A 72089-nucleotide genomic window follows, 5' to 3' on the forward strand; every position below is an offset into this window, starting at 1 on the left:
CTTTTCCACCTTCTTCATTCTTGAATAGAGCTCTCTAAAACTTCAGCGTCAGTTTCACCCCTTAATCGTATTTCACCCATAATACGAACTAATGCCATAAATTCTTTACGTTATCCCGAATAGTTCCATATCGAACATACAACATAATTCCATCGCGGTGATTAGGGTTACCTGTTTCGGAACAAAAATTTTCAAAAAGAGTTCTCAAATAACTTATACTCACAAAACCACATCGACGTCGTTCTTCCCCTCTTTTTGGATAGCATAGAACAAAGTTGCGACAAATACATAAATCTTCTTCCAAAGTGAATTCAGGGTTTAGAGCCATAATCTAGTTTAAGGTAAGAGATGATTCATGTGGAAGTGTAACTTCTAGCAAGGAGGATAAGTATATATTTATAACAAAAAAAATATGAAGTTGTTAGTGCAAGGACATTTCAATAACGGATCTATTTTTTGAAAATGAAGTTGTTGAAGGTCTCAGCGGCTATATTTTTAAATTGCACAAGGACATGTCAGTGCAATAGTAAGCACCAAACAATTATTTTTTTCTGCCAAAAGTTTAGTTACGGTTGGTAACTGTAAGCACCTCACGAACCGTAACTCTATAAAATTTTGAATTCGAAAGTTACGGTTCGTAATTATTTAGAGATGATAAACCGTAGCTCTGGAGAAAAGTTAATCCCAGAGTTACGATTCCTTAGCCAGAAAGATTACCAACCGTAAACCTGTCAAAATCAAAATATACAGAGTTACGGTTGGTAACTATGACTCAAAATGAACTGTAATCAAAGTTATAGGTTATATGATGTTTTACGGTTGGTTATTGTAACATCCCGAATTTCGGGCCTGGATTTCAACCCAAATCCAAAACCCAAAATCCAAAATGCTACCTTAAATATCAGGCCCTGACTTCCATACTTGGCCCAAGTCCAAACGACTAATTCTTTGTTTAATCTTTACTTATGTTTAATTCAGAAATTCTGTTGCAGCGGATACATAAAAATTCTTTTTGGAACATCTAACCGTTAATTTGACGTGATTTTTAATTTACATGAACCCTAAAGAAATATACTTTAACATAAAAATTAATTTCACCGTTAAAAGTTCCAGATTAAATCCAAAATAATTACGTTTTTAAGAAAGATTCATAAAACAGAAACTGACGCCAGGTCACTCAAATAATTTTACCGAGTCCAATACGAATCCATAAATTATTATAATTATATATTCTGAATCCTAACTTATCTCCTTTCCAGTAATAAAATTTCTAGGATTTTTAGTTTAACTTAAATACATTTTGACCATAGTCAAACGAGTAGTTGACCAGTACTGCAGAAACGCACAACAGTGACGATTCGTTTTAGAAAAATCATATCAATTCACTCACAACTTCAAATTTTCTTTGGTCGATCATTATAAAAAGATAAAAGAACCATCTTTGAGTTTTCAGTAGACTATAAAGGCTAAAACATGACATAGAATATTTTAAAAAAATAGACAACTTCAGTAAAATTGAATCTGACAGAAAACATCTGATCCTTGTACAGTGAGAACAATTGATTTAAAAATACTTCTGGAACTCAAAAAATTATGAAATTTTTATATGTACATATTGAGAGATTTTTACACGTAACATAAAAAAATGAGACAAAAAAGTATTATATAATAATTATGATAGACAGTCAAACTGACATGATCCAGAAATTTCCATTATTCAATCAAATAGAGTAGTCTAAACAAAGCATTGTTTTCTTTGGTTATACATTAATCCAATAATATTTAAAGCTTTAATAACCAATAAATAACTAATTAAATCATCTAAAAGAGTTGATGATATTTTATTACAATTCTCAATCATAAATCCTATGCAAACTACTAATAATAGCACCAAAACCAATCTCTACGCTTTTCCGCCATTAACTCCTTGTGGTGCCATAAAATCTGGAATTTTTGTCATTAAACGACGTGAGTTGTGACACCCAGTAGGAAAAGAAGCAACAAAACATTTTATCAAACATTTTCAATTCTTTTTAAAACAACTAGCATGGTTAATAGCATCACAAATACATGGAAACACCACATCCATAAGAACAATCAAATCAATCACATCAAATCCGCTCGCCCCAGGGAGCCCCACGTGGGTTTAGGGAACAAAACCGTTCCCAAGGATATCTCGTATCCCATCATAGTTGTTTTTAAGAATCACAATCTATGGACCGCAGCCCAACATACATAATCATACTCACAACATCGATTATCATTCATATATGAATCAAAACTTACAAAATAAAATTAATTAAAAGAAACTTAAATAAAAAGAAGGTTTTTGATTGTGTTGCGCCTACCTCAAACGCTAGCAATAATCCTTAGGAAGAACAGTAATGAGATCAATAATCAACTAATATCAAGGCCGCTCCAATTCTACGAACTAATCACCGCCGTATTATTTTTTTTTTTTTGTTTCGTCTGGCTAGGAATAACAATGAGATGGAGAAACAAAGGTGCGGCTTGGTTTTTATCTCTTTTTTTTTTTTTTTTATTCATGCCCTAAACCTAACAGGAAACTAATTTAACCTAATTAAACTCTTCTCCTGATCGGCACCAAGTTGAGTATACATGGCCCAAATTCAAATTGGGCCCAATTAGCCAAACAACCTACTCACTATTGTTGGGCCCTCTTATATGAACTAAACACCTACTATTAATATTGTTGGGCCCTCTTATATGAACTAAACACCTACTAATTAATGTCAAGTTTCTTTCTTTTTTTTTTTACAAAATACCCTTTTTATATTAAATGACAAAAATGCCCTTGAAATTTGGGACGGGCTTTACAGTTATGGTGAAAGAGTTACCAATCGTAACTTTCTCTACGGTTCGTCTCGATAAATTTTTACGAACCGTAACTTAAGTTAGTAAAAAATGATTGTTCCAGTCTGTGCAACGGTTCATAACAAAAAATAGTTACCAACCGTAATTGACTCTGTAACTCAAAATTTCAGACAAAAACTGTCACAAACAAACATACATAAGTTTAAATCCATAACTAACACAAATAACTTCAAATTAATAGATAATATCCATAAGTTTAAATCCATAACTAACACAAATAACTTCAAATTCATAGTTATTATCCATATGCTAAATTTCATAAGCTAAAATCCATAATTAACACAACTATTAGTTTGTCATAATATCCATAAGTCGAAATTCATAACTAACCACACACAACTAACATAAATCCATAACTAAGCATGGCGGCCACCACGACCCCTTTTGTTGGTGCTACCACCACCACGAGTTTTAGGACCACCACCACGAGTTTTAGGACCATCACGACGACCACCACGACTACCGCGACCACGACCACCTCTTTGGCTAGTGCCCACACCTTGCACCACCTCTTCATCATTTGTCTCTTCGCTGCTAGATGAAGGTTGATGACGGCTACTACCCTCACCTCCAGAGAGTTTCTACTCCTCTTTAAGCCTCTTTCGTCCGTGACCAACCCCTCATACATTTCTGCCATGTTTGGATTATGCATGTTCCTTATTTGGTCTTGCAAGATCTTTTGTTCACGAGCTTTAAGCACACCATTACGACGGATGCATGAAGTCATGCTATTTGCCAAAGCTTGTCCTCGCTCTTTCTATTCACATATCAAAAAGAGTGTTAAGAGATTATTTCATAATAATCATTAATCTTAAAATCCAAAGTCATGAGGATAACAAAATTACGTACCGACATGAAATATAGCTTCTTCCAAGTCAAACCAAATAGACCTTTTTTCTCTTTAGTCTCGTCGACCGCCTTCCTTTGAGCCATAGCCTCTTGAATATATGGTTGGGCCTCCGGATCATTATTGATCACATATGGATGACCAAAATGAGAATACCAACCCATGTAATCAGCAGTGGCTTCTTTCGTGTTGTTACAAGGAATTGCCTCTCCCGCTGCGAGTTGGTATCTTTCTTCATGGCGGTTGTTCCAAGCATCAACCGTTGGAGTTGGCCTGTAGTTGAGCACAATGGTGGGCCTTTTGTCTCGGATCCTTCCTTGGATAATTTGAAGTTTTCCTTACAACCCTTTGTTGAATATGAGCAATTTGGCGTAGAGTTCGACGAGGATTGGTCATAACGTAACCTGTGGGATGATACAATGGTCCATTGTAACCTGCGGTCTCTGTGAACCTACGAACATCAACTCCATTTTCAATCCTCAAATAAGGGTCAAAGATAACATCTTCAACAGTGAAAGCATCTATTTTCTCCCTCATTTGAATGAGCTTCTCCTCTTTGTTCCTTAGTTGTCTGCCAGTGAACTTGAACTTCTTTCCCGTAGGGCCATAATCATGTTCTTCCCACTCAGTAGGAGGTCTCAGGCTCGGAAAGTGGTCATAAACCCATGCCTAAAAAATAAATTAAGTATAAACAATTGACACATGACTAAAAATATAACAAACAAAGAAAAATGTAACCAAACTTACCATTAGAAGCGCAACATTCCCGGCAATTTCAGTAGCTCCAACCCTAGAGGCCTTTCTTAGGCTGTCAAGTAAATATGCAAGGGTTGCAGTGGCCCACGAATAGTTTTTGATGTTGTCCAAATTCTTCAACAGTTGTAGGTAATGAACATTGACCCTATTTCCCGAGTTATCGGGAAAGAATACGGTCCCAAGAGAATACAACAAATACCCTGTGGCTGTACGCCTAACTGTTGTTTCATCCATCACCTGACCTTCCCTTTCCTTTGTTGTTGTTTCTTCAAACTTGGTCCTCAGATTCTTCAACAATATCTTTTTGATGATTTTTGGTTTATGTGGTTCAGCAGGGTCATAACCACCAGCCAACTGAAACTCCATCTCAGTTTCATCTTTCTCCCACCCAAGTGTTTCTTGAACAAGGATATAAAGGTCAGTCCAAGACATGTTGTTGTAGAAACCTTCAAACACAGATTGTCCTTCAACTTCAAGGTCAGTAATTTGCTTCACATCGTCCGATGTTATTGTCATCTCTCCAAATGGAAGATGAAACGTATCGGTTTCAAGCCAATATCGTTCCCTGAAGGCAGAGACCACAACACTATCATACTCCGATTGAAGGTGAAGAATTCCAGGCCCTAGTCCTGTACTAGCCACTAGATTGCGAACCGAAGCACATTCTTGACTTAATGGCCAATGTTTACCCCTTTGACGCTTGAGCAATTTAATGCATCTTGCGTGGTCCTAAGAAAACAAATATACAAAAATATAAGCATATTATGGTGAACTGAAATAAACAAACAAAATGTATCAAAATAATGAATGTTTTAAGAAAAGTAACAAAATACATACCCTTGTCTGACAGACTTTTGCGGACCAGGAACCGGTATAACCAAATAAGATTGAAGACTTATCTGGGGCCTCGCCCCAAGGTCTTTTATTCTTCTTCGGTGGCAACAACAAATCTTTGCCTTTAGGAATATGCATCCCTTTCGGTGCGGGTCCTTTCTCGGCTTCTTTTCTTTCTTTTGCCTTGGAGGTGCAGCTACAACTACCTCTTTTCCTTGGTATTTTCTACCTCTTCATCATTTTCTACCTTTCATCTTTTTCTCTTCCTTTTCTTCATCATTTCTTCATCTTCATCTTTTCTTCTCATCGGCCTCCTCTTCATCATTTTCTTCATCTTCCTCCTCTTCATCATTTGCTTCCTCTTCCTCCCCTCCATCATCATCGGTTCCTTTAAATTCTTCTTCATCTTCATCATTATTAGTTTCTTCCTCCACAATTTCATTTTCGTTGCCTTCACGGTTAGTTTCGACTCCGACCTCTTCTTGATCATTATGTTTCACTCCTTCTAGCTCAACTCCAGATTCAGCCACAGGTTGTTCCCTCAACTTAATTTCAAACTTATTCTTCATCTTCTTCTCATTCTTGTGGATACCTCTATTATTAACCCCTAAATGTTTGTCACCGCGAGGGGTGGGCGTATGATCAATCGGGGTTAATTCATTTCCTCTCTTTTTTTCCCTACACAAGCATTACAATTGATTGATTTACTAAGGTAAAACAAATAATATAGACAACAAAAAACAAAACAAAATGGTGAGCCTGCATAGTTACGGTTTGTAACCAATGAACAGAGACCAGCCGTACCACTCACACGGTTGGTAAATAGTGAATCGAGACCAACCGTATCAACGATACGGTTGGTAACTGATGCATCGAGATCAACCGTAACTAAACTGCGGTTGGTATTTTATCTTAGTTTTCAACCGTAAGTTTTCTTTGGCCAAATACTAACATACAGGATGTTCTACGGTTGGTAATGGATGTTGAGTTACAAGTCATAACTCAAATACGATTGATAACATTGATGGAATTACAAACCGTAGAAACCAAATGAAAGTTACAGAACAATGTACGATTCATAACTCAACACACGAGACCAACCGTAAGCTACTTACGGTTGCAAAAAAAAAAACGTAACTGAACAATTTCTCATAAATTCAAGAACTTACGGTTGGTATTTCAGTTATTACGAACCGTATCATCAATAAAAACCATAGTTACGGTTGAAATTGGAGTAATTATCAACCGTAACTCACATGCAACACACAAATTTCAGTTTCAATTTCGATCCAAAATCCTAATTTTTTATACCAAAATAACTAAATCAACACAATAAACTAAACCCTAACTGGGTTTTTCGAAACATACCTCATAAAGGTCATTGTGTTTGATTTTGACGGTTGAGGAGTTTCAAATTGATGTTCTTGACCTAATGGAGGATTTGGTTCATTAGAACGGCTACAATCTTCGTCAACCTTCTTCTTCGACATCTCTAATATAGTTTCCAATCAACGATTATCAATTTTTCAAATCGCCGATTAATCGAAGAGGACGATGAAAAATCAGTTTTAATGGTGGAGAGGAGGAGAAGAGAAGATGAAGTAAAGTTGAAAAAAAAACTGTTTTGATTTTCAGATTCAATTGGGTTAATAATGGGGAAGGACAATTCAATCTTTTCAACCAAAAAAGCAACGGTAAATTAGTCCATTTGAGGTAAAAAGGGTAATCTAGTCAATTAACAACCCCTATAGGACACCCCCTAACCAATAATAGGGACATTGATATCACCCTTGTCGCCCCTCCAATGGAGCCACCCGCCCTTTAACATGATTGAAAAATTAAATCATTTGTTCATAGCATGATACATGAATCGTATATTAATATTTGGACCTCTAAAAAGCTTAAACTTAAATTACTTAGCCAAAATGAATTTATGATTTATGTGTATTCATTCAAACGGGTATTCACATTTCTTTATTCCACAGTTACTCGATGGTGATGGAATTTATAAACTAAACTGTGTAACGTAAAACGGTAAGTACCAACCTTTCTCGCATTTTAGTACCTCAAATAGGCCTATGTTAGTGAGCATCCTGGTGGCGCTGGTGGAGGAGAGAGGGTAAATTTGCATGCGTCAGCGACAAAAGAAGTTATCCACAAAACCCTGTAGCCTGAACTGATAGATTATTCTTCATGCAGATTGCAGATTGACATAGTTTAACAGGGATAGAGCCGTTCCTTATATTTCTTCACAAAAGTGGAGCAAACAGGATGACTTAAGGAGTTGGGTTGCAGTAGACTAATTGGATTCTTTCACAGAGTGCAATCTTCAGAATGCTATGTAACATCTACGCTCACTCTACGTCCCTGTCACAACTAATATAGCCAGTTGGAGACTTCACATGATGATACTTAGAAGCCAAAGTCCATTCTCTAGAGAAGGTTTCTCGCATTGACCATAGAGCCATTCATCAAGAGTAGCGAAGTCGAATCGAAGTACCAATCCTGCAAAGCTATTTAAAGGTTGGGCCAAATCCATACTAAGAAGCATGATTTTGGCAATGAATTTGAACCAAAGCTTGGAAAGCTTCGCAGTGTACTGGAAAATTATATATAAATGAGACACTCACTCTTCCCAGGGAAAATCAAACACATCTCTGCCAAGGAAAACTTATAACTATATATCAGCAAGATCAGGGAACAAAATTTATGAGTGGATAAGAAAATAATACAAAATTAAAGAATTCCATGCTTTGTGCACCATCATTAGAAAAGAGCTCATAGTGAACCAACCGCATCTTGCAAAAACCAAAGGCACAAAGACATCCAAAGGGAGTATTAGGTTTTCAATACCAAGACGTGCCGAAACAGAGAGGAGACAAATGCAAGCATACCTTAACAGATCATGGATAGCACCGAAAAGATAAATTCAGTTGAATCAAAATCGAATGTATTTGAGTTCTGTTAGGATGAACATTTCATTGAAAAACAAAACAATTAGTTCTCAATTTCTAGGCATACTAACCTTGCATGCATTGTTTTCTGATTTTCCTCTCCCATTGATAGTGTGAGTTTATTAATTTGGGTATCAATAGTGTGAGTTTATTAATTTGGGTATCAACAATGCGACTGTAGGTGGATGTGAGTATTAAGCATCATGTACTGTTCATATATATATTGTTCATATATATTGTTGCGTCTGTAACAATAAAACACTCAAGAAAGATGTTAGAATAAAATTGATTAATTTCTGGAAGGTAAATGAACACTCAAATGGACAGCACACAGAGGACAGAGTCACGTGTTCAACACGCTGTCCTTAACACGATAGTTGACCGGTACGCCTCAAAAATGAGTGATGCTTATACTCTATGGTCAAGTCGTATCCAGGATAAAACTGCCCGTTGCAAGCACTGTTAGCACTACAGTACTTGCCCACTCTTACGACCTCAACAACAATTGCACACAGAATGAAAACAAAGGACCACACAGGGGGAGAAGACGAAAAGAAGAGGATAGTACCTCTTCTGGACACGAATTGAAATGAAAAAAATGATCGACTTATATAGGGTAGAAGTGAGAGAGGTCTCATTAACGCGCATTAAAACAATTAGAATTAATTTCCAAACGGTTTAAAACGTTCATGCATCATAATATCGATCTAAAACGTTCATGCCTCATAATGTTGATATAAAACGTTCATGCATCATAAATATAAAACGTTCATGCATCATAATGTCGCCCAAAGATTTATTTTATTTGAAATCTTTTAAGTATTAATTCAAAAATTCAAATTTGCCAAAAAAGATAAGTCTTGACCCACACCCACACCTTAACCCGAGCCCGGCCCGCCCGCCGCGCGTGTGTGAAAATGTGTGATTGCACCAACTAGCCCATTGCCTAAGTCCTCTCCCTCGCACAAAAGTGCTAATGACCCAAGGGCCACTCTAATATCAAAATTTTCAATACTTATGGAGAGGTATCATCTTTAGTTTTCCCTATGTGGGACTAAAGGTTCATTCACAAATAGTGAAAATGAGCTAGTGTCCTTAGTGACCAATAGATCCTAAGTTCCAATCCCACCAAGACCAAAAACCAAACTATTTTATAAACTCATTTTCTCTAACAATCCCCCACATGAATGAAATACCGATAAAAAATCAGAAAATGGAAAGCGAGAAATACCACTTAGGCAAGAGGTGTCCATGAGGTCTTGAACCTTTGCTTAGTGAGAAATTGACGGAACTACTTGATGGACAGTGAACGCGATGTCTTGAACTACCATCGTTTGGTGTAATCCGCGATAATAACCACGCGTGATATCTCTCTAGGTGCTGTCGAGTTCGTGTCGTTGTGTCCTTTTTGGCCCTGGACAAATCCCGTTTCTCCGAATGCTCTAGAGAATCAGCTCTCTTCTCATAGGAAGCGACCCACTTCCACATTCAGATAGGTGAGTTCTATCAAGAGTGTTTACTGCTACACCCCACTTCAATCTAAAATTGAAACTATAGAACTCATTAAGACTTAATAGAAAGTCATCCTCACATGCAGTCACACTATCACGTCTACACCATAGGGAAGGGGCAGATAATGAATTCTCTGATAGTGTTTACCTTGACCTGCCACAAATTAGTTTCTCATTCGAAACCTTGATCTTGGGATCTCCAGTCAGCAAGGTTGAGTATCCTTCATGGCAAGTTTATTTAATGAGCCTAAGCCCCATCCCCTTAGATGCATTACTAACTATCTCCTTGGACAAACCTTTCGTCAAAGAGTCCGCGATATTCTCCTTGGACTTAACCCAATCAATGGAAATAACGCCTTTTGAGATTAGTTGTTTTAGGGTATCGTGTCTTCTCTTTATATGTATAGACTTCCCATTATAGTAGCTGTTTTTAGCTTTAGCTATGGAAGCTTGATTATCACAATGTATAGATATAGCCGGCACAGGCCTATGCCAGAGAAGAATGTCTTCTAAAAAGCATCTTAGCCAAGCGTCTTCCTCTCCTGCTTTATCTAGCGCAATAAACTCAGATTCCATAGTGGATCGAGCTATGCAGGTCTGTTTGGAACTCTTCCAAGAAACAGCCCCACATGCTAGAGTGAAAACATATCCACTCGTAGACTTAGACTCCTCTGAGTCTGATATCCAGTTTGCATCACAAAATCCCTCAAGGACGGCAGGATACCTTTCATAATTCAAACAAAAGGTCAACGTGTATTTCAAATACCTCAACACTCTAAAAAGTGCATCCCAGTGTTCCTGCCCTGGATTACAAGTATACCTACTTAACCTACTCACAGCATAAGCAATGTCTGTCCTAGTACATTTCATCAAATACATCAGACTTCCTATAACTTGTGAGTATTCAAGTTGTGATACTCCATTACCTATGTTCTTTTTGAGTTTACAACAAGGATCATACGGAGTATAAGCAGGTTTACAATCAAAATGATTGAATTTTCTAAGCACAGATTCAACATAATGAGATTGACTAAGACTATAACCGTTAGAATTTATCCTAATTTTCATCCCTAAGATTACATCTGCAGGGCCTAAGTCTTTCATGTCAGAGTTCTCATTCAGCATGTTCTTAGTGGAATTAATTACATCCATGTTTGTATCAAGTATAAGCATATCATCAACATACAAGCATACAATCACACATGCATCATTTACAAGCTTAGTATATACACACTTGTCAGATTCATTGATTCTAAAACCACTAGAAAACATTACATGATCAAATTTTTTTCATGCCATTGTTTAGGTGTTTGTTTCAATCCATACAAAGATTTTTTCAGTTTACAAACTTTGTTTTCACAACCTTTCACTACAAAGTCTGAGGATCAGACTCTGCTAGTGTTATGAAGTCAGGTCTAAAGGAGGTTTTGGTTCTAGCCCTTTTACTTCTCCTAGGATCAAATTCTACTTCATCTTCCTCTAAAAGTAAAGTATGACTGGTTGAAGGGACATCTAGGGGATCAACACCTCTCTTACGAGAGTCAGATTTTAAAGAAAAACACAGCATCCCTAGACTCCATAATAGTATTCACACCAATTTCAGAAATATCAGAATTCACAACCATAAATCTATATGCAGGTGTATGCTCAGGATACCCTATGAAGACACAGTCAACAGTTTTGGGTCCTATCTTGGTTGCTTTAGGTTTAGGGATCTGAACCTTAGCCAAACACCCCCACACTTTAAAGTATGCTTAAGAAGGTTGTCTACCTTTCCACAATTCGTATGGAGTTTTATCTGATCCTTTAAAAGGTACTCTGTTCAGGATATAACAGGCTTAGAGGACAGCTAAATCCCCCCACAAGTTCGTAATCCTGAACTAATTAACATGACATTAATCATCCCCTTAAGGGTGCGGTTCTTACGTTCAGCTACACCATTCGACTGAGGTGAATAAGGAGGGGTAACCTCGTGTATTTTGCCATGTTCTACACAGAAATATTCTATAGGAGTTATGTACTCACCACCACGGTCAGACCTAATGGTTTTAAAGGTAGTATTTAATTGGTTTTCAACTTCTAGATTTTACCTCTTAAATGCTTCTAAGGCATCATCCTTACCTCTAAGCAAATATATATGACAGTACCTAGTACAGTCGTCTATAAAAGTAATAAACCATTTCTTATCACCTCTAGTTTGAACTGGTTTCATGTCAACTAGGTCTGAGTGAATTAATTCTAAGGGTTTAGAATTTCTATGAACATTTTTGCTAAAAGGTTTTCTAGCATACTTTGATTCTACGCATATTTCACATTTGTGTTCCTTTTCCAAACTAAATTTGGGCATGCAGCCTACATTAGCTAGTTTAAGCATAGACTTATAATTTACATGTCCAAGTCTACCATGCCAAACATTCAAAGACTCACAAACATAAGCAGAAGAACCATAATTATTCATTATAGCAGAGTTCATATTAAGCTTATATAGACCCTAAGTCTTATAACCGTTGCCTGAAAAATCACCGCCCTTAGTTACGACAAGTTTTACTGATTAATTTAATATCTTAAATATTTTACCATCTTCAGTAGAATAAGATACAAGATTCTAGCTTGCATATGACCGGAACATGAAAATTCATTTAATGTGAGAAAGTTTTATATATGAGCTTCTGCTCGACCTTTCCCTTTTATGCAACCTCTGTCGCAAATGAGTTACTCATATAGAGTTTCTCAACATCCCTTATTCTCAGATAAGAGGTGAACAGGTCTTTGTTTTAACAAACATGCTTAGTGGCTTCAGAGTCCACTCCAGTCTCTCACATAGGTTATCATGCCACAAAGGTCGTTCTAGTTTGTTTTAACTAAATTAGCATTATCTTTCTGCTTATTAAGGTTTTATGTTGTCTACACATTTTTTACAAACATAACAATCTCCCTTAATTAAAGTAATGCTAGATTTAGATATGCGAAACGCACCTTTCTTACGAGAGCTATGCGTAGTGTTCCATTTAACATTCTCACCTTTGTCATCTTTGGAAGATTTATTTTCAGCCACATGCGCCTATTAGCCATGTCCCTTGTAGATGACACCTTTATTCACAAAACACAATTCCGAATCAGAAACTAAAATATGAATTTTGAAGATAACATCTAGATTTACAAACTTCGTTTGAACCACCATTTCAAAAAACTCATGGTTGCCCCATAAATAATAATTTATTTAACAACAAATTTCTGCTCGTCAGAATTTTTCATGAACATTTCTCTGTTTTGTAAAATATCGGAAAAATACTTTTACGACTCCAAAAATTCTGAAATTTTACGTGGCTAACTATCATGATGTCTATTACATTATTTCTAAAAGGGTTTATGAAAATTCTCTCTAGGTTAGGAGATAAACTCGAAACTTTACGGCTGACCCAAATTTTTTTTTCCCCTCCACAAATTACATCCATGATTGTTGAGCGCAATAGTTAAATGCAAGGAACAATCAAATAAACAAATGTTATTATTACTTATCTTCTTTATGAGTTCCCCAGAAAATTTTGTTGATCCATCAAAATTATTCTTACCCATTGTTACAGATAGAAAAAAAACCTATCGTGTTAAGATTGTTGCGTCTGTAACAATAAAACACTCAAGAAAGATGTTAGAATAAAATTGATTAATTTCTGGAAGGTAAATGAACACTCAAATGGACAGCACACAGAGGACAGAGTCACGTGTTCAACACGCTATCCTTAACACGATAGTTGACCGATACGCCTCAAAAATGAGTGATGCTTATACCCTGTGGTCAAGTCGTATCCAGGATAAAACTGCCCGTTGCAAGCACTGTTAGCACTACAGTACTTGCCCACTCTTACGACCTCAACAGCAATTGCGCACAGAATGAAAACAAAGGACCACACAGGGGGAGAAGACGAAAAGAAGAGGATAGTAGCTCTTCTGGACACGAATTGAAATGAAAAAATGATCGACTTATATAGGGTAGAAGTGAGAGAGGTCTCATTAACGCGCATTAAAACAATTAGAATTAATTTTCAAACGGTTTAAAACGTTCATGCATCATAATGTCGATCTAAAACGTTCATGCCTCATAATGTTGATATAAAACGTTCATGCATCATAATGTCGCCCAAAGATGTATTTTGTTTGAAATCTTTTAAGTATTAATTCAAAAATTCAAATTTGCCAAAAAAGATAAGTCTTGACCCGAACCCGAGCCCGGCCCGCACGGCGACGTGCTTCGGTGCGAAGCACTGCACGTGTGTGAAAATGTGTGATTGCACCGACTAGCCCATTGCCTAAGTCCTCTCCCTCGCACAAAAGTGCTAATGACCCAAGGGTCACTCTAATATCAAAATTTTCAATACTTATGGAGAGGTATCATCTTTAGTTTTCCCTATGTGGGACTAAAGGTTCATTCACAAATAGTGAAAATGAGCTAGTGTCCATAGTGACCAATAGATCCTAAGTTCCAATCCCACCAAGACCAGAAACCAAACTATTTTATAAACTCATTTTCTCTAACATATATAGCTCGTTAACTTCGGTACTAAGAAATTCCTTTCAACATTTTCTCTAAATTTAGCATAGATCGCTGGTGATAAATAGCATAACTTGCTATGTTTGTTAATAAATTCCGTTAATGTTTTCTCCAAATCTAGCAGGCGATGCAATAGCTATATTTGGTGTGATCTTCCAAATAGCATGATTCAATAGCTATATTTGGTGTACGACTAATGATTTATTTTCGACAGTTCCCAATGATTTCCAGATTTGCATACAAAATAAAGATTCGATAACAAAAATATGAATATATTTTCCCTATTCACAATCCCAGAAAAATCTAAAAAATATTGGCATATAAAAATATGCGAAAATTAAATCAGATTCTCCATATATATTTTTTTTTCTTCTATTTTTTCCTTTTATAAAAATATTCCACAGTTTTATCTATAGAACCTAAATTGATTCTCCATACATAAAATATGGGCCGGGATCTATTAACAAACGATTTTGACAAAGACATTTAACAAAACATAATTACCATTGGATTTAATTTATCTAGCGGCTAACGTTTTCGATGACATGGCACATAGTTTGGTTTTAGGACGTGTTTGGTTTAATCGCACAGAGAGAAGATCTAGCCGAGAATATGTGAAAGACTAGGATAACAGAGAATTTCCAGGAAAATGTGTGTATATTCTTTGATGATCAAACTTGGAGAATATGACTTGTCCATTATTTAGAACTTTGTTATTGATCAACTCCTGAGATATTAAAACTGGGATCGATTGTATTTTATAATAAATGGGGGTGAATTTTTTTTTAAGCTTCAATCAAACCTAGGGTTAGAAAAAATAGTTTCCAAGTAGCCGAAGAGTTTGATAATGAAACGGGATGAATGACGGAGCAAAATCAGTCATGTTGATTGATATATTGAAGGGGGTTAATAGTGTTGGTGAAAGCTATGGCAATGGCAGTGAAAGGGTTGGTGGTTTTTCTTGTTTGGATTTGGTAGCAGTGATGCTGGTGGTTTCCGAGAGTAGGAATTATAATTTGTATCCATTGTTGTTTTAAGAATAAGGACAGAGGCTTATGACTAGTACTTCAACTGTCTCTTCATTTCCAAGGAGGAGTCGACAATAGCAGAAGGAGAAGCAGTTTGTTGATATTCAGTACAGTATATTCGTTTTTAATTTACATAGGTAAGTCGCGACCAAACACAAACCAAAATGAATTAATGTGTCATATCATTAAATATTTGAGCCGTCAGATATTAAAGATCATCCGGTCATTAAGTTTTGTCAAAAGGTCTTGTTAAAACCTTTTGTTACTCGAACCCGATCCATAAAATATATGCGTCCTTTTTTTTCTATTAATGCGATCCTACGTCCCGGATTTTATTAAAACTACGTAATGGTGGTGTAGGAATTTTAACCAAAATTCAACCAATTAGGATCAAGAGTTTCGTCTACTCACAACATAAAAACTACGTAATGGTGGTGTAGGAATTTTAACCAAAATTCAACCGATTAGAATCAAGAGTTTCGTCTACTCACAACATAAAAAGAGGGTGGACGCTACCGCTCCATCTGGAGCATAAGATCAGATCAATTCGATTTAAAATTAACGGCCACGAAATATAAGGGGGCTAACTTTGATTTCGGCCAATCAGGAGCGAGGGTTTTGCTCACCGGCCAATGGGAGGGAAGATGAGCGCAACTCTCGATGTGGTGTAAGAGATGTGGTTGGGTGTTTAGGTTATTGATTAACAAAACGTATCAAAATTTTTAGCACAACTTTATGTACTCATTTGAAGTTAGGGTGAACGTTCTTCCTTTTATTAGGTTCTTTAGTTAACTCTAATTATGTATTTTTTATTATATTTTCAATTTTATACATGTAAATATGCATTGGAATCGCAGAAAATCTGGGTGAGAATCTAAATACATTGTTATAAACGTGTAATAATTATGTTAAGAAAGAATATCTAGGGTGAATCTCGTTTATTATTGGGATGTCCTTATATCTAGCCCTATAAATAGAGGCCTTAATGTTTGTCTAATACACACGAATAAGAAATCTCTCTATTTTCTGTCTCCTTCTCCTTTTACAAGACGTTATCATCACGTTGCTCTATCAATAGAAGCAGAGAACTAATTACACCTTTATCTGACCTTTATTTCTATTGGTTTGATTGAGTTTTTGATTTTTCTTTCTTCTTTAATTTATTGAAAGGATTCTGATATAGTTTTACTTTTATCACCTTTAAATAACATGCTTCAAAAAAAAATCACCTTTAAACAGGTACGCTGCTATACGGAGTCCACCAATGAGTTTACATATCCACAACTTGTAACACAATGATCTAACTGGTTTTGTGCGGAAGGTGGAGCTAATCACATGTAATCACTTTGTGGTTGTGTACGTAAGTGTTACCTACGAGCACAAAGTCAAAATTTATCTGATTTCTTTATTAATAATTTATATAATTTCTTCTTCATCTATGTATTACATGTGATTAGCCTAAAGATGGCTTCTTTGTAAATGAATAGACGGACCACTGATTGGGTTGTCCGAGGAGGAGAGAGAGTCTCTGCAAATCGGTTTTAACTGAGTTATCTCAGTTCAAAAATGGACTTCGCCATTAATGTTTTCCATCTAGCTCTGCATGTCTAGATTCCACTCTCCTAATAACCGTTATGAATCATTAATTCATCATAAACTAATCTCCAGTGTTAATTAAATGTTTGTTGTTGTTTTTTAGTGTTATCTTTTTTAGATTCCTCTCGTTCCCCTCAAATATTTTCTCACCTGTCTGTCTGAATGTCTTGCAGGCTTTAATTTCACCTGAGTTTTCTTGTCTTGTTTAAGATTTTGATGGTTTCAATGACGTTTGTCCTGGTCCAAGAGAGTTTTCTCAAGTCTACTGCAACTTCGACTACTCCGTCTCCTAAATTAAACGAGATTCAGAACCACCTCACCATGAAAGCTCTCTGCTTGAAGAAAAATGGCAGCACCGTTATGACAAGGTATACACGTTTCACTTCAATTCAAACACGTAGAGAAAGAAGATTCAAATTTCGCGCTATAAATTGGAAGCTGTTCTGGTTAGTTCTCATCGTCATCTTTACAATACTTCAGTTAAAGATTACTTTCTTTCAATCAACAACTCCAATGGCTTCAGAAGACATCAACAACCTTGCTAATCAGTTTGATTCAGCCTCAATTGATTCAACTGATGATATCAGGGAGGTCATCAATGTCTCTCAAATCGACCCATCTCTGTGTTTACAAGGGCAAGACTATAGCATCATTGGTAAAGTCATCTCCAGTGAAAATATGAGTCGAGGCTCCGCAGAAAAATTTGCAAGACTCTTATGGGGTAATCAAGTTGGTGACTTTGAATTAAGGAAGAAAAGCAAAAATTTATTCACTGTTAAGTTTGAAACTATAGAGGAATGGAAATGGGTCTTATCGGAAGCCCCATGGAGTCTTGATGGATTTATGTGGATTATCAAACCATGGAATCCAACCCAAAATTACAAAGATATGACGTTCGACAAACAATAATTTTGGGTTGTCTTCAAAGATCTCCCTTAAGAATTCATGAATGTTTTTGTTGCAAATAAAATGGGAAAGATTGTCGGAAATGTTTTGGAATTAGACCCAGAAGATGCAAAACCAGTGGAGAATAATGATGTTGCTGCTTTAATTGAAATTGAAATCTCGAAGCCGCTCTATAGAGGAGTTCTAGGCCAGAATGCTGCTGATTGCACTCAATAGATTACATTCTTCTACCAGAAACAACCTCATCAACTATGCCCTTCATGCTTCATTCTTGATCATGATAAGGATGACTGTAAAAATAAAGCTAAAGATGTCAGAGATTTCTCTCAGAAAATCATTAGATTTTTGGACAAGATTCCTTATAACATGACAACTAATGCGTTCTGGAAGATTGATGAGGCTCATACAAGAATCTCCCCAAAGAAGAATAACAGAAGCAGGAGAGCAAATATGATTCCATTTGTTAGGCCAGAGGATGGACATTATTGCAACTCCTTTTATCCTGAACAAACTCAGGAAGGAGAAAGCTCTTCAGAAACTCCTGCAAGCCAGAGAGGACAAAGTAGCAGAAGGGGTGGGGGGTGGGAAGAAGGTTTAAGAGGACCAGAGAAGCATAGAGATCTAGGAACAACTCTAATAAAATCACTGAACCTATTGAGGAAGAAGAAGAGAATGAGCAGCAGATGGACAATCAAGGAGTTGGTAACTGGGACAAACACATTGAAAGCCATCAAGGTGTTGTGGCAGGGCAAAGAAACTCTATGGTAATCACAACAAACTCTCATTATTCTATTTATCTTCAGTTTTCCAATAGAATTAAAGCCTCTAATCTTTTCTTGAATAAAATAAATATGAGAATTCTTAGTTGGAATCTTCAAGGGCTAGGAAATAAACTTACTAGGGATCACCTCAAGAATTGCATATTTTAACTATAGCCCAGATATTATATTATAAGCTGAAACAAAATCAACCATAAAAAAAGCTAGTTATCTCCTAAAACAAATGAATTACCCAAATATATGGTGCAATGAACATAGAATTAGAGTTGGTGGTCTAGCTTTATTATGGAAGGATGGCATAGAGTTTGAATTCATTCATTCCTCCACATATATGGTCAACCTCATAATCAAGAATAATGACTTTAATGCTGAATGGTTTCTTACTTGCTTGTATAGTTCTTCTTATGACAATGAAAGACAGGTGACAATTCATTCATGAAATGGGTGAAAATATGAATCTCCCTTGGGTCATTATAGGAGATTTCAACTCAACCCTATACAGCCATGAGAGACAAAGCTACTCAATACACCCTACTCAATCCCATCCAATCATAACCAACACTATCTCAGAGATTGGTCTTATAGATATCCCATTTACTGGTAGCCCTTTTACATGGTCAAACCATAGAGATCAACTCAATCAAGTCAGAACCAGATTAGACAGAGCTCTTTGTTTACCCAGCTGGATGACTATATTTCCAAATGCCATGCTTAATAACCTCATCCCATGTGGCTCAGATCATGCTCCTATCTTACTAAACACCAATTCTCAAAATGAAAGTCTCAGCAAATCATTCAGATTCTATGAACACTGGCTCACAAATAGCACTTGCAAAAAGGAAATCAAGAAACATTTGGTCGGCTCAAAGAAGGGTACTGAAGCTTTTAAATTCACTAATAAGCTAAGAGGAGTTAAGAATGGCTTGAAGATATGGATAATTAAGGAATATGGAGACACTTATATTAAAATAAAAGAGGTGCAGGAACAACTTCAAGCAATAATCAATCAGCCTCAGATAAATATGGAGGATCATCAAAGATGTCAACAACAACTTAAATCTCTATATGAAGTGAAGAACAAAACTGCATACCAACAATCAAGAGAAAGTTCAATAAAATATCAAGACAAAAACTCAAAGATCGTTCATGCTCAAGCCAACTATAGAAGGAGGACAAATCAAATCCACTCTCTAAAGAGTACTGATGGTGAGTGGAAAAATACAAGAGCAGAAATCACACAAATTTTGTTGGAACACTTTCAAAAAATAACTACTGTTAATCCTGATCAGAATGAGGAGATAATGAATCTCATAAGTCCTTGCATCACTGCAGAGGAAAACAATAAACTTAATGTAGTTCCAACCTCACAGGAAATTAGGAAAAATGTGTTCCAAATAAAGTCTTGGTCTGCTCCAGGCCAAGATGGCTTTCAAGCAGGGTTTTACCAGCAAAATTGGGAGATTGTCAGCACAGATGTTATTCAGATGGTACAGGAGTTCTTTAAAACTGGTAAACTCCTCAAGGAATTAAACCATACTTTTCAAACCCTCATCCCAAAGCATAACTGTGTTCAAAACCCTTCAGATTTCAGACCCATAAGCTCATGCAACATCTCGTACAAAATCATCTCAAAAATCATGACAAACATATTAAAACAAATCCTCCACAAAGTCATATCCCCATGGCAAGCTGCATATGTTCTACGTAGAAATATATTGGACAATACCATCATAGCTCATGAAATTGTTCAATACATGAAGAACACAAAATCTTATCATGGTGTTGTAGCTGTTAAATTGGACATGTCAAAAGCCTTTGACAGAATGGAGTGGAGCTCCATCAATGAAATTTTGCTGAAACTTGGATTCTGTGATAGATGGTGTCAGCCGGTCAACCAATGTATATCAACTACTACTATCTTTATTCTGTTAAATGGTTCTCTAATTCAAACAATGGTTCCAACAAGAGGATTAAGACAGGGAGATAGTCTATCTCCATATCTCTTCATCATCTGTATGGAAGGATTTAGTAGGATGATCCAAGATGAAGTGGATAACAAGGAAATAATTCCAATTCACCCTGCAAGATATGGTCCTCCAGTTTCACATTTATTCTTTGCAGATGACTGTATATTGTTCTCCTCGGCTAAAAGATCTTCTATAGAGAATTTTCAAAAGGTAATATATAAATTTTGTGAAGCTTCAGGACAAATGATAAACCTCAACAAATCCAGTATACACTTCAGCAAGAGATTAAATGAAGGCATCAAGATTGATATCTGCAACATGATGGGAATGAAAGCTATGTCTTTGGATGAAAAGTATCCGGGAATTAACTTATTCATGAGCAAAGGGAGAAACAAGTGCTTCAAAAACATCCATGAAAAGATGAAGACAAGAATCCAACATTGGCAGGCTGGTATGGTGAATCAAGCTGTCAGAAGTACTCAAATTCAGGTTGTCACTAATTCCATGGCTCAATTTCAGATGGGATGTTTTATTCTTCCTCAACAAACCATAAACCAGCTTGAAGCTACCCAAAGAAAATACTGGTGGAACAAGAACAATGGAAGAGGCTATTATTTCATCTCTTGGGGTGTTGTTTCAATTCCCAAAAGATGGGGAGGTCTTGGGTTCAAAAATATGAAAATCTTCAATGAAGCAATGATCACTAAACTGGCATGGAGACTAATTAATGAAAAGGATAAGAAATGGGCCAACATTCTAGAAGCAAACTATTTCAGAAATGAGAATATTCTTCATGAAGATATATTTGAGAGAGGAACTGCTATTTGGAAAAGCATCAGTAAAGGCATATAATTGGATCAAAAAGTTTCATGTTTGGTTAATTGGAGATGGTAAGTCAGTTTATGCCTTCAGAGATAATTGGATCAAAGGCTACACTGCCCAACATATCCAAGAAAATTTCAGAAACAGTGAAGACATTCCTGACAACATGAAAGTTGCAGAATTCATTGATCTCAACACAAGAAGTTGGAATATTGGACTTCTTCAAGATTACTTTACTCAAGACCAAGTGGAAGAAATTCTAAATATTATTCCTCTCACTCAACTAGAAGATAAGATGATCTGGTCCTTAACAACAAATGGTATGTTCTCTGTGAATTCTACCTACAAAGCCATTCTCTGCTACAACAATTAAACTCTCAAAAATAAAGAAGAAGAAGCTAAATTCTGGCTAGGCTTATGGCATCTCAAAATTCCTCATATGGAAAGCTGCTCAAAATATTCTCTCAGTCAATCAAAAGCTTAACAGATACAACCCAGCCTATGATGACATATGCTCTAGATGTCAAGAAGAAGAGGAGAGCACTACTCACATGCTTATTCACTGCAATTATGCCAGAAGCATTTGGAATGCTATCTTCCCAGATATTACTCAAGATCTCAGTAACACTGATAATATTCAGCATTGGATAAAAACTTGGGACAAAAAAGATTCTACAATCAATTTTGGGAGACAAAGCAATGTGAATCTCATTGTGATCACAATGTGGTTCATATGGAAGACCAGATGTGAGCTAGTTTTTGAAGGAAAACATTGTTCCATCAACAATCTGAAAGCCAGGGTCTATAATTATTGCAATGAGAATAAAATACATACTGACAATCAATTGATTCAGTTGCAGGTTTTAAGATCCAGGAGCAATAATATGGAAAACAGAAGACATAACATGAATAAATGGTCTCCTCCTTTAAGGGGAAGACTGAAAATTAATATAGATGCTTTTGTTTTGCCTGGTAACCATTATGCTGGAATTTCTCTAATAATAAGAGATTTTACAGGTCAATTGGTGGAGGCATGGACACTGGTAGAGAGAGTTAGGGATATAACTCAGGCTGAAGCTGTTGCGGCACTTAAAGCTCTGCAATGGATCATTCAACTTCAAATTCAGAATGTTATTGTGGAAGGTGATAACAAGAAAGTTATGGACAGTATCAATGGCATGTGCAATATCTCTCCCTGAGAAGATGGTTTAAAGAGTGTCAGCATCTTGTTAGTTGTTTAAGAAATGTTGTTGTTTGCTTTAGAAATAGGAAATATAATCAAGTGGCAGATCTTCTGGCCAGGTTTGTTAGGACAAACAATTGTAGTAGGAAATGGAGTATGAATCTCCCTGACTCTGTTAGAGTCAAGCTTGAAGCCGAAAAAGTTGTGATGTAACTCTTTGCCGTTTCTGGCTTTTAATGATTATCTCTATGTTTTTCTTTCAAAAAAAGAATAGACGGACCACTATCCCAAATAATGTGGTAAATCTCATAGTGGATGGATCTTATTTACCTCCACAACACTATTAACCCGTTATTTTTTATTTTGGGGTATTATTATTACGTGGGAATGTTATAAACACCCCTGCTATCCATGAGTTCATCACAAATATCGCTAACAGACTTCACAAATACCTGTAGTGGCATAATTGAAATTTCATCTGAAATTATAAATATTATATTTCCTTAATTAACCTTATATCTCATTTATTCTTTTCATTTATTCGTTTTTATCTCCATCTTCATCGCTCCCACCACCACCACCATTGCAGCACCACCTTTACTTCTGCCACCATTCGAGCGCCACCTCTACTGCAACATCGTCATCAGCGGTTCATCTTGTTTTTCTTCTTATCCTCTTCTTTTCCTCCTATTATCAGTGATTTTAACATCATCTAAAGATTCAGGCGATCGAGATATTTGTTTCTTAGGTTTCGATCTATGGTAATTTCTAATTGAAATAGGGAATCAAAATCAGACGAATTTCAGAGAGATTGATGAATCAGGTTTGTATCAAAAAACCCTAGACATCTCCAATTATTTGAGACTATCCCTAAAAAGTAATTCAAGGTTCCTCAAATCTAACTTCAATTCTTCAGGCTTTGTTAAAACTCAAGGAGTAATGATGATGATGTGGTGGTGGCGGCTTTGAGGGAGGTATGTAATTCAATCTATAATATGTTTTTGTTTTGAGATTGGGGTTTTTGATTACTTTGACAAAAAATGCATTGATGAAGTACGATTAGATTAGGTAGTTTTTAGGTTTTGGTTTGATTGAATTTAATGTTTTATGGTAAATTTATCAAAATTATCTCAAAAGTTTGTATGTCAGTATAAAATGAACTGTTTGATTTTTGGATGTGGTGGTGGTGGTTGTTTGATGTTGTGGTGGGGGTGATGGTGGTGGTGGTTGTGAAGGTGCTGGTGGTGTTTTTTTTTGTAGTTTGAGCCGAACTGATGCGGCTAGAGTACTTAGATTTCGTGGCTGATCATGTATGTCCTGGGTACCTGTACTTTTCAGGCACTTGTCTTTTGTTGATTTCGTGTAAAACCTTGTCACTGTGTTATTTAACATTATTCCTACAACCCTTGTTTGATCATTACTTGTCACTTCAAATCTACATTTTTATAGCAATGGTCATTGGCATGAATGCTCTTACCTCTAGTCAATTTATGCATTTTTCTAGGTTTGATGTATGACCGCTTTATGAAAACTTCTAATTAAATTAATTGAAAACTTGTATTCCTAGCTCTGTTAGCTATTTAATGCTCTGATAGCTAGTTACTTTAGGCGACACCTTTTATGAAGAAAAGTGTAAAAGTACAGTAAAGTTCTGTTAGCTTGTTAATACCCTTATAGGATCTTGGATTTTGATATTTATGTACTTTCATTATACTTTCTTTCATGCATAATGTCATACTGAGTCGACCGATTCAGTCTTAGTGAGTCTGCTGGTTTCGACCAGCGGGTATTGTGAGAAATGTTATTGCTGGATTCAGTTTGTGTTGACATTGTTCACTGAAACTTCTAGGGTGCAAGCTGAATTGTGTTTTGAAAATTTTAGGTGATTCTATTGGTATTGATTTTTACTGAAATTTCTTGGATTCTGGCTCAACTATGGGTGCATGCTATGGGTTGTGAAAATTTCGCATGATTATGTTGGTTTTGATTATGTGTTTGTCATGGGGGTTATGCAGATTTGGTGAACAATAGCAAGGTCTTGGACCAACGAGTTTAGGGACACTTTACAAGCTGGTGCAGATGTTAGTATGATTGGTGTTGGGTTTTTACTCTGCTTATCTTGCATCCATTGGGGTGAGTGGGGTAATGTCTGTTTATTACACAGGTGGACGTCACTGTTCTTTTTATTCATTTTTTTCTTGATTTTTATATATTCTGGTAGGATGTTTGTTAGTGGCTACATGATGTGTCACTCATTTTTGTTGTTGAGGGCAGTCATTTCATGTACGAGTTGATCGATTTGAAAATGCATATCCTATTCTTACGAACATCTAGTATGGTATAACACTTTTTAATGAAAAAGTAACAGCTCATTCTTGAGTCTATCTAGTTTGCCAAGAATATATGTACATGGTTTCATTCTGGCTTGGGATTAACTATAGGTTAACTTTATCTAGTTTGCTCCATCTCTTTCTCGGACTTTAGATTTTAGGGACAACTTAGAAAGTTGCTTTCACTTTTGGAGGCAACTTGAGCTAGTTGCTTCCAGATTCGGAAGCAACTTGAGCTAGTTGATTCCAGATTAGGAGGCAACCTGAGATAGTTGGCTCCGTGTTTTTGAGAAACTTGTTCCATTTTAATCGCTTTTACTGGTTACAAAAAATAATTAGCGGATGTTTTAGTTGTTCTCTTACAGTATCAATTTTGCCTCATTTTATCAAATTAAATATCAACTTTGTTCTCTTACAATATATCTAGAGATCTGTACTATCTACAGTTTTAACAAGAAGGTTATTATTGGGGCGTCACACTCCAATAGAGGGGCTTCACTTGGATTCTTAATGTCCAAAAAAGTGGTTATGGGATATGCTAACACATATACAAAATGTCAAAATGTCTAGATTATCCTTTAACTAAAATAAAAACTTAAAAACCGTAGAAGTGATTTTACGTCCAGGTTTGGATTAGTTCCAACCGTAGAATTTTATTTGCATGTAGTTTTACGTCCAGGTTTGGATTAGTTCCAACCGTAGAAGCTCATTTTACGTCCAGGTTTCTTTTAATTCCAATTGTAGAATCCGATTTTACGTCCAGTTTTCTTTTAATTCCAACCGTAGAAGTGATTTTACGCCCAGGTTGGAATTATTTCCAACTGTAGAAGTAATTTTACGTCCAGGTTTGGATTAATTCCAACCGTAGAATTTTATTTGCATGTAGTTTTACGTCCAGGTTTGAATTAGTTCCAACCGTAGAAGCTCATTTTACGTCCAGGTATCTTTTAATTCCAATCGTAGAATTCGATTTTACGTACAGTTTTCTTTTAATTCCAACCTTAGAAGTGATTTCACGTCCAGGTTTGGATTATTTCCAACCGTAGAAGTTTATTTTACGGTCAGTTTTTTTTCCCACAAAAATTTTGTCCCAGAATTCACCAAGTATACAACAAAATTCACTAATTTAATTTTTATCTAATTAAATTAAATTAAAATTAACTAAATAAGGGTTGTTTATTCATTACAAAATTATTTTAGATAAGGGGTTTTTGATATTACTTATGGATGACCCGTTTTTGTCATATTAGGTGACGCCCCTCTAATGGAATGTGACGCCCCAATAATAACCTTCTTTAATAAACTCTTATGTACTGATTTTGTTAAATTATTGTAAAATGTGCAGGTACCTAGCCACCTACTTCTGCTGGAACTAAATAAGTCGCATTTCAGTGGGTGTCGAGGTACGGGACTATTTAATATGATTATTAGTTGAGATTGGATGGTGTTTTTATGTCTTGCATCACCTTATCTATCAGGTATGCATGGGACTATTTCGGAAGGCATGACCATGACTGCTGCTTTTCATTTTGTGGAGTTGTGAGAGAAGCGTCTGGCTGCAGTTGCTATGAAGATATAGATACTGGAGTTTGATTGTCGCCGCAGTTGGTTCTCCGCGGGTTCAAATGGCCAGGTTGGAGCTATGCATGGAGTCTCAGTCCCGGTGATGTTCTTCTACAACAACAATGGGTATTATTCAATGTCGAAGCTGGGTTTCGCTGGTGGAGCTAACTGGTGACTGCATTTAAAGTATACCTGTAGTGGAAAATTATCTTTATGTATACGTCTTAGAGTAATCGCGACGAATTTGTGGTGCAATGGTAGTGCAACTGACTATATGTCAGAAGATGTGTGTTCGACTCACACTAGGTTCACTCATTTGTGTATAATTTTATTTTCGGAGACAACTTGTGATAGTTGCCTCCATATCTGAATACAACTTGTGCTAGTTGTTTTCATTTTTGAAGACAACTTCGTACAAGTTGCCTCCGAACACAACTTCAACAAGTTGACTCCACATGGTGGTGGTGGAAGTGGTGGTTGCTGGTGGTGATCAGTGGTGGTGTTTGGTGGCGGTGATGGTGGTTGTGGTGATGGTAGACAGAGGTGGTGGTTGGCGATGGCGGTGGGCGGCGGTGGCGGCGGACAGTGGTGGTGTTGGTTAGCGGCGGCGGTGGTTGGCGGTGTTGGTTGACAGTATTGGTGGTCGGCGGTGGTGGTGGTGGTTGTCGGTGGTGGTGGTCGTAGTCGGTGGTGGTTGGGGAGGCGGCGGTGGATAGTGGTGGTGGTGGAAAGTGGTGGTGGTTGTTGGCGGAGGTGGACAATGGTGGTGGTGGTCGGTGGTGGTGGTGGTTGTCGGCGGTGGTGGACAGTGGTGGTGGTGGTCAGTGGTGGCGGGCAGTAGAGGTAGTTTTTTTTGTTTTTGTTTTTGTTTTTTTTTGAATAGTGCTTAATGATAGTGGTTTTGTATAAATATTATACTAAAGAGGGTATTTTAGTAATGTATTAAGCTTAGGGGTATAATTTAAGTTACAACGGGTATATTTCATGGGGCCTTATACTAGGGGTATATAGATAATGTTCCTTATTATTATCCACCGGTCAATCCTAAATGGGTATGGTTTGGGATTTTTTTTTTTATCAAACTAAGTACAATTTTTTTTTTCTAATCTTTTTTCATGAAGAAAGAGAAAAAAGAAGAAGAAATCCATCGAAAGATGGTTTACAATTTCTATTCTTTTAATGAAATTGGAATCACCAAAAATTGGTGTTTTCGCAATTACCTTTCGGTAATTATTCACATGCATGGTTGAAAAACCTACGTCCAATTAAATTTGGTATCTTTGTCTTTTAGACAAGAATCATGTGATTTACATATGGTTTCTATTTTTTTTATATATACAAGAAACCATCTGTCAACCTCAAAGTAGATTTTTAAGCGATAAATAAAACGACAATATGCTTATTTTGTCGATACGAGTTTGATAAATCATAAGAACCAATTTCTGTGAATTTTCTCACTGGTTTCTATAAGATAAGAGAAAACATATTGGCATATTTTCTAAAATTTTGACAATAATGATTTAATAATAAACCATTGTTTTCCATTTTCCTTTACATGAAACCATTCATCAACTAGAAAGAGTGGATTTTATCTCTTTAAAGAAAAATAACGATAATGATTTCTTTATATTCTTAAAAAGAAACATATAATTCAGTCAGAATTTATTTCATCTATATCGATCCCTAAATGATGAAATATCGTTAATATGGTATAATCAATCGTTAAATACCGATGAACGAGAATTTGATGCATTCTTTAAGGATATTGAGCAATTTTATTTTATTTTTTTGTTTTTCTCGGTAATAATCCAAAATTCGGATTTTTTCCACTTATAGTTGGATTACGTTCGGACAATAAAGATCAATGGGTGCGCACCCGACATGTTAGCCAATATTATTAGTCCTTGTAGTGACTATATTGATCTTAATTTAATTTTCTTTTGATAAAGGAAGTCCGTAGTTTTATTCTGAAAAACTTAATTTCTCTTGAAGATTTATTTGCGTATTCTATATGTTTTTGGCTACTACCAACAAAATCCATGATAGATGGTAAATGTATAATGACTTTTGAATAGTCGATATATGTGGTACATAAAAATCAGAAATTATTATGAGTATATGTCTTCGAATTAATCGGATAATACTTTACGAAACTTGTTTTCGTTTTATGAGATGAAAATATTTTCCCATAATCAGGAGGAAACTATACACTAACAACAAAAGTTGGTGTTAATTAACTAAAATGTTATATCAGTTTCTCTCCCATCATGACCAAATCGAAAAAGGCTGCTATTAACTAGGCATAAAATGTTTCATTTGCTTTTATATAAGTGTTTGCCTCTTTAAGAGGAAAATCCAGTCACATCTCGTAAAATAAGTAGCGTTCCATGAGAGGCTACTGGTAGTGCTCCAATTGAGTATACCAAAACACCATTCACATTCTCAAAATTAATATCTCATCCCTTGATGATGATGAGATCATAACGCCCGTAGGCGTTGGTACTAGTAAATTTTGAATATTTCAAAATATGCATATACTTGAGAATTGTGTGGGATCGTGGTAAACAAAAATGATTGTCGAATAATTAATTTTGAATAATGATTGTCGCGATTTTGGATCTAAAACTTAACACCTTCAAATTGCCAAGTCTATTAATTACAGGTTGATGTAGTCATATTACATCATTATACGAGAAATGTATTCGTTGTAAAAACGATTTGAGGGTTTTATTTTTATTAGACCCTAGGATTGGTTCAATAATTGCTCTCCTTGTATAATTGGCATGGTAGTCCTTGAAGGACTCATTTATGGTCGGAGAACATTTTCGAATTTGTAATCCTTAGAGGATTCAAATTACATTAAAGCAGCCATTTGACTCGACAATGTCAGGTTTAACAATCCTTTATGTGTTTTTAGAAATTTGGTACAAAACCAAAAATCCGGATTAATTAGTTGATGAATTCAACGTTATAGGTCTCTTGAGGAGTCCTTAAAATACACAAAAATCCATGATTTAGCAGCATAAAATTATTTTTCTTAAATCTGCAGTTTAAATATTATGCTTGCATAAAACTTGTCTATCTGATATAGACTAGAGTTATGATGTTTATTTTTTATAATACTCATATAGTTGAGTTAGCATTCATAAATCGTCAAAAGTTGTACTCTTTTCCCTTCGTTTCAGGTTTTTCCAATGTGGTTATCCTGACAAGGTTTTTAACAAGGCAACATCTCTGACGTTTAAACTTCTTTTAATGTTGATATTATGCTTTTTTTACTTTGTCCATATTTTTTCCCATTGGGTTTTACTGGGAAGGTTTGTGTAAGACAATTTAATTCAACATGATGGTCATCCAAGGGGGAGTTGTATAAATTTTGGTTGTTTAGTGGATGCCTACATTTGATTAAACCAAATCAACTTAATCATCTTCTAAGAATTTGGATTTCCTTCTAACAAATACAATTTTTGTTCACGTATGATAAGGTATTCATATCTTGACTCTTTGTTGAAGAAACTACATCAACTACTTTTGCAAATCATCTCCGAGAAGCTACAAATCCAAGAACCAAGTCCTCAGTGTATTTGAATAATCGTGAAGACTCGAGAACTCTACTTTTAGAAGACTAACACAAAAGAGGACTTCATCAACTAGCAATTTTCTTCATGAAAGAATTGTTATCTCCGACATTCAAGAAATTCTTTCATCGAAATTGGGAAGTCTCGACTTAAAGATTTGCAAGCCAAGATTTAACTGAAGTACTTATCACGGGGAGCATCATAGTAAAAGGTATTTTACTGGACTATCACGTTGTACTCTTTTTCCTTCGTCAAGGTTTTATCCCACTGGGTTTTCCTTGTGAAGTTTTTAATGAGGCAACATATGCATGTCCAGCTCCGTTCTAAGTTTACTCACAATTGTACTCTTTTCCCTTCGATCGGGTTTTGTCCCTTTGTGGTTTCCTGATAAGGTTTTAACGAGGCAAATAGCTTAGACACAATGTCATCAGGAGGAGTGTTATAAACGTGTAATTATGTTAAGAATATCTAGGATGAATCTCGTTTATTATTGGGATGCCCTTATGTCTAACCCTATAAATAGAGGCTCTAATGTTTGTCTAATACACATGAATAAGAAATCTCTCTATTTTCTTCTCCCTATTTTCTGTCTCCTTCTCCTTTTATAAGATATATTTCATTTCTATGTGTTTTATTTTTATTTTTGTGTTTTCTCTTCCCTATCTAGTCTCTTCACTCAACGGCCTCGTTCAAGATTACTAAATAACTTTACCTTATTGAGTGCGTCTAAGTGCACCTCCCTAACTCGGGATGCACATTCCTCCATTTGTTACAGGCTGATCACTAACTCTGGTTATTTATTTTGTTTATTATTTTTAATACTCCCTCCGTTACTTTTTAATAAGCCAGTTTTTATAAATAAATATTTCAAAAAAATAGGTCAGTTTCCTAATTGGGAAAGTCAAATGTTACTTTAATTTTCTAGGACCACTTTTTTTTAACTTCTTTTGATGACAAGTGTTATGTGGACCATTTCACTTATTTCTTTGGCTGACAAGTTTCATGGGGACCATTTCACTTCACTTCTTTTATTAACAAGTGTCTAGAGGGCCACTTTCAATAATTAGTTTTTTTAATTTCCTTAATTTTCTCAAAAAGAAAACCGGCCTATTAAAAAGTAACGGAGGGAGAGTATGATACTTAGATAAAATTACATTGGAAATTGGTGAACTAAAAGAATTAGAAACATATTTACACCTCTCTCTTCTTCCTATTTATCTATGGCTCAACTTCATATTTTCATCATGGCTCTCTAAAACTACCAAGTCAATCTCTAATTTTTGCCTCCTATTTTCCCCAAGATCTCTTCTAACCCCTCTATAATTTTTCTTCATCTTCTCAATTATAATACTGGTCTTATTAATTACTTTATTTCTTACCTTTGATTTTACTTCCTTAATCTTAATCAGATAAATTCCAACCTAAACAACCAATAATTTCACACTGTTCAAATAAATTCTAACCTAAACAACCACTAATTTCACATGTATCATAAAGGTATAGTGAAATCTTGAATGTGTATTTAGATTAAACATAAACACTGCATTCAACAACGTCTTTCATAATTGCATGATAATTTCTCTTTCTAAAAGAAAGACTTATTAGATTCTCGATCTTAGTGTAAAAACACTAGTAGTACTGAAACATGAGGACTAGCAGTAGTATGTTATAATGAAATTACAGAGAAATTAAAACCACATTGCCACAGTTGTTGATGTTGACTCATTAAAAACCACATACCAAATGAGGAACAACATATCAAATGGAATATTTGCATCTGAATGTTCAATGAGATTTGATGCATGATTCCTCCGAAGAAAACTAGATGTATTGTGATTCAGGTTTGGATTTATGATTCGATGATGATCTGAAGAATGAGGGAGACTGCAATTATGGTTAGATTAATTTTCTAATTAGTTTGATTGTTGATAATGGCAAATCTATGGATCTGCTAGCAAAAATTATTTATTTACTATTAGTGATCCCTTTAAAATAGTTGACTGTTCTGTGATCTATGAATTTCAATTGGATTTTTCCATTTAATACTTGACATACTAGCCGCTGACGGACTACAATGATTAAGATCATCCATTACAAGTCGATGAAGAACACAAGACGAGATGTAACATGTTTAAAAGAAGAGATAAACATGAAGAATAGAGATGTGTAATTTTTTGGTTTACCAATTCCCGATGTAATTTTATATAACTAATATAATATTAAAAATAATAAACAAAATAAATAACTAGAGTTAGCGATCAACCTCTAATAATGGGAGGAATGTGCACCTTGGGTTAAAAGGGGTGCACCTAGATACACTCTCATTTCAACATTCAACATAAATTAGGTTTCAAAAAGACAAGTCTTAAATATTTTCTTAACCAAGGAAAAGATCAAGAAATTAGAAATTAGAAGTAACTGTAATTTTGATGATCAACACAAACAAAATTTAGTAATAGTAAAAAATTAGTGAAAGAATAACCTGTTTTGGAAAATTAATCAGTCTTTCTTTTTTATTATTTTCATACTTAACAAAACTTAAAACCAATCATCAGAAAAACGAAAATTATCCCAAAACCTCCTTGTAAATTAAAATTTTCATATCATAAGAGTTGCGCTCTATATGCAAAATTGATACGTCTATGTTTTACCTTTAATGAACCATATTCTTTTAATGACAATACTTATTCCTCTTGTATCAAACAAATTCCCATTTCAGCACACATTACCAAATCATTTTAAGAAGATTCACAAAATTGTTCATGTTTAACTCACTTTACACCTCTAAGGATCTATACGATGGAAGAGTGATTGACCATGAAAATTTGTAACGAGGAATTTGGTAACCCATGCAACTTGTACTTTTGAGGTTGGAAGCTAGGACCATTATAATTTAGGAATATTTAGATTTTGAGTCTAACTTTGCGATACACGTTGCATTTGAGTCCCAGAAAGTTCAGTATTAGAATTTGGGTCTCAGTCAAGCAGAGAATTATAGTTGATTACTTTGACCAACATTTAATTTATTAATTTTAGTTAATTAAAAAAAAAGTCTCTAAGACCTTTTTTCCTCACACTAGACTTGACAAATTTCACTCTCCAACTACTATTAATCTCATAAAAATCCAATTGTTTTGCCACCACAATACGAAATATGACAACAATCCTTATTATAGAATGTTTGTTGAATCAGGTTATATTATTCACCTAATCGTCCATTTATTCATGAATTTTCGATGCTTATGAAGATGATAATCAGCTCTCATCAACAGATACGATAAATACATGAAGGGTCATTTGAAATGAAAATATGGAAGTTATGGTACTTTGAGTTTGATTTAGTGAGCGGGGGGTTTCAATTTCTATCTAATGAGGATTCATATTTTTCATTAGATGATTAGGGGGCTTGGGTTGTTTTTCATAATTTGAATAAGGGTTTTTATTAATTAGGTATGAATTAACAATAAGACAAATGGATTATTATTGTATTTTTTAGCTGAAATTATTCCTAAAGTGGTGATTATATTTTTGTATTGCTTAGGTGGTGATCGTCTTTGTAATGTATCTAGCTAGATTCCTTAATACTTTATGTATATCTATTGAGGTTAAAGTAACCAGATCTAAAAGTTACATAGTGATCGGTTGTCAGTTAGTCAAAATTGATGCAAAGTCTTTTCACTTCGCAAAAATAAATAAGAGTATAGCAGTGTTAGAGCATTGTTCGGTCGAACTCGCAAGCGTTGCTATCTCAAGCTTGTTTGTCAAATTTAGTTGTCAAAACTATATGTCTTGATTTCTAGTCTACTTATAGCTAAGTCTCGGACTAGGATAGTTAAGTGTAGTTGAGCTCCAGACTCCACGACAATCATCTTACGAAGACGAAGAACTACTCAAGGAACCAGTAGAACTTCATCCGACTAAAAGGTATGTGGAGACTTAAACTTATCTATCACTCAAAAGTCTACCTACTCTATCTCCTACTCTTGAGACAAACGTCGTATAAGTATGATAGTTTTCATACATACACATTTGCTATTTCGAGCTTAGTTTACTCGCCTATCTATTTATCGAAATATGTGTTGGTAAGCTTTCACTTTAACCATTTTTCATATTTATCCGTCACGAAAGTCATGATGACGTTTCAATCTTGAAAATAGCTTTGATGACGATAGTTGTGAATAACGACTGTTATAACATTATAGAAGAATGTTTCAATGATTGAAATGTGGAGTTGAGATTACCATCTATGGATATAAGCATATATAGTGTGTTCGCACATTAGTGTATAAATCCATGTACCGGAAACCAAGTGTGTGCATACGGTATTGGTAAAGGAGACAGGTTGGGTACGCGTACCTGTACGCGTACTGGCGGAACTTTTCCTCCCGAAAAATCTGTTGAGTTTGGAGTTTACGAACTTATAAACCAGTCACCTTAGGTACGAGTATTTGCAGAACTTTTCTACCCGAAAAATTCTGCTGAGTTTGGAAACTCAAATCCGGTAGCTAAGGTACGCATACCCATACACGTACCCAAGCTGGTTATTTCTCAAATCGGTAGTTCATGAACTTAAACAACAAATTATAAGGAATGCAATCTTTGCAAACCGTGGCTATATTGTTCATGAATTGATTCAAATGAATCAAACGGATTTTGTTTCAATTGTGTCTATGCATAAAGACCTAATCAATTGAACAACTCTTCAACTAGTTCTTTTGAAGTCATTTGAACTAGTTATGAGAAAGATGAATACGGTAATATGAAAGTGCTCATACGGATAACCATTGGTTAACTATTTGTGAACCAACTAAGTGTACACGTTTAGGTACGGTTACTCAAACCTAAATGAAATACATTTCATTTGTGTGTGACAAGCTAAGTTTCGATCTAACGGTTGAAAGATATTAGCTTGGTTAAATCAGGTTTTTCATCAAACGGTGAATATTGAATGCTTTGTTACTAAGCTAACATTGATTGCAAACCCTGATTTGAAAACTATATAAAGGAGAACTCTAGCAACTTGAAAAACTAATCCCCACATATCCTGTGTGATACTAGTTGGTTTAGCTAGAGTCGATTCTCCTTTAACCTTAGGTTTCTTCTCGAGACCCTGTACGTTAACGACTTAAAGAATTCATTGGGATTGTGAAGCCAGACGAAACTACTTCTCTTGTAGTTGAGCGATCCGATCTTGTCATTTTTTATCTTACAAGTTCAACTGAAAGACTGACTTGAGATTATATCTCCGATAGGGCAAGATAAAAAGAAATCACAAACATCTTCGTCTCATCGTTTGTGATTCCGCAATATCTTGTTTCGCTACCATACGATTAAGATTATTGTGAGGTGATTGATAATTCTAGGTTGTTCTTCGGGAATATAAGTCCGGGTTATCAATTAGTTCTTGTTCACCTTGATTTTATCAAAAGACGGAACAAACTCGTATGTTTATCTGTGGGAGACAAATTTATCTATTATCGTAGACTTTTCTGTGTGATACAGATTTTTTTATTCAAGTCTTCGACTTTGGGTCGTAGCAACTCTTGGTTGTGGGTGAGATCAGCTAAGGGAATTGATAAGCACGAAAGTGCGACGTATTTTCACCCATAAATACATTAGCTGGGACTATTTTTATCACTAATAAATTTGTTTTAGTTGTTTCTAGAAGAATAAGCTCTCGTGGAGAATTGGCTCGAAAAACTGTTATTTGCACCCGAAGGACACGTGTTATTCGGACTCTCGATGTTGGTTAAGGGGCACCTCAATTACTAAGGGGCGTCCAGTTTCTAAGGGCCACCTTCCTTACTATTTACACCCCATAGGACAAGTGCTAAAGGGACACCCATACAGGATTAAGGGGGAGTTCATCTTCAACAATTCAAATTTCAGTTTTGGCGGGAAAATGACAGCAGAATTAGGGTTTCAGTTTTGGAGGTGTTTGGGTGAGACTAAATGGCTGAAATCAAATGGGTTTGTTCCTAAGGCCTAAACAGAGATGGTAATATGCTTTGTTTCAATTACATTTGGCTGGATAATCACCGATTGATGAAAATAGAAAGGACAGAATTTGGCGAGAAAGGATTGAGTCCCAACATTCTCATTTACTTGCTATTCCTAGTTGGTTCAATATCTCTAGTTTCCAATCCTGTTCAACATTCTAGAATGAAGCATATTCACATAGACTATCATTTTATTAAGGAACTAGTGTAATCCAAGCTTTGGATGTATTTTTTGTCATCAAATAGCTAACATATTTGCCAAGAGATTGTGTGGCCTAGATTTTCTCTTCTCAAAACCAAGCTCAAGTTTGTACCTCCCTTGTGCTTGAGGGGGATATTAGCACTCATATAACTGGCAGAAAAGGTACAGTACAAAGAGTGTTGTGTAGCTCAAAGTGTAATTGGGGTATCAGTATACTACTCTCAGTTTTTATTGTAAGTTTGTCCTTTGCACACTCATTTTTGGTAATGGTTTGTTAACAACTAGTCACTTAACGATTTCTAAATATTCATACAATAATTCTATGTGTTTTCGGTGAAAGAATTTTGAATTATCTTCCTCATTTTTGTATCTCCAATACCTCCATAAATACTATCAAACTAGCCTTTTAGTCTTTTTTATTTTATTTTATTTTATTTTGGACCAAACATTATTTTTTTTCTGGTTTAAGGAAAAAATCCTCATAAGCTAACCAAGAAATGTCCTCCATGTATACCAAATTTAAGTAAATAACTACCCTTGAATTACCAAGTTCAAATAAGTCCACATTTAGGAAGATCTATTTTGGTGGAGTTTGGACCACTGTGGAGGTAGGGGTTCGGATTCTGTAATCGTTGACGCTCCAATTTAAGGAGTTTGGATGTAGTCTAGGGACCACTAATAGGGCATTAAAAAAAATTGGTGGAGTTTTTTCTTATTCAAAATATGCCATGTGTCTTGGACTATTCTATAACATTGACTACCGATGCTTGCAACGAGTAGTTATTTTGAGATGGCAAAATCCGGAGATATAAGATCTGATATTATTCCAGGGCCTTTCATAAGATTTTTGTTAAAGGGAGAGTAAAATGTGATCTGAAGAGCGCAAAAATCGTTCTCGTTAACTAAGGCCAACTCGATATATTTTCCCGAATCGGACTAAAGTACCCTTATGTACCACATGTACTCCTCGTACACGCTCACAAAAGTTTTTTCTTTATTCGTTTACCATACTTGTGAACCCAGACAGAAAAAAATGATTTTTTGGAGAATCAAACAGACAAGGCAAGCGAAATTGTTAATTTGGTTTACATATAAAGAATACTTAAAAACAATAAAACAGAGAAAGAAGAATCGAAAATAAAAAATTAGACTTAAAAATCAAAATTGATGAAACCCTTTCGAATCAACAAATAAAAAGAATGAATCATTTACGCCCAGTGATTAAGCTTGGTCTGTTATGATGAGAACAAGAAAACCATCCTAATTATCAATTATATATGTTTCGGTTTGTATATTATTACACTTCACGTTTTCCCTAAAAACGGGAAATGGTATTGTACCGACATTAAAGAGCAGCACAAATTTCTTGCTCTTAGAAAAGAAGACAACCATCAGGGATAGTTTCTTTGAAGATCTAGTTTCAATCTAATGATTTGAAACAGAAAATTGGCTGATTGCGAGAATATTATCTTTATAGTTGTTATTATCAGAAGAAGAATATCATGGGTTTTGTTTCTTATCTCTTGTTCTACAGCAAGGTAAGTTTGCTAGGGTTCTTAATTCCTGAGTCCTGACTGAGAAGAAGATGATCAATAATTTTGAAAGTGTGCGGGGAAAACATGGGGAAAGTAAGGTTATTTTAGTCTGAGTTAAAAAAATATATCGAGTTGCTCCTAGTTAATGAGTCGACCACGATTTTTGCTCTGCTCGGATCACATTTTGCTCTCCTTTTAACAAAAATCCTTTCATAAGTGTTACTTCGTCTGAAACAAATATTCCCTCACTTGAGAAGAGAAATAAAATAAAATAGAAACAACTATTCCAAGCTGCACATGCGGTTTGTCTTTCCTTCAAAGGAAAACCATGTGGAGCCAGGAGCTCTAGATACTGACTAAAAAAACATGCATTTAAATAATTTTTTTGATCAATAATTTATACTCACTCCGTTCCTTTTTAATAGGTTGGTTTTGTTTTTATAGAAAATTAAGGAAATTAAGAGAACTAATCATTAAAAGTGTGGTCCTCGTGACACTTGTCAATAAAAGAAGTGAAGTGAAATGGTTCCTATGACACTTGTCAGCAAAAGAAGTATAGTGAAATGATTCACATGACACTTATCATCAAAAGAAGTTAAGAGAAAAGTGGTCCCAGAAAACTAGAATAACATTTGACTTTCCTAATTAAGAAACCAGCCTATTTTTTTGAAACATTTATTTTAGGAAACCAGCTTATTAAAAAAGAACCGAATGAGTACTTTAGAACTAAAAGTTTGACGCAAAATGCAAATATGTATAACCATGATTAAACATGATCTGAATGGATACGAACAAAAAACAAGATATTAATATATGCCTAGGAAGGTCTCGTGGTAGTGCCGTAGTGTCAACCCACTGACAAATGTAGATGCTCATATTCATGTGTGTTAATCCATGATGACAGGGGAGAGCGGGTAATATTATAGGGCAGCATTTCTGAATCTTGCTATGGACATCACAAATCAGCAGGGCTAACCTTGAGACCAGTGGTGGAACCAGACTTTTCAACCTCGGAGACAAATATATAAAGGGGAAGATAGTACAAATGGCGGCCGGAGGACGCCCGAAATTTTTAGAGTTTTTTGTGATAAAAAGAACAGAATTTGCCTCAAGACTCCACAAAATATCATCAATACTTCATAGAACCTTATGGTATGTAATGTAAGCCTCGTGCTAGAATTTGTAATAGGAAACTTTAAAATGTAAATAGTTACACATATGAAGCATATTATAGTAATTTTGTAAAATTTAGGGGGACAATTATAAAAAACCTAAAATTTGTAAGCCTAGTCAGATTGTAAATTCTAGGGAGGACAATTGTCCTCCCTAGTCCTCACTCAGCTCCGCCCCTGCGAGACATGGTTTTAGTTTAGGGTGCTTGCACTCTAATATCAAGGTGACGACAGTTCATTATGTAATCAGTAGTATCAACTTTATGTTTGAAATGTAAAATGTGTTGTCACTGCCTCACTTCTTCTCCTCTTTCATGGAAGGTTAGACTTTCAAGACTCAAGAGTATAAAATAAAACATATTTTGATTTTATTTTTTACTACTCAGTGTGTGGCTGTGGATGGAATCATCAACTCCTAAAAGCCTAGCTAAAGTAAAAAAAGCAAGAAGTCCACGATACAAGACGAAAAAACTGTCAGAAATTTGTATACTTTGAGTTTGAACATGCTATTCAAAAAATAAGTGCAAGCTATGAAAACGGAAAAAGCTAATGGTAGAACGAATTTAATAGTCCACTTGTGGACCAATGAAATCCAACCATCCAACAAAATTGGTCTACCTCTAAAAACACTAGTCTTTCCCAAATGCGGAGGCAAAATTCAAACACTAACTAATCACATGAAAAAATGTGGTAATAAAATAATATCAAAATTTAAAGTAAATCTTCAGTGTAGTACTTACCTGTGGTTTTGGGGCTATTGATGTGTGTTGGTGAAGAGATAGAAAATGCAGCAGCAGATTCAGCAATTTCTTTACTGAGTTGTTCAAACTTGCCTTGATCAGGATGCTCAACCTTGACCCTAAATGCAATCAGAGCATCCATTTGCTTATTTAACAAAGCAGCTTCATTCATAACTTGGTCAACTTTATCCTTGTAAAACTTGTTAACGTAGTTGAATTCATCATCAAGTCTATAGAAAAATTTCTGTTCTAACTCTCCTCCTTCTTCATTTGACATCAAGAACTTGGTTTCATATCTATGATAACCTTGCTTGTTATTAGATCTTCCTTGTTCTACATTATTATGATCAAATGATTGCACTAATATGACTGGTTCCTCATGGTGTATAAATGCATGATGGTGGTGATGATGATGATGGCTATGGTTAGGACTATTGGTTAGGCTGATGCTAGGAATACGACTCAAGAGACCACTGAAACTTCTGTACATTGTAAAATTTCTGCTTAACCCATCTCCACCTGCAGCAGCATTAGTAGGATCATGAGAATGTTTGTGGTTTTGGTGGGGGTTTTTGAGTTTGAAAAGTTTAAGATCTTCAAGTGCAGATTTGAGGGATGTGTAATCCATGTAAGCCCCTTGCCATTCTGGCACCATTTGAGAGGCAAACTCTTTTCCAAATTTCATCTCTCAGACTCTCACTATCTAGATCTTACTGGTCATGATGATCAGTAACGCAGATAGAAAAAATGTGAGACCAGAGATGGAGAGAGTATATCTATTAAAGAACAGCTTCAATAGGAAGGCAGTCGATAACTATTCTAGACTCACTTACTATACATTATGTTTTTCTTTCTGTACTTGTTTTACATTTTTTTTCCTAATGGTGATCGTGCGACAATTTTTTCTTATTTTTTACTTTCAATTTTATTTTTTAAGAGAGGCTTCGGTAACCCCATTTCATTTGTAGAATCCAAATGATAATGAAACGAAGTTAAGATAAGGGCACCAATCTGACAGACAAGAAACAAGTAAAGAAAATACCAAAAATACTTTATACCCCGAAATTCTTCCACCAAATCTTTCCCGCGGCAAATGGCGGGGTATGAGTGGGGGTGCGTAGCATACAATGTTATTCTTACCTCTGACGTACATAAGTCACTCCTATAATCACAAAGATTCAGACGGGGACACTATCCCCTTGTCTTTTTTTTAACAAAAATTCTCAAACCGAGAAAAAAACAAAGAAAAAAAACCCGGGAGAGACGGTTTTGCCATTGTTTCCTTCCCTCTGTTCTTTTAGAACCACTGTTTTTTTAATAAGAAGAAGAATAATGCGAACAAAGGTGCAAGAGGAAGCCAGGTTAAGTAATAATTTGGAGGCTGTGAGTGGCTTTACTACCGAAGCTGCTACATATCCCCGAATCCTTTCCACCAAACCCTTCTCCGATAGGTGGCATCATCCTCCCAGAACGAATGATGTGGAAGAGTGACTGAATTTTCTCTACGACTGGAGCAGTGGCTACTATCCGCCTCTTTCTAATTATTAGAATATATAGCAGATACAAACAAGTAGCCGAGGTGCAGAAAAGGATCGAGGAAACTATATGGTGAAGTGAAGACTAAATCAAGTAACTGTGCAGTAAGACACGTGAAGTGGAGGTTAAGTCAAGTGACCGTGATATACATGGCACGTGAAGTGAAGACCATACAATATACAAACTGAAGTCAAAGTCAAGATGAAGTGATCAAGACTCAAGTTACCAGAAGATCGACGGAGATTAAACAACACAAAAGATCGAGGGAGATCAGTTAAGTTTCCAAGAATAAAAAGATCTCGTGTAATTTAGGTAGTTTTCTAGATAAGTCAAATATCTAGCTAATTTCATATTATTCATATTATAGTTAATTAGGATATATATTCTAGAGAATAATATAATATCATATATTAATTATTCATACTGTATAAATAGAGTGTCTCAATGTAATTGTAAAACAATCTCAGAATGTTCTGATGATCAATATTATTATTCACCCTACGGGGTTGCTTGTGGACGTAGGTCGAGTTGACCGAACCACGTTAAACATCGTCTCCATTATTGTTTTGGTATGTAGATTTATTTATTCTTGATTGATTTATTTTATCATTGATTTGTTTTTATTATTTATCTAACATCAATGATATCCATCTTGAATTTGATCTACATATCAAAATTTAAGACTAATGTTACAAGAACTTTACAAGAACTTTACTTTACACTCAAAACTACATCCATTAACTACGTATAAAAGATAAGACAACGACTACTGACTAAGGTTAGCTTAATTGATGATATTGAAAAACCAACGTCATTTCCTCACCGAACAATATCTACGGTCCCATTGTTAGATGAAAACTCTTCAGTCATCTTTATCATCATCATCTTCATCATAGTTGAAAGGTAGTGGCACTGATTTAAATGCCCGATACTTGCCCACATTGTTCAAATGCTCATTCTCCAACCTGAAACATCAATTTATATACTTTTAGTACCTTTGTCATCATAGCGGTATCTGAATTGGTAGCTATTCATGCAAGTTTTTCGTTTTTATTTCTATGCTTGGAAAAATGCAATATTTTTAGGTTATTCTTTGTGTAATTTTAATTATCAAGTTCAAATCAGTATCTCTCAGATCCAAACACCGATAACGGGGAAACTTGGTAATAACTGGCTGACCAATTGATGAACTTATCATTTAACAGTCTAAAGGCTATAGTTATGCAACTCATTCAATATGAATTTAATCTTTGATGTCATACCTGAAGAAATTCCACATTCCACGACGAATGATCTCTAGACAAGCAAAGATCGTGACCATGGCTTCCATATGTAGGAAAGGAAGTTTAAAATCAAAAATACTTTGCAACCAGGCAAATCTGAGCAAGATATTCAGTACCTGCATTTAAAGCAATGATATTGTTAATGTTTCACGAACTGCATCAACATCAAGCTAGCAATTGAGGCATTCAGCTTATTAGCTTAATCAATTACTTACAATGGCTCCAAAGTATACATTTTGTTGTGGGATAAGAAGTTTATCTCGCAGAAAGCGATTCCTGGAGTTGCTCTGAAAGAGTCCCCAATCTGTAACAATATCCCAGTAAGTGCTAACAACAGCGGAAATTATTGAACTGAGCAATGCCAGTATGAGCCATGCGGTTGTGTCATTCAGCTTATAAGCTGCTCTAATGGCTACAGCAACAATTGTTGAGAAATATTTCAATGCATTATATCCTTGCATTCGGTCTTTCTCCTCAAATAAACGGCGCAGGCACTGTAAAACAGAACAAGCTATCTACTATGAGAATATGGGAAAATTAATGTGCACATAAAGCTATATTACCAAATACTGTCTACTTCCTAATTTGTTCAAAGGCCTGTGGTTCCTAAGCTATATGCATTGCTATCATCTTTCATCTGGACCTGAGACACAGGAAAGCAAACCAACCTGAAATAAACGGAACGAATATGGTATTGAGGCTATGATGAAATTGAAAACTTTAAAAACACCGGTCTTCTTGCACGAGCTATCCCTGGATTTAAAACCTCCCCCGCCATAGTAGCAGATGTAGTATTCAATACTTCTAATGGCTTGGACCTGAAAACAAAGAAGAAGAATATAGTTACTAAAATTAATAGTTTCGAGTGATTCTTTAATTTTACGCTGTGATTTCTAAGCATCAACAATCAAGATCTAACCTGGCTAGTTAACTGATCTGCCAGGAAAATATCAGGTAGTAGAACCTGCGTTTTAGAAGAGACACATTAAAGATCATTAGATTGTTCCTACTGTCCGCATCATTATTTCTTAATGGAATATAATCTGATTATTTACCTTGTAAAAAGGAGCGCATATACAATGGAAGAAACTCACAAGCAAGAAATATCGGCTTGACGTTGGTTAAACTTCAACATAGAAGTCACTAACAAGCTGGTTAGGACAAGATTAGAAAATTGATGTAATCCTAAGGGAATTAGAAGTCATCTAGTTCTAAGAAAAGGAAAGACATGTAATAAGGTAATAGGACTAGGAAAAGGAATTCATAGTTCTATATATATATGATCACCAAAGTTGTGGTTGATCATATGAGCAAGATTAGAGCTTGTGTTTAGTTTTGAGAGATTTTCTAAACATCAATAAAGAGAGTTGTCTTTATATAAGCTAAGTTTCATCTTGCAGTTGCCATTAATTGGTATCAGAGCTTGTTTCTGAGCCATGGAAATCGAAACCACCATTGTGGGTGCAAAACAGTTCACACCACCATCAATACAAGTTCCAATCCTCAACGCCACAAACTACACAATATGGGCCATGAGAATGAAGGTACTGATGAAAATCTACAAAGTTTGGGAAACAATTGATCCTGGTACATTGGACCCAGACAAAAACAATGTTGCCATTGGATTACTCTTTCAAGCAATACCAGAATGTCTTGTTCTACAAGTTGGTGAACATGAAACTTCAAAGAAAATTTGGGATGCAATAAAGGCACGTAATCTCGGAGCTGATCGAGTTAAAGAATCCCGTCTGCAAACCTTAATGTCTGAATTTGAAAGAGTGAAGATGAAAGACACTGATACTATTGATAGCTTTGCAGGAAAGCTATCAGAGATAGCCTCAAAAGCTGCGTCACTTGGACAATCCATTGATGAAGATAAACTGGTAAAGAAGTTTCTCAATAGTTTACCAAGATCCAAGTATATTCATATCATAGCTTCTCTCGAACAAGTCTTGGATTTAAAGAAGACTAGCTATGAAGATATAATTGGAAGATTGAAAGCATATGAAGAAAGAATCCTTGATGAAGAAAACAATGGAGAAACTCAAGGAAAACTTTTGTACACAAACTCTTACCAACAAAACTCTGCGACAAGAGGAAGAGATCGTGGAAGAGGTGGTAGAGGAAACAGAGGCCGAGGAAGGGGAGGAAGGTTTAACTCACAAGATAGAACAACAAGTCAGAATGATCAAAACCAAGGGAAAGAAAAGAAGGATAAATCAAATAATATTTGTTACAGATGTGATAAAGCAGGACACTTCTCCTCTGTATGCCCTGAAAGAATACAAAAGATGGAAGAAACAAACTAGAATGAAACAAGGGAAGCAGATACAGCTCTTTTCATGCACGAAGTTGTATTCTTAAACGAAGGGAAACTAATACCAAAGAACTACGAATCAAAGGATGGAGAAGAAGGAATCTGGTATTTAGATAATGGAGCCAGCAATCACATGACTGGTAAGAGACACTACTTTTCTGAACTCAATGAGAAAATCAAAGGAAAAGTGAAGTTTGGGGATGGATCTTCTGTAGAAATTGAAGGGAAAGGATCAATTCTATTTCAGAGCAAGACCGGAGAACAGAAGCTTGTCACAAACATCTACTTCATCCCAAACTTACAAAGCAACATTCTAAGTTTAGGACAAGCTACAGAAGTTGGATGTGATGTTAGAATGCGACAAGATTATCTAACAGTTCATGACCCAAGTGGAAGACTTTTAGTTAGAGTCTCACGCTCACAGAATAGACTCTACAAGATAAGTCTCATGATTGGAAGGCCATTGTGTCTGAATATGAGACTGGAAGATCAGACATGGAAGTGGCACGCAAGGTTAGGACACATAAGCTTTAGAAATTTAAAGGCAATGTCTCAAAACAAGATGGTTCGAGGACTACCACAGATAAATATGAAGCAAAAATCTGTGAATCATGTTTAGTTGGGAAACAAACTCGTCAAGGTTTCCCAAAAGCAACAACATTCAGAGCCTCAAAGCCATTAGAGCTTCTTCATGCTGATTTATGTGGTCCTATTACACCACAAACCCTTGCAAATAACAAATACATATTTGTTATTATAGATGACTTCTCAAGATATATGTGGTCTATTCTTATGAAAGAAAAGAGTGAAGCATTTGACAGATTCAAAGCTTTCAGAAATCTGATAGAAAAAGTTAAAAGAGGAGGTCAAAATGCTTAGAACTGATAGAGGAGGAGAGTTCACTTCCTTAGAGTTCAACAAGTTCTGTGAGTCAAATGGAATCAAAAGGAACTCACAGCACCATATACACCACAAACAAAACGGAGTGGTGGAGAGGAGAAACAGGACTCTAATGGAGATGACAAGAAGTTCTTTAAAGGCTATGCAGGTACCTAATTATCTATGGGGAGAAGCTGTACGACACTCCACATACCTAATAAACAGGATACCTACGAAAGCTCTGAAAGACATGACTCCATATGAAAGTTTGCGAAAGAGAAAACCAAACATAGATCATTTAAGAGTGTTTGGTTGCAAAGCATACGCAAAAGTTGATTCTGCAACTCTTAAGAAACTGGATGATCGATCTCAGACTCTTGTGAATCTAGGAATTGAGCCTGGATCCAAAGCTTACAGATTATTCAATCCAACAACGAAAAGAGTGATAGTGAGTCGAGATGTGGTATTCGATGAAAAACAAACTGGAACTGGAAAGAAAAATGATGGACCAAGTAGGGATCCAGGAATGTTTCACATGAGATGGGGTCAAGTAATTGATGAAGGCGAAGGACCCATAATCATCAATACCAATGGAAACAATGATGTTAATCAAGAAGAAGAAGAGAATAATGAAAACACTGAGAATAACGAAGAAGTAGAAGAAGAGAAGAAGAAGAAGAAGAAGAAGAAGAGGAGATCCATGAAATAACTCAACCCATTCCACTGCGAAAATCAACAATACAGATACAAAAGCCACAGTATCTGGAGGATTATGTTCTTCCAGCTGCAGAAGAATGTGAGATTATGCTACTTTCTGTTAATGATGAACCAAGGAATTTTCAGGAAGCAAAGGTCTCGACTAAATGGACACAAGCATGTAGAGAAAAATTATTTCAATCAACAGAAACAAGACTTGGTTTCTAGTTGATAAGCCAGGTGGGGTAAAAGTGATTGGTCTTAAGTGGATCTTCAAAATAAAACGGAATGCTGATGGTACTGTCAACAAATATAAGGCAAGACTTGTATCTAAGGGATACGTTCAAGAATCAGGCATAGACTTTGATGAATTTTTCGCACCAGCTGCTAGACTAGAGACAATTCGTCTCTTAATAGCAGAAGCAACATCAAACTCATGGGAAATTCACCACTTAGACGTTAAGACAACATTCTTACATGGTGAATTGCGAGAAGATGTGTATGTTGAACAACCAGAAGGTTTTGAAGTAAAAGGACAAGAGCATAAGGTTTATAAGTTATCAAAAGCTCTATATGGTCTAAGACAAGCTCCTCGAGCCCGGAATACAAAGTTAGATCAAATCTTAAGAGAAATTAGTTTTGTTAAGTGCTCTAAAGAAACATCAGTATACAGAAGAGAAGAAAAAGGAACGCTTCTTGTGATTGCAGTCTATGTAGATGATCTATTTTTGACTGGCAACTCCCTTAAGGTGATCAATGAGTTCAAGAGAGAAATGTCATCAAAGTTTGAGATGTCAGACCTCGGAAAACTCACTTATTACCTTGGCATAGAAGTCCATCAAGGAGTAGATGGGATTCAGATTAAACAAGAAGCTTATGCAAGGAGAATTCTGAAAGAAGCAGGACTTGAAACTTGTAATCCAACTAAGATACCAATGGAGTTTGGACTTAAAGTTTCAAAGGCACAAGAAGAAGCTGAGATTGATCCAACGAGTTATAGAAGAAATGTTGGATGCCTTAGATACTTGTTACACACAAGACCAGACTTGGCTTTCTCTGTGGGAGTAGCAAGCCGTTATATGCAGAGTCCACGCAAGTCTCATGGTGATGTAATAAAGCAGATATTTAGATATCTAAGAGGAACAATCAGCTATGGATTGAAGTATGGTCGAGGAGAATCAAAAGGAATTGTTGGGTATAGTGACAGCAGTCATAATATTGACCAAGATGATGGAAAAAGTACAACTGGTCATATATTTTATCTAGGAGAAGCACCTATTACATGGTGTTCACAGAAGCAAGACACTGTAGCGCTCTCATCCCGTGAAGCTGAGTTTATGGCTGCAACAGAAGCAGCTAAACAATCAATATGGCTTCAAGAACTGTTGGGTGAAATCAAAGGAAGAGAACCTGAAAAAGTTCTCATCAAGATTGATAATAAGTCTGCAATTGCACTTACTAAAAATCCAGTGTTTCATGGGAAGACGAAACACATTCACAAAAGGTATCATTTCATACGAGAATGTATCGAGAAGGAGATCATCAACGTTGAACACATACCAGGAACTGAGCAGAAAGCAGATATATTGACAAAGGCATTAGCTCGGATCAAGTTTGAAGAAATGAGACAATTGATTGGAGTACAAGATATGTCACGGGTAAGGTTGAAGCTTAACGGGGAGAATGTTGGTTAAACTTCAACATAGAAGTCACTAACAAGCTGGTTAGGACAAGATTAGGAAATTGATGTAATCCTAAGGGAATTAGAAGTCATCTAGTTCTAAGAAAAGGAAAGACATGTAATAAGGTAATAGGACTAGGAAAAGAAATTCATAGTTATATATATATATGATCATCAAAGTTGTGGTTGATCATATGATCAAGATTAGAGCTTGTGTTTAGTTTTGAGAGATTTTTTAAACATCAATAAAGAGAGTTGTCTTTATATAAGCTAAGTTTCATCTTGCAGTTGCCATTACTTGAACGATATACAATATTGAAAGGGAAAACTGTTACGAGAAATACAAACTGCACAGAGATATTTACTTGTTAGTTTAGTTAGTTCGTGATTTAATTAATATGGGATTGATTTAGCTAGGAAAGAAAAAGAAAGTATCTTACAATGACTAAAATAAGAGGGACTAACTCGGTTAGGGACTTGTAGTCTTTGGTATGCTTGTTCATTTCCATATCTAAGTTTGCGAGTACGCTTGCCAACGCTAGTGTTGCGAGGGCTGAGCTTATGAGGAAGACTTCCCTGTAGCCCAATTCAGTCCCTTGTTTGAACCCAAATATAAATGGATAATTTACCCGATAACGTCTCCAGGCATAGACATTAATTGCATACATGAGCATATGAAGGACAATGAATCCAAATAGGCTGCAAAGCACAATTTAGATCAATTTAAGTGATGCTGAGAATATACGACAAGAATTGAATAGATGATAATAAAACAAGACCTACATTGATGTCATTGATTAATGCAGTTAAAATCAAAGATTCTAAAAAATTCAGAATGGAAATTTTGACTTACCTATAAAGGGGAAACAAGGTTTCCATATACTCCGTCCCCAATATGTTACGAGCACGTACAATCAATATAAGAGACGCCAAGAGGGCTAACGCGCATCCAGCAAAGAAACCTGAAGAAGCATTCGAACAGTTACAATTAGTGTATTACAGCTTGAAAACATTTCAATACGAAATAGATTCTCTCACTTTAAAAGAAACTGGCGATTCAGGAGCTAACTGATTGTGCAAGAGCAAATTCTAGTACTTGGTTATGGATGAGTTTACCCAAGGAAAATGTAGTCCTATGCCTTTCTCTCTTTGCTGCTGGTCTCAAAATTCTTATGCCTTTGCTACGGTTTGCATTTGTGAAGTGCTTGATGAAGGTGGCTTCAACTCTCTCCATAAGCCTAGTAACCTATAAGCCGAGAACCAAATGACACAATTATAGTGATTGGTTGGTTTGGTTAGACAAACATCAGAGCAATAATGAACAAACATACCCCATCATAGCTGCCAATGTAGGAGTTATCCACCATGTGTAGGTAAGATTTTGATGCATTTCTTGAAGTGATCTATGTCAGAGTAAAAAGATCAATAATTTTGTTCACTAGTGATTTGTGGTAACCTAGTGTAACTCTGAACCGATGTAAAGAGGAGGAAATTTCACCTTGTCATACTTCTTCATGATCTTAGAAAATGCCAAGACGTTCAGAAAACTGTTTCATATAGCATTTCGAAAAGAATAAATGGTTCAAACAAACTGTAAGCATAATGATCCAGGAAAGTAATCAAAGTGTACATAAGTATATTTGTAACCTGTAACTCTTTAAGAGACGAAGTTTCTGATAGAACTCGACGAAAGCTCGTTGCAGTTGTAGCTCAACTTTTTGCAAGTTCTCTCTTCCAAAAACAATGTCGTTGTTCTTGTTAACGTTAAGTATTCCTTTTATGGTTGACCGTGGTGTTTCAAGAGTATTGTTAATGGTCACACGATCAAGGACGTCTAGTGAAGCTGGTCTACTGACGTCCATCTTCTTTGCTTTCGTTTCGCTCACAGTAGTACTAGTTGAACTAATAACTCGGGTACCATTAAGAACAACATCATCTCCGGATTCCTCAGATTGTTCTTCAAGGCTTTGCTCAATCTCTTTAATGGCATCCATATGAGGCATTGCTGCATCAACATCAGCACATAGTTTTAATTTGATAATTTGATATCTCACTATGTAAGTTAAAAACTATTAGAAAAAAATATAACCATATATCATCCACAACATCATCTGGCAACATGAAGGCATACACATTTGTTGGAAAAAATTGGGTTTCACAAAGGATGAATGAATCAGATAAGAAAGTGTTGCACTCCAAAACTTTCAAGGCTTGTATAAATTTCTTTTAGACAAATATTTCTACCCTCCCAATAACAATTGGCGATTACAACAGGTATGCGAAATATTGCCTTCAGGATACAATGAAAGCCCTGCAACGAAAACTGAATTCAAGGTTTGTACCCCTTGATTCAATCAAGAACACACAAAGAGATTTCTGATTTCTGATGATGCTTTTTGAAACAGAGAAAACAGATTGATTTTTCTTATATGTTTAAACGAAACTGGGAGAAGCTATTTATAAAGGGTTTTGCACCTGTTGGGAATAGGTTTTTATTCGCCAACAGGTTTCTATTCACGAAACGTCGGGTTCCTTCATCAACAGACATCAATGGTGTCTTTTGGATTCGAAATTTTCGAACAGGCTTTTATCGGCCAAATAAAACCGTCAGTTCAAAAAATTCTTCCGGGGGCGTTGCCCCCTTGAAACCCCCACCAGGGGCGGTCTCCCCTGGACCCCCACGACCTGACCTGTCAGGTCGACCACAGCCTGGGGGGCGATGCCCCCCAGGACCCCCCTTTGGTAAGCGGTGTTGAAAATATTCCAACAACATTAGCAGTAGATTTGTCACGACAGGAGGTCGAAGTTTGCCTATATATATACACTAATTTGTTGATCAAAATAGAAAGGAATTAGCCACCAAAATTATTTGGGAAAGTTGTGTACATACCTTCTCTAGATACATTTGACGATCTGCTGTTCGATCTTGAAGTACCAGTTGGAGAAAGAAGCGAATTAGTTTGTGGAGAAGTAACTCGAGGCGAGGTTTGCGAAACAGCTGCAGCAGAAGCAGCAACATCGGAAGCAAGTTTAGTCATCTCAACAGACCAATTGACGAAATGATGATTAGTTCCATCAGGATTTTCAATCTTAATCCTGAAAGCAATCAAAGCATCCATTTGTTTGTTCAAAGCTAGAAGATGAAGTTTGGGTGAAATTCTTCCACACTTAATATGCAGATTTTAGAGTTTTATTTATACTCAAAAAATACTGCAATGCAGTTACAGACTCAATCAAAACAAAGACTTTTAACAAACTCAAGACTCTAATGTAACTGAGCGTAATCCTAGCCTTAGGAGTCTTCCTTGTTACTCGGTCTTCTGACTCTCTGATGGTGCTTATCTTGTTTTTGTTAACAAGGTGCAGCTGAGTCATTGTGCTAACTAACACCCTCCCTCAAGTTGAGTTGGAGTTTATGGATGTTCAATTTGTCACGCAGAAGCTGAAACTTAACAAAAGGCAGGCCCTTAGTAAATAAGTCAGCTATTTGATCCCTTGAACTAATGAACTGCACTTTGAGTTGTTTAGCTGCGACACGTTCACGGACAAAGTGATAGTCTATCTCAATATGCTTTGTCCTTGCATGGAAGATAGGATTCGCTGTCAGATAAGTTTCCCCCAGATTGTCACACCACAAGGAAGGCACAGGCGTAAGAACCCCTAATTCACGTAACAGAGACTGAATCCAAACAAGTTCTGAAGTTGCAATAGCAATGCCACGATACTCAGATTCAGTGCTTGACTTTGAAACTGTTTTTTGTTTCCTGGCACTCCAAGAAATAAGATTACCCCCAAAGTAGATACAGTAGCCACTAGTGGAACGCCTATCATCCAAATTACCTTCCCAATCTGCATCTGAATAGGCATTGAGAGAATAGTTCAAGACTGGTGAGAAGAACAAGCCGTAGTCAATTGTGTGCTTCAAATAGCGCAAGATTCGTTTAACAAGCTCCCAATGCTCCAAATAAGGCTCATACATAAACTGACAGGCCTTGTTAACAGCCACTGCTATGTCAGGCCGTGTAATGTGTAGATATTACAAGGCCCCTACAACACTTCTGTAAAGAGTGGGATCTGCAAACAATTCAGCACCTTGGCGACGAACTTGGAGGTTAGTAGCCAGTGGAGTGCAAACCGGCTTAACCCCATCTAGTTTGGTGCGATGTAGTAAGTCTGAGATGTATTTCCGTTGAGAAAGCACCAATTTGCCACCTTGACGTAAAACTTCAACACCTAGGAAATAAGAAAGGAGACCCATATCTTTTACAGCAAATGAAGTACCCAAATCAGTCACCAGTTGATCTATTAAGTCAGATGAAGAGCCTGTCACAATTATATCATCAACATATATCAACGCATATGTTGTGGAATTACCAGAAATACTGATGAAAACAGATGAGTCCGCCACTGAAGCCTTGAAACCCAACAGGAGAAGATGACTGCGGAGACGAGAAAACCATGCACGCGGTCCCTGTTTGAGGCCATACAAGGATTTATGGAGCTTGCTGACGTGATCAGGGAAGTTAGGATCGACATAGCCAGCAGGCTGCTTCATATAGACATCCTCCTCCAAGACACCATGCAAAAATGCATTTTCAACATCAAGCTGACGCAACTGCCAGCCATTCATCACTGCAAGCGATAGTACTAGTATGATAGTGCAAGGTTTGATCACCGGTGAGAAAGTTTCGCCATAATCCACCCCCTCTTGCTGTGTAAACCCTTTAGCAACCAAGCGTGCTTTATATCGCTGTATTGAACCATCTGGGTTTCGCTTTATCCGGTAGACCCACTTAGACCCCACTATATTCATGCCAGACTCAAACTTAACAAGTGAGTAAGTACCATTTCGGATCAGTGCATTTATCTGAGTGTCCATGGCGTCTCTCCATTCTGCTATTTTGCAAGCTTTAGAGTAGCAAGTCGGCTCCATAAAATCTTCGTCATGGAGAGGATATTTAGTTGCAGCAAGACACAATTTTTGAATTGGTTTGGTAAAATCTGACTTTGCACGTGTGACCATTATGTGACCTTGTTGCACTTGCTGATCAGCATGATCAGGAGACAAGGAATTAATTGCAGACTCGTCTGAAGCAGCCGGAGAAACATCTGGAGAATTTGGAGCATTTGCCTGAGTCTGCAGCTCTAACACTGGTGACAGCGGCTGCTGTAGCTGTAGCTGAGCAGGAGATGAAGGACTGAAAACTGCAGAGCTAAGAATATCTGTGCTTGATGCAGGAATCGGCTGACAAACGACAAGAGCTTGCTGCTGCTGAGGAGAGAATGGGAATGTGCTTTCTTCAAATCTCACGTGACGTGATATATATTGCCTATTGGTTTGCAGATGAAGGCAAATATAGCCTTTATGCACTGCACTGTACCCTAAAAATACACAAGGAAGTGACCTGGGTTCTAACTTGTTTGCATTGTAAGGCCTTAGACAGGGATAAGCCAAGCAACCAAACACTCTTAAAAAGGTATAATTTGGTTTCTTATTGTACAGCAGCTCAAGAGGTGTGAGGGAATTTGTTTTAGATTTAGGCACCCTATTGATAAGATAACAAGCGGTAGTAAAAGCATCTGACCAAAAATCTTTTGGAAAATGAGCGTGAAAAAGAAGTGCTAGACCACTCTCTGTTACATGTCTTATACGACGCTCTGCAAGACCATTCTGAGCCGAGGTGTGAGGGCAGGAAAATCTATGTTGGATGCCTGAACTATTTAAATAGGAGGTAATTCTTTTGTGCTCAAGAGCATTGTCAGATTGAAAAACTTTGATTTTTAACCAGTTAAATTTTCTACTTGTTTGTGAAAATGAACAAAGATATTGTAAGCATCAGAACGATGAACCATTGGAAATACCCATGTGTAATGAGAGAAGACATCCATTAACAACAGGTAATAACGAAAACCATTCCTTGACAGTTGTGGAGAAACCCAAATATCAGAAACAATCAAACTTAAAGGAGTATCAAAGGTAGTAGTACTGAGAGAAAAGAGAGTTTTCTACTCTTGCTAACATGACAAGAGTGACAAAAATCGAACTTCTTATGCAAAACAGGAAGAGAGAAATTCCTAATTATTTTTGAAACAGTTCCAAGCATGGGGTGACCCATGCGCTGGTGCCAAACAGGTAAACTGGCTGAGAGAAAAGACTGAGGCATTTTGGATGTATGAAAATCACCTACGCCATCGAATACATACAACCCATTCTCATTCCTCCCCTTTAGCAGCACTGCCCCTGTGCATTTGTCCTTCACAAGAAAAAAGCTTGTGTGAAACTCAAAAATCACGTTGTTGTCCTTACAGAATTTAGAAACAGATAGAAGATTTGTTTTAATATTAGGCACATGATAAATCTGATTTAATATAAAGCAACGTGACTTATGAGTGAATTTTGTGTTACCAATATGTGCAATCTCCATACCATTACCATTACCTACTCTAACTTGATCCGTGCCCTCATACTCATGCGGTATGCAGATGTTGTTCACATCAGGAGTTAGATGATGGGTTGCACCAGTATCAGTCACCCATTGTCCATTTGGTTGACCACCTGGTAAGGCTATATAAGCCTCAGGCGTTTTTGCAGGTTGTTGAGCATCTCTGTCATAGCGAAACCAGCATCGATCTGCAGTATGGTTACGCTTTTTGCAAATATGACAATAGACTGTGCCATTACCAGAATTTCTAGGAGGCTGTTGAGGCCGACGATTATTGTTTGGCGGATTTGGTCCTCTCGGTGTATTTTGAACTCCTCTTGGTGCAGGTCTGCTAGCAGATGAGGAAGAGCTGACATAGTTTGCAACTGGTTCTTGCAACTGAGACAGTTGATGTTCTAACCTCATCTCAAAAGTCAAAAGATGAGTTATGAAGGTTGATATGTCCATTGTTTCAGCAGTACTTAAAGTAGTAACAATAGGGTCATATGTATGAGCCGGTACGGTGTATCCAGGTCCAAAGACGCGAACCCCCCTCGTTACCTGTGGCTGCAAGTTGATCAAACAAACGCTTAGCATCATTTAAATACACCTTCAGAGACTTATTACCTTTGTGCAGATTATGGGGCTGTCTCTTTAAATTCATCTGGTGAGAAAATGTTTTTGGAGCAAACTCAGACTCCAAGGTGTCCCATATCTCTTGTGCAGTCTCAAGTTCTGCAACTACACTGAGAACCTCAGGAGTTAAGGTAGAATTCATCCAACCAACGATCAAAGAATCTTGGTGCTCATATGCAGTGAACGCAGGATTAACAGCCTCACTTTCTGGTAGAGTTCTTGGTGGTTTTTCTTTTGATCCATCAATAAAACCTGTTAAGTCATAGCCTTTCTGTATAGGCTTGAACTGAGCCTTCCACAATACATGATTAGTACCAGTATGTTTCAAGGTAACAAGGTGATGGATTTGAACCTGGCGTAGAGTAGTTGTAACCTCTGCCATTGATTTGATTTGTGGTTGTATAGGTTTCAGAATAGGCGCGGAAGCCGGTTTTTGGATCTTGAGCCTGATACCAAGCTAGAAGATGAAGTTTGGGTGAAATTCTTCCACACTTAATGTGCAGATTTTAGAGTTTTATTTATACTCAAAAGATACTGCAATGCAGTTACAGACTCAATCAAAACAAAGACTTTTAACAAACTCAAGACTCTGATGTAACTGAGCGTAATCCTAGCCTTAGGAGTCTTCCTTGTTACTCGGTCTTCTGACTCTCTGATGGTGCTTATCTTGTTTTTGTTAACAAGGTGCAGCTGAGTCATTGTGCTGACTAACATTCAACAAATCAGCTTCTTTCATAACTTCCTCAACTTCGCTTTTGTAAAACTTATTAACTTTGTTGAATTCATCATCCAGACTTCTGAAATACACAAGTTCATATTCAGCTCCTTTTTCAGATGACATCAAGAACTTGGTTTCATAACGATGATCAAGATTTTTGTCTAGCTGCTGAGGATGATGATTATGTTCATGATCAACGGCAGTAACTAGTATGACTTGATCTTCAATATCACCATGACCTGCTTCTCCAGATACTTTAGTAGTAGGACTTGTTAAATTACTGTATCTTCTAGTAAGACCACTAAATGTTCTGTACAATGTCATAGTTCTTTTCAGGGTCGGAGCAGTAGGATGCGGTTTATGTTTATGATTAAAATCATGAATATCTTTCAGAAGGGTTTTGAGATAATCATAATTCATGTATGCTTCTTCCCATTCTGGCACCATTTGAGACTTGAATTCTTTCCCAAACTTCATGTTTAGCTTAGCTTAGATGATCACAGTAGCTTAGTTGGGCAGAGGTTTATATGTGACATACACAAATATATTTCTATCGAAGGAAAACAGAACAACTGATTATAAGGATGGATGTGATGATTTTTCTAGTATGGAGTTATTATATAGCAAGAGAAGAGAAAAAAAATTCTTTGATGTTTCAACTTAATTTATTTACTTAATCAAGAATTTGGACATTCAATTCAACCTACTAAAGTTTGATTAGCACAATTACTTTATTGCAACTTGAAACTCCTTTCGGGTTGCACACCACGAGAGAGAGAGAGTGGTGTGTGTCACGTTCAAAAATGACACGGGTTCTGCTGCATTTGCTGGTTTTCGATCGATCATTTGTTTGTATTGAAGAAACTATACTATTTTCGGGTGACAAAAAACTGTAGTGGGAAAAGGGTCAGAAACATCACAACTTTGCCAGTCTTTTACTCTGAATTAGAGCACGTGCATATACATCTATCCATATATTACGTGTATATATTTTACTGAAACAGTGTGAAATCAACCCCCACTGAGAGATCTGATCTCATTTCGGTCACATTCTGTGAAATCAACCCCCACTAAAGGCAGCGTCACCTATCTCTACGAAAAAAGATAATGTAGGAGCTGCACTCATTTTAGCAGGAAGATAAGATGTACATTATGGCGAGGCATATCAAAAAAGACGCCTTTCTGAACGTCACACGGTAAACCTCCACAAAGAAAATTACTTCTGATTTTTTTCTTTTGTGAGGTCACGTCGCATGCAAAAGGATAGTAACTTAGGGACGAACATATCTCCCCAAAGGACTAGAATTGAAATTTGTAGTTAGATGACCACCTTGACAGTACACTCGGTTAGACTCAATGTTGTCATGGATGGTCAAGAATGGATGGTCTAACAAACTTGCCGTTTTGGCATTGTTAAGAGTTAAATATGCAATTAAAAAAAGACTATTAAGGAAATCTATTGCTATTTTATTATAAATCCAAATCGTCTTTGACCCAGACATTACTATTATCCAATGTTATCTACAGTCATTTATATTTTTCATATTACTCGAGCCGAGCGTTTAACTCATTACCTGTTGAATAGAGCACTGATCTACAATGATAATCTATTATAATTGACCTATTCTGTCAACATGCGCCTCACTGGTTGACCTATTCCGCCAATATGCTTATCAGGGAGAGAAGTTGGCTCTTTTATGGTGATGTAACAAACATCAAACATCCGAGCTACAAGCAACAGAAGAAACACGAGACCAAGCTGACACCGAAGCCCAAACCAATAAAAGTTTTACCCCACACCTACTAAATGTAATAATTAAGGCCAGAATTTCCCCCCACCCCAGATCAATGTCATTACAGTGACAGTTTATCTGTTGCACTGTTAATGCATAAAAAAAGTATGGTCCAAGTATACAAGAACACGAAAGAAAGAAAGAAAGAAGAAAAGCACAAAATAGACACGCTTCAAAGAAAATTAGTTCCACACTGGCGTAAAAAGAAGACCAATATAACAAAGTTCAATGCTCTTAAATGTTCTCGCTAAAACTACCTATTTCAGACACTTTTACAAGAGCAAAAAATTTGAGAGATGAATTAATGGAAGTTTGAAAACCCAATCCAAATTAGTTCACATATTACACGAAAATAGAAAAGTAAACCATTGAACAGATATAATACCATTAGTTTTAGACTTTGATAAAGAAAAGCGTGAGTGAGAAGAAAACCAAACATTTAGATTGGAAGAAAATTAAATCCAAGAACCGACAGTATTCAACAAACAGTCGTGGCAGTTTTATGATGGTTTTGTTTGGTAAAGAATTAGATTAGATCAATTAAATCAATATGGCTCAATTTAGAAAAAAATATCCAGACTACATGAGCTGACAAAGATTACAAAAGAGGGAGACAACAAGGCAGTAGCAGATGGTATGAACACTTCACCTCTTTTGTGGCTTAAGAATGGTAAGACAAAACTTAAGCAATGTAAAGCCTTAAACCGGTAACATTATTACTGAGGTTAATCTACACAGACAAATTCAAGTTTCAAGGTTATTCCACAAATAATCAACTACAAGATGAAAGGCTTATCTTGCTAAAAGAAGTTCCGTATCAGAGTAAGCTGAACTTAATACACTTCGCTTCCTATCTACTAAGCCACGTACAATGATCTACATTGCCTCCAGGACACATCCAAAATTAGTATTGGTTCATGCCTTGTGAGCCCAACGAAGACTCGGGTTCCAATTCCAACCTTTTATTTTCTGTGCACTTGTGCAGAAAGAATAGTAGCAGCCAATAGAATGTACTAACTAAAACGGGAATGAAGCTTTTTAAAATGACAAACACCCATTTTCAAGAAGAACCTATTGAAACAAACTAACAAATGACTGCTTACTTGTATGTATTGAACGCCGAGTCTTTTCAATTATGTTTGTAACTCTGCATCACTGAGGCACAAAATAGCACTCTTATGGGGATCAGGCAGCAGTACCAGGAGCAACACCTACAATATAAAAGAAGAAATGCTTTAAGAAAATTCTAATCTTACCTAGCAGCCAGCACAATTATCTGAAAGCAAGAAAATCAGAACTGGCAGGTTAATTTGTTGATTCTCTGATCCTGCTTGGAGTCAAGAGTATAGAAGCAATATCCTTGCAAAAGATGTACTCCCTCCGTTTCACAAAGACAGTCCGCTTTGACTTTCTCAAAATTTTAAGGAGACCATACTATTTTACTTGACTACCCTTAGTTACTTACCTATTTTATTTTAATAAAAATGCTAGCAATAAAGACTATCCAAAATTGGTGTGAGAATTATAAATACAAAATATAAAAGGGAAATTTAAAAGATATTGAATTTAAGAAGTATAAACTTTATAAGAAATCTAATTTTTAAAGTTAAATGTATATTTCCTTAAAAGGAATGAAGGATATATTTGTTTCCTCAATTATACTAATTTCTTTAATATTTTAGATTGGGTCACATTAAAAATGGATTTATGAATATAAAGAATTCAAGGGTATATTAGAGAGTTCATTGAAAAAGTATGAATATAAACAGAAGCTGGACACAATTTTGAAACTGACGAAAAAGGAATAGAGAACGGTCTTTCAGAAACAGAGGGAGTAATATAAATGACAACATAATGAAAGTTCAAGTCAACTTGTTATGGACAATTCAACAGCAATAATTCAAAGGTACATCCTATTGTCAAATGAAAAGTTGTTTCGATCCTTACGATATATCATAAGTTTCAATCATTAGAAGAATCTAGATACCTTTTCCAAATCAAGAATATGTTTTTGAAGAGTCTTTCGTAACCTGTCAACTTATTACAGTATATTTCAAAAGAAACATCTGACAGACATACTAGCTTGAGTAAATTATGAAACTATATATATAACCCCTTCACTATTAGTAAATCAATTCAGAGTGTCATAAATATACAGACCATTTGAGCCCTTGAAGAGTCCGTTCTAGTAAAGATGGTAGCCATTTTACTACTCTAGCTCCATTTTCCAACTACTGATACCTACCATGTTTACTGTCAGGAACTCACTCTGTTCATGAAATACACAAATAAGATGTTCAGACATATCATACAAATTGATTAAGAAACAGATCTCTTTCCATTAATTTTGATCTTATAGAAATTAATGTCGAGGGATATGCGAATGCACCGGGTGTTTGCACTATAGGCCAAGAAACTATGAAAGAACTCTGTGTGTTAAGGATGCTAAGAACTGAAAACATAGACAAATACCAGAGAATTATGAATTATTCACCTGACTAATAATGGATCAAGCGATTATTATTTCACAGCATAGTTCCCTTTATTTGCATCTACATTATAGTATCAGATTTTTTCAACAGTACAAGATTTTCACATTAAGTTAACAAAACAATGATTGATTGAATTGAAAAAGAGGCTTACCTCTGTAGCCTGCACTACTGAAAGGCTAACCAGTTATTACGGACTGTGACAATTTGGTTATTGATTGCACAGATGACAGATGGAATCAGGGTTATGAACATAATTTCGTAGTGCAGATGATCAATGAGACTGGATCCGGAAATGAAGGGGTGCTGGAAATGGTATCCTCGCCATCATCAAAGTGGTATACCAGAAGGCCTAAGTCTGCTGGTAAGAAAGGAGAAGTGCCTGCCAAAACTGCAATAGGTTACATTAATCTTTTTAGTATTTTAGATTTTGAACATGAAAGTGAAAATGAAATGGAGGGAGTAGACAATCTAGAGGTGGCGGTGAATGCTCAAGTTCCTGTCTCTATTGAAGAGGAAAATCTCTCCAATTTCAATGAGTGTGATGATTCTGAGTACGAAACAGACTATGAAGAGATGGATATGGAAAAATTTGGGACATCTGATGAGGGTGTAGTCAAAGGAAAGTTAAAGCTTATTAAGGATATTCCTCCTAAGAGTCCCTTGAGTAAGGATAATCATATGGATAGACTACTGCGAATGTCTGCTGCGTTAGGTGCGTCGGACATAGATAATCCTGTAGAGACTAAAAAACTTTTGAGTGGCATTGTTAAGGACTACAACAGTATAAGTGTCTCTAGAGCCGAAAAAGAACAAGCAAAAATATTCTGGCCTGGCCTGGGGTTTCTTGCAACGAAAAGCTAGGAAGAGGGAAGAGAACCCCTGCCAAAAAAGCTAAACAGAGAACTCTTCACTTTGATTTGTTGTTAGCCTTCTTGGTTTTCAACCGAGATTGCATGTTTCTTCGCATTGATTCTGGGTGTTTTCATACCCATTTGTATGCACCTAGGCGCCTTCTCTTCTTGTACTTCAGTTTTCCTTTTTAATATATTTTAACCTTGTACTTCAAAAAAAAAAAAAAATCAGGGTTTCCTTTTTAAGCTATCAAATTCTTTTGTAACACGAAATCTTCATTTATCAGCTCCATCGTTTTCATTCCCTATATAATTTTTATAAGCCACCATAAGATCCAATTTAACACACCCATTAACATAACTAACCCTGTATTGGAAAAGAATTGCCAGATTGTGCTTCATCTGAAACTAAACTCTTGGATAGTAAAAGCTGGAAACAATTTACACCGGGGTATCAAATAAATAACAGTAGACTTTGTAAGCAAAGTTTGCTGATCAAGGCCCATCTGCTAATTTCTTCTTTCATTGCTTGGTTAAAGAACGCAAGAATCTATTTAAGCAACAATGCAATATTCAAATTTCTAGGTCCATATACTCAAGCTTGTAAATATGAAGACCATTAACATAATTAACATCGTTTACTTCAAACAGTCCAAATTCGTAACGAATACAATTGGGGTTTTATTAAAGATTTTGAAGGTGAATCTGGACTTTTTACCACAAAAATTGAACGTTTCTCGACAGAATCATTTCATGATAATAGCGAAGAAAATCTAAAAAAGCATGTTCGGTAAGTGGAAGAAGCCTTTCCCATCCAGTAAAATTAACGAAGGAAAATTAGGGCAAGAATTTGTCTTACTAAGTATAATTTCCAAGGAAGACAGCAGAACGAGCAACAACATCAGCCAGCTCTTCACCAGTGGTGGTGGCGATGAATACGAAAAGGGGGAAGAAGATGATGAAGATTTCTGAATGTCTGGAACAGAGGTTAAGAGAGGGAAATTTAAACAGTGTTGTTAAGCTAGGAAATAAAACAGAGACAGAGTTGTTGATTTCTTCAGTATCTTCATTGTTCTTCCTTCCTAGCCTAGGGCTTAATGAAGGTTTGGAACTAGACTGGACCAGTCATCGTTTTTAACAGATACAGTATATCTAACCAGCCTGCACCATCTCCGGTCCTCATGGCTCATTTCAAGAGTAACAAATGTGGACTAGAGTCACTGGACTAGGTGGAAGAGTTGGGTGTAAATATAGGTGGACTATTTTCTAATTAACTGAGAAACAAGGTGTTCCATTTTTTATGTTTAAAAGAGGTAAAGCATCTAAAAATGAAAACCAAACACGGTCCAACAACTAACAAGGGTTTCGACTCTTGAGTTTCCGCAGGCATGCTCTAACCAAGGTAATCTCTCGCTCTCTCTCCTTGTAATCCTTTGATCATCTTCGTAAGTTAAGTTGAGATCATAGTGATGAGTCTAATGAGCTTGACCATACAACTGTTTGATTCGCTCTGTGAAATACGGATGCGTGTTAGAGTTCTTTATATCTTAATGTTTCCTGTCTTCTTTATACATGCAACAAGTTGGGTTTGGGAATTCCATTCTACTGATTTCGAGCATCTACATATTTATAGGCATTATTGTTCTCGTTTATCATTTTTAGTGTACTAGTATTCGGAAACCTTCTATTAGGTTTTCCTTGGTAATTTAGTTTTTGAGAAATCAAAAATCATGTGTCATTAGTTGATCTTTGTTGTTTCATTTGATATCAATAACCGATAGCTTACGGTTATATGGATTTTTTGTTTGTTTGTTTTTTCAATTTCCTTCTTGTAGTCGGTTAATTGCTTCTCTCTTCTTATAAACGGTTTGGTTTGCTTCTCTATGTGGGAAAACAGAACACTGGATATATTGTGATCATATTTCAATGGAGAACCGTCTTCTAACAGACATGAATATTTCAATGGAGAACCGTCTTCCAACAGAGATCAAGTTAGACATATTTTCCCGCTTACCTGCTGAGTCAGTCTTTCAGTGTGAACAAGTATGCAAAACGTGGCTAGCTCTCCTCAAAAGTCCTAGCTTTGTGGATATGCACCTGCGTCGGTCACTTGAGCTTGGTAAGGTGAGTCTTCTTTACTTACATGGGGAGGTTAATGGTCATGATAAAAGACTGCACTATGGAGAATATTATGAGAATGATGAGGAGTCTACCAAGGTTTTTAAAAGAATCATCCACCCTCCTCTTGACATGGAAGGAAAGATCATGGGTTCGTGCAACGGTTTAATTTGTGTCGATGAGTCTGACATTGGTGGGTCTATCTATATATGCAACCCCGTTACTAGAGAATTTGTTAATCTTCCTTCGTATGAGAATAAAGATATTACAGATAAGGGTTAAGTAGCAAAATATCCCAATTTGGACTACAACGTTGTGAAAATGATCCGGACGTTAGGTAAAAGATCAAAATGCACCAAAACGGAATCAAAATGCCCCAATCTGTTATGTTTTCCGTCTGACATGGTTAAGTGGTCAAAACAGTAAGCGTGTGGCCCCGCACGTGTAAATAAATATCATTTGTACCCTTCTGTCAAAATGCCCCACAAGCACGTGACTACTTAACCATGTGCCACATTTAGTTAGATTGCGACACGTGGCTAGACTAAAATTGGACGGCCAGAGATGAAGTGGTTATATTTACTGAAATGGATGTTTCTTTTTCTAAAATGACCAGCATGTCCTGTTAACTAGGATTGCGACACGTGGATATTCTTTTAGTTGGACGGCTGGAGATTTGGTTGTTATATTTACAACAATGGGTTTTTTTAAGAGAATGACCACCGTGTCCTACAATCTAAGATTGCAACACGTGTCACATGAGTTCAAATCAACGGCTACAGATTTCGACCGTTTTAAATCCGACCGTTGTAGATTCCGACCGTTGTAATAACAGTCACTTTCTTGTCTCGTCTGACTTATATAAATGGGGAATTTTCACAACCTTAAATCAGTATATTGGTTTTTTTTCTTCAAAATGTCTGCTAGCTCAAGTGAGAAAATGAAAATGGTAAGAGCAATTTCAAGATTTTTTCAAAGAAGAACATAGTTAAGGGGTGAGTATCTTATCCATCTTACTTTAATTTTTACTTAATTTGCAGGAATGTGAGATGTGCAACGAAAATAATCATCAATCAATTGATTGTCCTTGGATCTACAGTAGGTGTAAATTAGTTCCTTGTAATGGTATTCGGAAACTTTTAAAGGTCAAAGAAGGTGCTAATTCAGGGAAGAAATTCTTCTCTTGCTCTAATCCTATGTGTCCATACTTCGAATGGTTTGATGATGCTATTAAAACCATGACACCTCAGTACAAAGGAGGTTGTAAAGCTTGTGTTGGTGATCACAAATTTGCTGATTGTCCTTGGTCATATACTCCTTGTATCAACCCCAAATGCAATTCAACTAAGGTGAGGATGTTAAACATAGCTCAAACATCATGGAATTATGGTATTGGCTACCTAAAATGCAAAAAATGTGAAGATTTTCAATGGGTGTTTGATGCTATCTTTGTGGAAAAACAAAAGCAATCTTATAATTCTGAAGATCAAATTTGTGCACAGTTTAAAGACAAAGTGAAGGTAAAGTGCAGAATTAGAAGTTAATGTATGTAAACAAAAGCAATGTAACAAAATATTGTCAACATTCATAAAACAGAACTGAGTACTACTATCTCTGATATTACTGATATTTAGAGTTAGACTTTCTGACCCTTTTTGATGGTGGCTCAGAAATGTTGATTGTTTGGCTAGAAATATTAACAGTACCATGATAAGTCTGGTTAAAACAGGCAGATGAAGGTGTAGAAGAAGTAGATGGATGTGTTACCTTCCTTTTGGGTGCAGTGGAGGAGGATGTTGTTGATTTCTTTGATGCAGATGTTGATGCAGTTTTTCCTTTTGACAATGGTGGTACCTCAGCTGATTTCTTTGATGCAGATGATGTTGCTTTCTTTGATGCAGATGATTTTGCTTTCTTTGATGCAGATGTTGATGCAGTATTTGGTGCAGACAAGGCCTTCCTCATCTTCTTTGTTGGTGAAGCAGTAATACATAACTCATCCCCATTAACAGAACACTCCATTCTCACTCCTTTCTTCTTGGGGTTGGATCCAACTGGAGGACCTTGACAGGTTAGAATGTTATGATCAATACCTTTACATACACTGCACTTTGTTACTCTTTTGCGTGACTTGTTCTTCTCATACCAGGACTTCTTTCTTTTGACACAAGGTCTTCCCTTATCTCTCAATCTGTGTGGATGTATAATCTTGATACCAGTCTGCAAAAGAAGTAAGGTTAGGGTTAGTATACTTTAAATGCACAGATCTAGAGAATAATGAAAAAATAATAATACAATAAAGTAAAAGGACAAAAGTAGATAATATTATTCATTGAAAAGATTCTCAAAACAAGAATACTTGAAAACAGACAATGGAAAAAGTTAAAGCATTTGAAAGAAATTTATGGTTATCAAACCTTATTGGGATACTCATCAATGTCTCTCAATGGTGTTATTGACCATGAGTAGGTGGTCCTATAGTAGTCTACTGTGTAGTATTTACTGCAGTACCTGCACACATAATTGATCCAATCACTCATCATACATTTATTGCATAACCACATTCAACTATTTAGGTGTAGTAAATTTACTCACTTGGACCAATCAGGATTCAATTTAAACAATGCAACTACACCATGTATGCAGGGGAACTTCCTCAATTTCCATTGTCGACATGTACAAGAATTTTCTTCCACCCGAACAACAAACACTTTGCTAGTAGATTTGTTAGTAACCTCATACACTTTGCGCTCTATAGAAGGATCACATTCATAGTTACCTCTAAGATCACACATCACCTTAATGAGATCTTTCCCAGCAGGAACAAGGTCACCAACTTGCCAAGTTGCAGCAAGCTTTCTTCTATTTGAAAACAACACCATCACCAAATGTGTGTACATATCGATCAATTGAGTGAGAGGATTGTCTCTGAATTTCAGGGCCATGTTATTAAAACTTTCTGAAAAGTTAGAGTAGATGTGCTCACAAGCAACATCATGAGGAAACCATGACCTTTCCCAAGACTTAGGCTTTGCATCAATCAGGTATTGATATGCAACTGAACTTATCTCTGCAATTTCTTGCATGGCCTCCTAGAAAATAGGTGTATAAGTTAATTCATTTGATGCAATAAGGCTTGACTGAAAGAATGAACGTTCATTATAACCAAACATTTCTTACCTCCCAGTGATGATACTTGTATGCCTTTGCAGCCTGCCAAAGAAGGTGTGTGAGTCTTGGATTTCTGAATCCCTTGGCCAAGAAATTCTTGTATAAATGCCTGGAAAGAAAGAAAAAAAGGGCAAACATTAATCATTTCCAAAAAAAAGGGCAAACATTAATCAATTCCAAAACAAAATCTACCTTAGGAAGTATCTACTATTTGCCAAAGGAAACAATCTTTTTACTGATTCAAGAATGCCCTTCATTCTATCAGAAATAAAGGTTAGTCCAGGCATATCAGGTATCCTTTTTCTCAATTCTTTTAACATCATAAACCAATTTTCTTCAGTTTCACTCATACAAATCATCACACATATAGGAAATACCCCATTCTGGCCATCTATACCAACTGCTGAAAGCATCACACCACCTAGCTTACCATTCAGGTGAGATCCATCTAAGCCAATAACCAATCTACAACCATGAACCTTTGATCTGTGCATCATAGGCCACAATGACACTCTCAAACCTGTTATCTTAACCCTCTTTGGACCAACTGAAATGACCAATGCTATTTGGGTTCAATGAAGTAGCAACTGTGACCAATTGTGGTGCTTTTGTGTAAGAACTCTCAAATGTTCCATTCCTTTCTGCTAGCACCAATTTCTGTGTACACACAAACAAACAAAATTAGCATTTCCAACATACCACAAGGTTATCAAATAAACAAACACAAGGGAACCAAAACAAGCATCAAAATCATACCCTTGCATTATTAGCAACCCATTTTGGTATGTCAGTTTGCAACCGAGGTCTAATGATCTTTTTATCTATATCAGCTGCCTTGTCCACTGGTGAAGCAACATCCATTGTCTTCAACAAAAACTTGGCTACAAATTTTGCATTGGATTTCTTGCTGTAGTCTTCATTCGGATTCTTACAGGTGTGTTCTGTGTTGCATTTTCTAACTGTGATTGTTGGATCGTCTTCATCTGGTAACTTTCTTGCATTCACCATCCAAGCACAATTTTGGGTATCCTTGTAAGTACAATAAGAATAGTGTCTCTTCTTATCTGCCTTCTTCACCTTAAAATCCCTATGTTTCAACACTGCATATTCCCTTAAATGATCCTTGTAATCTTGCATGTTTCCAAAAGCCATTCCACTACTTATTTCACCAGGTACAACCTCAGGAACATCTTCATTTATCATTTCTAGACGCTGGTTCTTTTAAATGCTCACCAAAATCTTTTTTCCACTTAGCTTCTTCCTCTTGAGTGAAATCATATCTGGGAACTTCTTCATCTGAAGTAGCATTTACTGGTGCACTCTGCTCTTCATAAAACCCACCTACATTGAAATCTTCATTACAATCATCAGTCTCATTATCAATATCTATACCTCTAGCACACATAGAAACCCAATCTTCATAATTGTACTTTTCTTGTGTTTCTTCATCTTCATTTTCATCTTCACTTTCCTCTTCACTTTCATCTCCACTTACCTCTTCCTCATTATGTTCCTCAAACAAAAAATCAGGCCTATCATTAGGATGACAGTCATCTGATTGTAGATTAGGTAAATTCACCTGGTCATCATCTTCATTCCCCTGTACTTGGTTGTCTGCAACAGATGCTTGTGTAGCATTAACTTGTGCTTCATGCACTGGGTTTTCTGCAACAGATGCTTGTGTAGAAACAACTGGGTCTTCATGCACAAAATCAAGTCTTGTTGGTCTCATATCACTTAGCCCACTAACACTAGCAGTCTTATTAAGTCTTGGACTCCTCCTAACCTCAACCCTTTTATTAACAGTTTTCTTCTTCACTGGACTCATAAAATCAATCACACCACTTACCCCACTAACACTAGCAGTATTACAAACAAAACCCCAATGTGTAATTGTAGGAATAATTACATTGAACCACAGTCTTACCAAATTGTCTTTACCTGGTTTCCCTTTATTCCAAAATGAAATAAAACTCTCCTCTGTTTCACACTTATCATATGCATTCCCATTATCATCATCAAATAAAAACAGTTCTAGTGCAGAATTCATACCCTGTTCATTCACCAACCTGCTCTTTAGCATAGCCATGAAAGCTTCTCCACTGGTACCAGCTTTACAACCAAAAAAATAAAGGTCCTTAAACCTCTTGCCTACATATGTAATCCATAAATTCCTATCCTCACTACCCATTCTGAAACATTTAAAAAAATGAAACAATAATCAGTTTCACAGTAATCAACAGTTACCAAAATAGACAAAGATACACAGAAATTCGTCAATTCTTATCCCCTAAAAATGGAAAACCCCCAATTATAATCCCCAATTTCGTTTCTTTCAAACCCTAATTAGAAAGAGAGTTAGAAACAACCCTAAATCATCTGCTAAAAATTCAATAACCCAAAAATATAATCCCTAATTTCGTTTTATTCAAACCTTAATTAGATTTATTCAAACCAAAAATTTGCTTCACTAAAACCCAATTTTGTTTCCCTGAAATCCTAATTTCATTTATTATCTTTCAAACCCTAATTTCATTGATTCTCTCTGAAACCCTAATATCATTTCTTCTCTTTGAAACCTAATCACAGTTACCAGTTTCACAATGTTTCGAAAACCCTAAATCGTAAAACCCAAAACAAATTTAGGGTTAACATTTTACCTGTTCTTCACTGGGTTAAGAAACGTGATTCTTATCTTCTCCGCATCTATCTTCACTGGGTTAACGTCTGTATCTCGATCTCTCTGTCTCTCGATCTCTATGTCACTCGATCTCTCTCTGTATCTCTCTCTATCTCTGTCTGTATTTTGATTTTTGTGGCTCAAACACGACCAAGGTTGAAGATAAGAATTGAAATATTCGTGCGAACCACACGGGTGGTACAGGTGTCTCAGCCACGTGTCATTCAAGTCTACGTGTTCATCACTTTCCACGTGTCGCCAGTTTACATTGCACGCGTGTCATCAGTTTGAAGTCTACACGTGTTATGAATTTTTTTAGCACACGTGTGACAGCAAGTCAGGCGATATTTCTGTCCAAGGGCAAAAAAGACATTTCACAACACCGTTGACCAGTCAAGAGTGATCAAAATGCCCCATTTTGACTATTATAGGAAAAATTAACGGATTGGGGCATTTTTATCTTTTGCCTAACGTCTGGGGCATTTTCACAACGTTGTAGTCCAAATTGGGGAATTTTGCCACTTAACCCTACGGATAAATATGATTTGCTTTCGATGTCTTGTGGATTCGGTTACCTTCCTGCGACAAATGAATACAAGGTTGTTAGGATTATCTTTTGCCAAGAGCTTATTAAGTTACACGAACGTCCATCCAGAAAGATGGTTGAAGGATACATCCAGGTATACACTCTTGGTGGTGGCAGTGGGTGGAGAGACAAAGGTAAGATTATGTTTTCACTATCAGGATCATGTTTCCATGCAAACGGGGCTCTTCACTGGTTGGATGTAAACTTGAATATCATGGCATTCGATTTGGCAGATGAACAATTCCGCACGCTCCAAACACCTCCTTTTGTGGACCCTAATGATGGAAATCCTTTTGGTTCCGATGTTGGCTTAGATGATGATGCTTTTTTACGGGTTTTAGGTGGGAACTTGTGTGCTGTTCACAGGAAGCTTAATAAAAGCATATATATGGTCATTCAGAAAAACAGCTAGTACTAATCTAAAGGTGGGAGAACAAAAGCACCAGATATGGAGCTGGCACATGGAAGTTAGTATACCTAATCGTGCTCTAATTATGAACATGTATGACCCGTTCGCGTTTTCAAAGAAGAATGAAGTTTTGCTGTGGTATGATGAATCTGGTAAATATCCAGATGACTACAATCACAACCTTCTGTTCATCTATGATTGTGATCAAGATGTTTCTGACGATGGTTATGGTTCTGAAGATGGTTATGGTTATGGTTGTGTTTATGTACATATCGATCAGTTTGCTACTGCTTTTATGCATCTTGAAGCAATTCCTCACTTGAACAGCTTTATTTCATTGGAATCCCTAGGAGAAGGTGATGTAAACAAACTTCCATACGCGGAAGAACTACTAGAATCCGACATGTCGGAAAGTAACTCAGAGGTACAAAATTTCCGCTTGCGTCTTGTGCCTATCTTATACCTCGCATTTTTAGGGGCCAACCGAAAGGATTTAGGGGCCATCAATTTATACCCAGCCAAAGACTCTAGTTAAGGGGTACCCTATATGATATTGAAGTTACATAAATGCCCTTCTGGTAAAACTGTATAAAAACCAAATCAAAAAAAAATTCTACTCATTTCAACTCTTCTTCTTCCAGTTTCATATTATCTTCCGATTGTGGAAGAAAAAAAACTTTCCCTCGTTCCTGTGTTCAATCGAAACATCGCCGCGAATCGTAAAATCAAAACATCTTCGATTCGTTTATAGAACAATGGATAAGGGAAATGAAACCCACAGACCTAGACCCAAAAACGTTGCTCGGGGTATCGATCCAAAGATTGGGATTTTAGCAAGAAATAAAGAAATTGTTGTTGCAAATGAAGAAGAACGCGAAGAACGCGAAGAAGAAGTACCCGTCGATGTAGTCGGTGGTTGCGATTATGATAGTCAAACACTTCGTCAACTTCAAATGGCCCCAATTAGGTAAGAATCTATCATTTTTGGGGTTTATTTCGCTTTAATTCGACGAATCGAGAAAAAAAAATTCTAGGGTTTTCGGTTATTTATCCAGATTCGGGCGATATTCATGCTTATTTACTTCCGAATGTAGTCGTGTTCTTCATTTCTCAAGAACATCGACAGTATTCGGGAGAAATATTTGATGGTTATCGGCCGAATATTGTTGGCCATATTTTCCTGGATACAAACTGGTAATGATCGATAGTTTAATGAATTTTTTGGCTCCCGAATATATTTAAGTAGACACACAGTATTCGGAAGTACACTCACTACCGAATATATATATTGAAAAAATCTCAAAATTTCTGATATAGGAAAAATCCCATTTTGGGGCCAGTATTTATTCGGAAGACAATATAATGTTTTATACCTCCGATTGTGTAGGATAAAATTTTAGAGTTTCTGAACTCCAGTTGATGAATATTCGGTTGTAAACATGTTTAGTTATATTCCGATTGTTTTTCATTCGGGAAAAATATTGTTCCTTTCTTTGTTGTTTAGACAAAGTCGAGAAAGGAGGAAGAAAGTGACAGCTAGTGCTAGGAGGGAAAGGAGTGCCAAAGATAATTCAAGTGCTCAACAAAGCTTACAAGAACAAAGCAGTCAACAAGGAGTGCAACCAAGTGGTGAACAAAGTGTAGAACAACAAGGCAGTGAACAAGGGGTGCAACCAAGTGTTGAACAAGGGGCTCAACAAAGTGCAGAACCAACTGCTCCACAAGTTACACCCCACCATGAAATTGAACCAGTTGATCCAGTGCCAAGAGTAGAAGAAGAAGGACAACCAAGTGGTACCCAAAAAGCCAAAAAAGGAAAAGATGGTGTAAAGAAGGATATTGCTAAGAAAGCATCACATCTTGTCCCTCAGCACTTGAAGAAGAAGGGTATTCCAGTAGGCACAATCCTTGGGATACCGGCGGATGGAGGAAAATTGCTATTTGGATACAAAGACTCATGGGCCAGAGAAATATACGAAACCGAGGTAATAAAATTACTATTTTTTATTAATGTATTGTCTATGTGTTATATCGTAATATTTGTATTAAGGATTTTTTTATGTACTTTAATAGGA

General features: G+C 36.3%; 2 protein-coding genes, 1 long non-coding RNA gene and 1 pseudogene across 4 annotated transcripts; 2 read left to right on the forward strand and 2 right to left on the reverse strand.

Moving 5' to 3' along the window:
* The first annotated feature begins 21610 nt into the window (after window positions 1–21610).
* On the forward strand, window positions 21611–22643 carry LOC113294844. Its single transcript, XM_026543218.1, has 2 exons — window positions 21611–21764; window positions 21913–22643. The coding sequence occupies exons 1-2, from the start codon at window positions 21611–21613 to the stop codon at window positions 22641–22643; spliced, it is 885 nt and encodes a 294-aa protein (XP_026399003.1).
* A 506-nt stretch (window positions 22644–23149) lies between these two features.
* On the forward strand, window positions 23150–27091 carry LOC113297771. 2 transcript variants are annotated; one of them, XR_003333679.1, is made up of 5 exons: window positions 23150–23450; window positions 23544–23601; window positions 24643–24791; window positions 26303–26360; window positions 26436–27091. It is a non-coding gene; the product is annotated as an uncharacterized LOC113297771 (long non-coding RNA). The 2 variants fall into 2 exon arrangements; XR_003333678.1 differs by having other exon boundaries at window positions 23151–23450; window positions 24643–24760; window positions 26436–27089.
* Window positions 27092–42122: 15031 nt separating this feature from the next.
* On the reverse strand, window positions 42123–56442 carry LOC113292781 (annotated as a pseudogene).
* Window positions 56443–64788: 8346 nt separating this feature from the next.
* Window positions 64789–66833, reverse strand: LOC113294845. Its single transcript, XM_026543219.1, has 6 exons — window positions 66532–66833; window positions 66349–66448; window positions 65764–66260; window positions 65586–65679; window positions 65023–65388; window positions 64789–64884 (listed from the first exon to the last, which is right to left on the reverse strand). The coding sequence occupies exons 1-6, from the start codon at window positions 66831–66833 to the stop codon at window positions 64789–64791; spliced, it is 1455 nt and encodes a 484-aa protein (XP_026399004.1).
* Window positions 66834–72089: the final 5256 nt, after the last annotated feature.

This window comes from Papaver somniferum, chromosome 7, assembly GCF_003573695.1.
Source record: "Papaver somniferum cultivar HN1 chromosome 7, ASM357369v1, whole genome shotgun sequence".
NCBI classification, from domain to species: Eukaryota; Viridiplantae; Streptophyta; class Magnoliopsida; order Ranunculales; family Papaveraceae; genus Papaver; species Papaver somniferum.

Bases quoted from the DNA above. Each gene is read 5' to 3' on its own strand.
- LOC113294844 (XM_026543218.1), top strand. From the start codon at position 21,611: ATGAAAGTTGCAGAATTCATTGATCTCAACACAAGAAGTTGGAATATT. The intron at 21,765-21,912 runs GTATGTTCTCTG...ATATTCTCTCAG, and splicing joins CTGGTCCTTAACAACAAATG to TCAATCAAAAGCTTAACAGA.
- LOC113294845 (XM_026543219.1), bottom strand. From the start codon at position 66,833: ATGCACAGATCAAAGGTTCATGGTTGTAGATTGGTTATTGGCTTAGAT. The intron at 66,449-66,531 runs GTAGATTTTGTT...CTTTCTTTCCAG, and splicing joins AATAGTAGATACTTCCTAAG to GCATTTATACAAGAATTTCT. The intron at 65,389-65,585 runs GTTTGATAACCA...CTTCTTTTGCAG, and splicing joins TTGATGAGTATCCCAATAAG to ACTGGTATCAAGATTATACA.